The sequence below is a fragment of the Miscanthus floridulus genome, chromosome 4 (assembly GCF_019320115.1).
Source record: "Miscanthus floridulus cultivar M001 chromosome 4, ASM1932011v1, whole genome shotgun sequence".
NCBI classification, from domain to species: domain Eukaryota; kingdom Viridiplantae; phylum Streptophyta; class Magnoliopsida; order Poales; family Poaceae; genus Miscanthus; species Miscanthus floridulus.
In genome coordinates, this window is record NC_089583.1 from 100381900 (window position 1) to 100453988 (window position 72089).

The 72089-nt window shown below is 47.1% G+C and overlaps 3 protein-coding genes and 1 long non-coding RNA gene across 9 annotated transcripts in view; 2 read left to right on the forward strand and 2 right to left on the reverse strand.

Annotated features, from left to right (window-relative positions):
- Nucleotides 1-21485: 21485 nt before the first annotated feature.
- Nucleotides 21486-22409, forward strand: LOC136548917 (lysine-rich arabinogalactan protein 19-like). Its single transcript, XM_066540273.1, has 2 exons — nt 21486-21988; nt 22394-22409. The coding sequence occupies exons 1-2, from the start codon at nt 21486-21488 to the stop codon at nt 22407-22409; spliced, it is 519 nt and encodes a 172-aa protein (XP_066396370.1).
- Nucleotides 22410-29567: 7158 nt separating this feature from the next.
- Nucleotides 29568-42955, forward strand: LOC136552322 (transcription factor bHLH111-like). The gene is made up of 7 exons (XM_066543861.1): nt 29568-30113; nt 37504-38290; nt 38415-38549; nt 40740-40814; nt 40926-40991; nt 42065-42103; nt 42604-42955. The coding sequence occupies exons 1-7, from the start codon at nt 29752-29754 to the stop codon at nt 42772-42774; spliced, it is 1635 nt and encodes a 544-aa protein (XP_066399958.1). The 5' UTR covers nt 29568-29751; the 3' UTR covers nt 42775-42955.
- Nucleotides 42956-54350: 11395 nt separating this feature from the next.
- On the reverse strand, nt 54351-57863 carry LOC136552323 (uncharacterized). Of its 6 annotated transcripts, XR_010782801.1 has the most exons (6): nt 57331-57863; nt 57084-57248; nt 56767-56909; nt 55593-56675; nt 55041-55111; nt 54353-54782 (listed from the first exon to the last, which is right to left on the reverse strand). It is a non-coding gene; the product is annotated as an uncharacterized lncRNA (long non-coding RNA). The 6 variants fall into 6 exon arrangements; XR_010782800.1 differs by having other exon boundaries at nt 54351-54782; nt 54973-56675; XR_010782799.1 differs by having other exon boundaries at nt 54352-54782; nt 55041-56675.
- A 12062-nt stretch (nt 57864-69925) lies between these two features.
- LOC136548918 (pentatricopeptide repeat-containing protein At1g73710-like) overlaps nt 69926-72089 on the reverse strand; it is a 3107-nt gene continuing 943 nt past the window's right edge. The window contains exon 1 of the mRNA XM_066540274.1: nt 69926-72089. This exon is cut by the window's right edge and continues 943 nt beyond it. Within this exon, the coding sequence (XP_066396371.1) occupies nt 70282-72089 (1808 nt within the window). The 3' untranslated portion in view covers nt 69926-70281.

The window sequence follows — 72089 nt, forward strand, 5'->3', positions numbered from 1 at the left end:
CGCTTGCCCTCGGCGCGATTCTCCGCCCTCATGGACAAATCCCTCGGCAATGGGGCTGGGTGATCCGTGAAGATGAGGTCCCTCGGCTGGTCCCGCCCCTCTCAAAGTTAGTATCAAGAGGTTGAGAAATTTATTGAAGAGAAGGCATGGGAAGGGTAAACTTACGAAGACAACATGGCCTGGTTCCGACCGCATTAGAGGATGTCTCAGCACCGGGTAGACAAAATCGAGGGGGGCACCTGCGTCATCCCGTGAGAGCTCCATTGCCTCCTTGATGCGTTGTGTGATCTCGGAGTTGGGGAGCGCCCCCTCGGCGAGCGTCGTTCCATTGAATGATGCCTCGGGCGCAATCGTGTACAGCGGGAGCGCGCGAGTCATCAACGGCACCTCCCTCCTTACGTGGTAGGCCCTGATGACGCCCAACCCCTTCAAGTCATTCTCCTTAAGGATGTGGATGGCGGTGATGTGGTCCCGGATCTTTTTCTTGTCCTTCTCTAGGACGCCCCACTTCCTCCATGACCCTAGGGCCTCTTCGATCAGGAGCCCGATGAACTCTGGTAGAGGGGCGGCGACGGCATTCTTAAGGTAGAACCATTGTGAGTGCCACCCCTTGTTGGACGTCAAGAGCCGCATGGTTGGGTACTCACCGACCCAATTGTTCCAGAGCTGGATGTCGACGCACCCCATCGGCATATGCAGCTCCTACATGCCGCTCTTTTCCCTCTTCTTCTGGAGGGTGATAGCGAAGAAGTACCTCCACAGATTGAAGTAGGGGCTGATCCCTAGGAACCCCTCGCATAGGGCGATGAATGCCACCATGTGCTGGATCCTGTTGGGGTTGAGATGCTGCAGCTCGATCTTGTAATAGTGCAGTAGCCTTTGAAGAAATTTGTGGGCAAGGGTCATGAACCCACGCTCATGGAAGTGGGAAAACGCCACCACATAGCCATCAGGCGGCGATGGTAGATCCTCCTCACCGGGCAGCAGCCACTCCTCGACCGAGGTCCGCGTGCGGAGAAGACCACAATGGATGAGGCCTTCCATGCGTTGTAAGGTGGTGTCAAAGCGGCACCACGCATCCATTGGAGGTGGGAGTGCATGGATGTGGGCTCGATGGCGATGGGGATGCGGAGATAGGAAACTTAAGCGATTGGTGGCGATGGTCGTGGTTGCGGAGGCAAGGATGCAAGGTATGGAACCTGAGGGGTGAACCCTTTGGTTTTATAGGGGCAACGAGTGCGAGGAAACCAACCACCTGCCTATTTCTCCACACCTACCATGATCTGCCACCACGCCTCGCCACGGGATGCGCACACACAATCTCTGTCCATTCCCTTGGAAAACTCACCGGACATTTCGCCTCTCCGGATGGGCCACAACCCGTCACAGGTAAGGGATACGGAGCTAAAAACTCTACTAGGCCCGTCCAGGCCCAAGAGTTCAAAGGTTGGCCCACCGACGGGTTCGATAACCACTTCAGGTGCCTTTTTGAAGTGAGGGGTGGAAAAAGATGGGCCCGCTAGTGGCCAGTACCCAGGTGCACGAGCGCCGTAGGCATCTTGGCCCATGTTCAAGTCTCAGTTGGATACGATCCATGGTTTTTTCATCAAAAGAAAGGCAGAAGGCCCTCGGGACCGGTCGAACAGACCTGAGAACTATATGGATTGACCGCCGAGGGTCTAGAGTCGGTCAACAATTGACCTAAGCCAGATCCCCATGAATGGGATGTCGGGGCCTCACTCAGACTAGCCAGCTAACAACTCATTGAGCACCGTGGCTCGTCCATAGAGGAAAATCATGGCACAGCTCAGCCCCTCCGGTTGCAAAAACCGTGGACGGGGTGACAATCACAAAGATGAGCTGACCCTCGATCGGACCCCCGCTACGCCTAGGGCTCAAGGAAAGTTGGGCTCGCAAGGAGACCGAACGCACAGTCGTAGAACGATAGGCCCCGAAGGGGTCGAAATCAGGGAAAGACCTTTTCCGACCCATGAAACCTCACGACTATACCCCTAAGGGGTTTGATCTCGACGAAAGGGAATCACCGTCCCTAGGTCACGCCATGGGCGATAAAAGAAGACCAACGCCATCAGAGTCCTCCCGCTCGAAAAAACCTCCGAAGGAGTTTTTTTCTCCTCCGCAAGCTCAGGGGCTACTGTCGGGGACCAATACTAGGGTACCCAAAGTGGAGGAGCTAATGACCGTCAACATTGACTCATCCAAGCAGTCAAGAGCATGACTATAGTTCCAACTGACCCCCGGTGCGCAAGCTCCGCTTCTTCCAGCCTCTGGGTCTACATTCTGCCTCGCCCGACCCTTGGGTCTACGCTCAGCCTCGCCTAACCCTTGGGCCTACGCTCCGCCTTGCCCGACCCTTGGGTCTACGCTCCATCTCACCCGGCCTCTTGGGGATGACTCCGCCTCACCTGACCCTGAGGCCGCGGGCTTTGCCCCGCTCGACCCTTGGGTCTGTGCTTCGCCTCGCTCGACCCTTGGGTCTGTGCTTTGCCTCACCCGACCTCTGGGGGAGGACTCTGCCTCGCCCGACCTCGAGGCCACGGGCTCCGCCTCGCCCAACCCTTGGGTCTACATTCTGTCTCGCCCGACCCTTGGGCCTATGCTCCACCTTGCCCGGCCTCTGGGGGAGGACTCCACCTCGTACGACCCTGAGACCGTGGGCTCCGCGTCGCTCAGCCTCTAGGGGAGGACTCTGCCTCACCCAACCCTTGGGTCTGCGCTCTGCCTCGCCTGACCCATGGGTATATGCTCCACCTCGCCCGACCCCGAGGCCACGAGCTCCGCCTTGCCTGATGGAGACCCATACCGCTGCCAACCACTCCAGGTCCAAGCATATGGGCCTGAGTCAAAGCTCTGACACCAAGGAAGAGACCGACATACCCCGATGTAACCCGTGGTCTTGACGGGTCATACTGGAGGATTCACATCAAGAACAACGTCGGGCGTACCGGTGCTGTTCTGCCTAACCCCTGTATGAACACTGACGGGTGCATCAGTTCACCATGATGTTCGCATGGCGCTAGTGACGGACAGGACCGCAACGCGAAGCCATCCCTATTGACATCTATAGGGTCAGCGGGACCCACATGAAGGAGAAGAAGGACCTAGCGATCCTGAAGGCCTTCGGCTCTCTCTCTCTATCGCTCTTCTTTTTCCTCTGCTGTAACCCATGCTTTCACTTGGCCTATAAAAGGGAAATCAGGGCATCCCATAAGGGGCATCGCAACACATCACATCAATTCAGGCTAGATCTGATCGAACCATCACGAACCCATCGAACCCCGAACACACGGTTGAGTAGCAACCGAGCTCTCTCAGCACCCATCGCTCCTTTCACCAGAGACTTGGGACTTGTCCCTCTCTCGCCCGTTTGTAACCCCTACTACAAACTTTCATTGCGACGTAGGAACATTCTGTCCGAACCAGTATAAACCTTGTGCCATCTAAAGACACCATCCGAGCCAGAAGCACAATATTAGAAATTTACTTATCGGTGGCAACTCGAAACACCGACAAGTGGTTAGGTAGGGTTTCTCACCCTCTGTTTATATACTGTGAGGCTAGTAGCACGCCAAGACGACCGCATGACTAGTAGTAGGTGTGACGGTATTAACCCCTATACCCTTACGGCTAGGCTTGGGCCGGCCCGGACCAGGGGGTCTAGCCCACTAGAAGACAATGCACGGCCTGACCAATCTGTTCGGAGTCCCGCACAAGGAATCAAGGCAGATTTGGAGATCAAGCAAGATCCTGGTCGGTTAGAATAGGAATCCTTATCCTGCCACCTATGGCAATTGTAACTGGTTAGGATTAGTTTCCAGATCTGTAACCCTGCCCCCCGGACTATATAAGGTGGGCAGGGGACCCCTCTGAAAAACATCTCTCATTGACATACAGCAATACAATCAGACGCAGGACATAGGTATTACGCCTTCACGGCGGCCGAACCTAGATAAAACCTCATGTCTGTCTTGCATCGCCATCTTGTTTGTAGCTTGCGCATCTGTCTGCCGACAATCTACTACCTTGGGCATACCCCTAGGTAGACTGTCGACCATATTTCGTCGACAGTGGCGCGCCAGGTAGGGGGTGTGCATACTGCTCTCCAGACGAACAAGATGGTCATCATCCCCGGTTCCATGGCTACGCTGAATGGCCTCACATTCACCATCGGCCAGATCACCTAGACTACTGGCTCCGACAACTTCATCGCCATGACCACGGAGGAGGCGTGGATTCAATCTGCGTCGACCACTGCTTCACCTCCATCGGCTACGGCTCCGACCACGGTGGATCTGGCTCTGGCCACACCAGCATCGTCTTCAGCCATGCCGACAACCCATCGTTCGCTTCCTCGCTACAAAGGGAGGCAGATCGACAACACCGACCTACTCGACTCCATCGATCGGGTCGGCGCCAAGCTTTCTGAAACCCTAGCTCTGGTAAGTTTGATTCAAAATCAACCTAATGAGCAGGTAACCACTACCCACAACAGATCTACCCGACCAGCTCAGGCCAGTCGTCCTGCGCGACTCGGTACGGATCTCGTGGTCACATCTACTCCTGAAGGGCGCTCCGTTCGTCGCTGACCAGCCCCCGCGATGGGTCTCCGGCTCTCCGAGTGCGAAGCCTCGATGGAGAACTACCAGGCTCAGCCCTACGGCATGCGCAACTTCGTCAACATGGTCCAGATTGAGGAGTATCAAGAAGGATTAGTCCACACAGTTCAAGAGGGCGGCTCAAGCTCCCTGTCCGGCATCGCATCTAATGGCTCCGTCCGCACCGAGCTCCAGCATCATGACAATGAAGGCGTTGAATATGATCTGGATATCCCAGACCACGCCCCGGGGTTCCCACAATTCCCATCCTTCCCACCAAGGCGAGGAGACTTGATCAATGTCGTCAGTAATGACGAGCCACCGGCAGCTGGTGAAACAGAACAAGAAAGGCTAGCACGCGAAGCACGCAATATTGACCGGTTCAATCGCCGACAAGCCGAAGTCGAGGCAGAAGAGGAGGCACGACGCATAAGGGTTCAGCCACGCGACCTTAACAATGCCTTTGATAGGGTGGGGGACAAGCAGGTCTTCAGGACTCCAAGTGCCAACGTCGCTGTTGCTATGGCGACAATGCAACGACTACCTAATACCCTAGAAACCCAGGCAATCCGTGATGATATACAAGCCTATCTAACGGATGCTATGGCCCAGACCACAGAGATTGCAAACCAAGCCCAGGCTCCATCCACCTCAGTTGAATCAACCCGCAGTCGCCAGTACTCAAGTTGCCCACAGTCACCCAACCAACGTGGCTCGCGCAACAACGACCCATCAGACAACCGTCAAGGCGGAAACGGTGGTCATGATGGTGGTCGGGATGACAACCGCCGCAGCAACCAGGATGATAATCGACGGGACAACCGCGATAATTGCCGTGGTAACCACGGTCGCAGGGTCAACCAGGATGGCAATCGGGATCACCGTGATGGCAATAACGATCTCCGCCATTCCCTCAAAGAACGCGATCTGCGTGATCACATTAACCAAAGAGCCAACGATCATGCATCCTACGAAAGTTATCACCGTATGGAATATGATACTACCCACGGCCCTCTGGGTTTGAAGTAGTTTACTTCTCACCTTCGCCAAGTCATATGGCCCAAGAACTTCAAGCTTGAGAAACTCCAGAAGTACGACGACAAGGAAAACCCCGAGTTGTGGGTTATGCTCTACGAAATAGCATGCAGATCAGCCATGGCTGACGAGCACGTCATGTCTAATTACTTCCCAGTCGCCGTCGGCCATGTAGGCCACCAATGGCTGGTCAGCTTGCCGGCGAATTACTTTGATTCTTGGCAAGAGCTCAAGCAAGCATTCATCGACAACTTCATTGCTACTTGCGAGCAACCAGGCAACAAATATGATCTGCAGCGGATTCGAGATCGCAAAGATGAGCCACTACATGAGTACATCCGATGCTTCTCGGAGATGCGCATCAAGGTCCCGTCAATCTCCGATAATGAGGCAATCGAGACTTTCATCACTGGTCTCCGCTTCCACGATGCCCTAAGGGACAAGCTCCTCCGCAAGAGACTTGAATCGGTCACAGCGCTCCTTGCCACTGCTAAAAATATGCGGATGCCGATGATGCTAAAAAGATAATCATCGAAGAAGCAGCAAGGGTTCCACGCTCCGACCACCCCCACACCACGACGACTACCGCGGCAACCGTGGTCGGAACAATAATTTTGATCGCCGCAACCAGCGCAACGATTCCCGCGACCACCGCGACCAGCGTAATCAGCGGCGTAATCGCCGTGACGATTACAGGGGCAAGCGTGCTCAGGAAGACGACGGCGAGGTCAACACCGTTAAAAAAGGTGGCGGACGTCGCAACTATGAAGAAGACTACGCCAAAGCATTGAAAGGACCCTACCAGCTCCATCCCAAGTCAAACCATACCATGGAGAATTGTCGTGTTCTCAAATCTATCTACACGCGTCAACAGGCTCTGGATACATCCGATAAGCCTAACGACGCAGGGGAACAGCGCAACGAGGACAATGATGATGAAGACGCAGATCCCTGTCACAAGTACATCAAGCCAACCGATCGCGTCCACACCATCATTGGGGGCAAAGTGTCCATCGAGACCAAATGAGAACGCAAGCTGCTCGCCCATGCCTGCTTGAACGTGGCCAACACCGACAACCTCATCGCCGATCCATGGCTCCCTCCTTGGTCTCACCGTGAGATCTCCTTCAGCAGAAAGGACCAATGGGCTGCTATACCTAAGCCAGGGCATTTTCCCCTAGTTCTCGATCCTTGTATCAACAAGGTTCAGTTCGATAGAGTGCTGGTTGATGGCGGTAGTTCCATCAATATACTGTTCAAAAACAGTTTACCAGCCTTGAAGATAACCCAGGCTGATCTCAAGCCATACGAGGCGCAGTTCTGGGGTGTTCTCCCCAGACAGAGCTCTACACCTCTCGGGCATATCACGCTACCTGTGCAATTTGGTACCCCAGACCACTTCCGCACCGACTATGTCAACTTCGTGGTCGCCGACTTCGAAGGCACCTACCATGCTATCCTTGGTCGACCAGCGCTCACCAAGTTCTTGGCCATACCTCACTACAGGTATTTGGTGCTCAAGATGCCTACTAAGAAGGGGGTTCTAACTCTCAGGGGCAATGTGTACGCAGCTTACACCTACGAGGATGATAGCTTCAAAATAGCAGAGGCTCACGACCTCTCTATTCGCATGGCCGAGACCACGTTCCATGCCAAGAAGACCCCAGCCAATCACCTAGAGATCCTAGAGCTCGAGGCCCCATGCAAGAACATCAAGTCCAAAGAGCACAAAGAGATCCAGCTGGTCGACGGCAATCCCAGCAAAACGGCCCTTATCGGGGCCAACCTGGATCCTAAATAGGAAGACGCGCTCATCTGGTTCCTGAGAAGCAACGTGAGTGTGTTCGCATGGAAACCCGCCAACATGCCTGGTGTACCTCGGAACTTGATCGAGCACTCCTTAAATGTAGATGGCAAGGCCAAACCCATCAAGTAGAAGCTACGACGGTTCGCTCGTGACAAAAAGGAGGCTATTAGGGTAGAAGTTACACGGCTTTTGACAGCCGGATTTATCAAAGAAGTGTATCATCCGGAGTGGTTAGCCAACCCGGTTCTTGTACGCAAAAAGAATAATGAATGGAGAATGTGCGTTAATTACACTAATCTCAACAAACACTGCCCTAAAGACCCCTTCGGCTTACCTCGCATAGATGAGGTCATAGATTCAACTGCCAGTTGCGAGTTGCTTTCCTTTCTCGATTGCTACTCTGGTTATCACCAGATCGCTCTCAAAAAGGACGACCAGATCAAGACATCCTTCATCACGCCCTTCGGCGCTTATAGCTACACGACCATGTCATTCGGGCTCAAGAACACCGGGGCTACCTACCAACGCGCCATACAGGCCTGCCTCAAAGATGAGATAAAAGACGACCTCGTCGAGGCTTATGTTGACGATGTAGTTGTTAAAACCAAGGAAGCATACACCCTTGTTGACAACCTCGAACGTACCTTTGTAGCTCTTAACACATTCCAATGGAAATTAAACCCAAAGAAGTGTATCTTTAGTGTTCCATCTGGTATATTGCTCGGCAACGTCGTCAGTCACGATGGCATACGCCCTAACCCAGAGAAGGTAAAAGTTGTCTTGGACATGAAGCCGCCCAAAAAGGTGAAGGATGTCCAGAAGCTTACCGGATGCATGGCTGCCCTAAGTCGTTTCATATCAAGATTAGGCGAAAAAGGACTATAGTTTTTCAAGCTGCTCAAAGCATCCAAGAAGTTTGAGTGGTCGGAGGAAGCAGACGCTGCCTTCACATAGCTGAAATAATTCCTTACATCACCTCTGGTCCTCACTGCTCCCAGAGAAGATGAAACCCTCCCGCTTTACATTGCGGCAGCTAATCGAGTGGTCTCCACCGCCATGGTGGTCGAGCGCAACGAGCCCGACCACGTCTATAAGGTACAATGACCAATCTATTTCATCAGTGAGGTACTCAATGAATCCAAGACCAGGTACCCACAGATTTAGAAACAGATCTATGCCATACTGATCACATCCCGAAAGTGGAAACATTACTTCGATGGATATCGTGTGGTGGTCATGACCAAGTACCCTCTGGGAGACATCATTCGCAACAAGGATGCGAATGGGTGCATCATCAAATGGGCAATGGAGCTATGCCCTTTCTCTTTGGAATTTGCAAGCCGTACTACAATCAAGTCTCAGGCACTTATCGATTTCATCGTCGAGTGGACAGACTTAAGCGCACCTGCCTCTCAGGGGCCCGACGAGTATTGGAAGATGTACTTCGACGGCTCTCTCAACATCGATGGTGCAGGAGTAGGAGTCCTTTTTGTATCACCATCCAAGGAGTAGCTCCGATATGTCCTCAGGATTTATTTCCCGACGTCTAATAACACCGCCGAGTACGAAGCATGCCTACATGGTCTACGCATTGTGGTCGAGCTCAGTGTCAAACGTCTCTATGTCTACGGAGACTCGGCTCTGGTCATCAACCAACTCAACAAGGACTAGGATACGACCAGCGAAAAGATGGATGCATACTGCAAATCGATCAGAAAGCTGGAAGGCAAGTTCTATGGCATCGAGTACACACATGTGGTCCGGGACAAAAATCAAGCAGCAGATGCGCTGTCAAAGTTAGGATCATCCCAAGCCAAAGTCCCACATGGCGTATTTGTTCAAGACCTGCTCACACCTTCCATCGAAGAGGAAGATCCCACGGTCGACAAGCCTCTAGACCAGCTATTGGTGGCTACGGTTCCAACGTCAAACACCACCGAAACACCTCCGACCACTAAGGAGCCTAACTAGAGAGTACCCTTCATCAAGTACTTGACAGATGGTAGCGATTACACCGATCGGACAGAAAACGAACGCCTGATGCGTTGTAGTAAGCAGTATCTGCTCGTCGATGGCAAATTGTGGCGCAAGAATGCAAAGGAGGAAATCTTGATGAAGTGTATCACCTAGGAGGATGGTGAACATCTCCTAGACCAAATCCACTCTGGCTCCTGCGGCAACCATGCGGCCTCGAGAACGTTGGTTGGCAAGGCTTTTCGAGCAGGGTTCTATTGGCCGCCAGCCGTAGCCGATGTAGAGAAGCTAGTCAGCCATTGTGAAGGTTGTCAGTTCTTCGCTAAGAGAATCCACATACTAGCACACGAGATTCAGACAATACCAGCCTCTTGGCCTTTCGCATGCTGGGGACTAGATATGATCGGGCCTTTCAAACCGGCCCCTGGGAAATTTATATGCGTCTTCATGCTGATCGACAAATTTTCCAAGTGGATAGAGTACATGCCCCTGGTCAAGGCATCTTCAGAAAAGGCTATTGCATTCATCGACCAGGTCATCCACCGCTTCGTCATACCCAACAGCATCATCACTGATCTGGGTACTCAGTTCACCGGGAACGCTTTTTGAGACTTCTGCGATGAAAGGAGCATAGTAGTAAAATACGTCTTGGTGGCGCACCCTAGAGCTAATGGACAGGTCGAGCGGGCAAATGGTATGATCTTGGACGCACTTAAGAAGAGGATGTATAGAGAAAATGACAAAGCTCCTGAAAGATGGCTCAAAGAGTTACCAGCCGTGGTCTGGGGCCTCAGAACCCAGCCCAGTCGCAATACCGGCGTATCACCATACTTTATGGTTTATGGCGCTGAGGCGGTGCTCCCAGTAGATATAGCCTTCAGATCAGCACGGGTAGAGAACTTCGACGAAGACAAGGCCAACGAAGTGCGGGAGCTAGAAGTGAATAGTGCAGAAGAGAAGCGGCTCGATTCTTGCGTACGTATAGCCAAATACCTTGTTGTTTTGCACATGTACTACAACAAGAACGTCAAGGAGCGATTCTTCGTGGTTGGGGACCTGGTCCTGAAGTGGAAGACGAGTCAGGCTAGCATTCACAAACTCGCAACCCCATGGGAAGGGCCCTTCATGATCAAGGAGGTTACGCGACCAACATCTTACAGGTTAGCTCACCTGGACGGTACCGACATACCCAATTCATGGCACATCGACAAGCTTAGGCGTTTCTATGTTTAACTACTGAGATATGTACCCCTCTAGTACTTTCGGTTTAATTTAATAAACTATTATGATTTCTCCGACCACTCTAATGTGTCACTTCGAAGTCTATTGTTATTCTAACTCAACCAGTTAAAACCGACCACCATTCCTTCTCGGGTTTTCGGAGCAGGCCCTGTCTCCGGTTCCTCCCAACGCGTGCATGGGATCTGCTCTCTATGCTATGGGTGATCAGCAAGTCCCCTCTGGTTTGACTTGTGTGTGTCTACGTGTGCACAAGCTACGCACCTCACACTCCGACCACAAGACAAACCAGGGCCATACAAACCTTTCAGGATGACGTGTCGACTAAACTGGTACAACTAAACAGAACGCTAATATGTTCTCACTTAGTTACACCAACACGATATCCAAGCTTAAATACGTTTTCTAAAAAACAAACAAGCTTATGCTGATATACAGTTACGTTATTACAAGCTTGCCTAAAAAGGTCCAAGTTTACAATAACACAACTACATCTTCTTCCATAGCTATAGCCTATACTATTGGCTGGTCGGGGCACGTGGCACCTACTGCTCGCTGGGCCTGACATCGTGCAAGGGTCTCAGGGACTCTGGCATCGATCGAGCTAAAGAAGATGGCCCCGCCGATGCTTGGCTGGTCGAGACCGCAGGCTTCGCCGGTTGGCTTAAAAATGATGGCGCTTCTAGCTGACTTGTTGATGGCGTTCCCTGTACAGGTACTGTCCCGCCTCCACACAGGTTAATGTCGCCAATTATTTTCGCCGACAAGTCCAGCTGGGTCATCCGTAGCTCCTCAGCCTTGTCTGGATCTACCTCCTTCGGGTATCCAACCTCCAAGCGCTTGAGATCGATCAAGGGGTAGTAGCACGTACCATGCTTAGCACATGTGCGCCTGTGTACTCACCCGCCTCCTTCACGAACTCCTAGAACCATCCCCATGCCTTTTGGCATCTATCGATCCATCCCAGCTGCGGCGTCCTTGGCACGTCCTCTGTTAGCGCTGGATCGATGAGGTTAAGGATCGGTAGAATGCCCGTTGCCACCTCCTGGCATCGGTTTTTCCAGGTGTCCCAATCCTTGGTGATCTCTTGGCGCTGCGCCTTCCAGCCGTCACGGTCTTTTATCACAGCCTCTAGATGCTTCTTTGCATTGACTTTTAAAACTGCAAACCGCACAAGCTATTAAAACGTCATACCACGACAAAATACGGTAGGCAACAAAAATGAGCAAAGGGGTTTGGAAAACTTACTTTTCAGCTCCTCTGTCATCTTGGTCGTGTGGTCCTGGAGCTGCGACTGGTCGTGCGCCAGTTTTCTGTTGTCCTCTTTCAGGCAATCACACTCCACGACCGCACGACTGTTTTCCTCTCGGAGACGGACCACTTCGGCTTCTAAGCCTGCACTACAGTTGTTACTACCAACAACGCAACAACACTTGTCAGTATTCGTTGTGATAAAGTGGCTACTTACTTGTTCTTTCCTGCTCTTTATTACTGAGTTGGGCGACCAAGTTCTGGTTCTGGGACTCTTGCTCTGTCTTCTCATGGTTGGTGGCTTCAAGTCGGTGGCGCAAGCGTTCCACCTCCGCCGTCAGCTCCTTGTTGCTTGTAGTGATCCCCTCGATCTGGTCGAAGCATTTCTTGCGGTACCTTGCGGTCTTCATTAAGTCCTGTGTGCAGATAGCTAAGTAAGACAGCTATGACTAGACAGTGAGATCAGGGGGTGAAGTGAAGCTTACCTGCACTTTCATCACCAGCCGTTTCACCGCCCGTTCAACTTTCTTGGTCTCTTCGACCTCTGGGATTTCCTCATGAATAACCCATTGGTCGTTCCACCAACGCGACACATACACATGTTGTCGCTTGTCCTATGGATGGCCCAGGACCTCCTCCACTTCGTCCTCTTCGGGCTCTTCTTCGGGTCTCGGTGCTGGTCCGGCGTTAGCAGCTTCTGCGATCACTATGGCCTTCCCATGGGCTACAGCATCGACAAACGTGCTCTGTGCTCTCACCTTCGGCCGCTACTCCTCGGTCTGTTCCGTTATCCTTGATGCTGAGGTGTTGCCCTCAGTAGGTTTAGCGCTCGGAGCACTCGTGCTTGGCTCGGCTCTTCCCTCGACCCCCTGCTCGGGGACTGTTGTCTGACTGTTTGTTTGCTGAGGCCCCGACGAATCTTCTGCTATGGGTTCCTCGATGGCCGGCTGCTGAGCAGTCTGCTCTGAAATTACTGGTGGAGCCACGCTGCTTCCGGCTAGCTGGTCCGGACTTTCGGTGGACGCCGAGCTAGTACATCCGAGATAAGTTCAGAAGGCAATCATATTCAATGCGAATTGCTAGCTTACATCAAGGTTACAAATACTTACATGTCGGAAGCACGGAATGATGTGGCGAAGGCGTGTCTCTTCGGCCGTGCTTGCTCCACGTGCTGTGCGGGTGACTCCTGATCTCCCTCTACATCCAGCACTGTCGCTGGGCCTTGGTGCTCGACCCCTCCGCCGCTTGTCCTTCGCGCTGCAGTGGTCGGCGATGTAGGTCCCACTGGCACGGAGGAGCCACCTTGCTCCATCGACTCCAGTTGCCTCCTCCTCTTTTGAGGGACGAGTCGAAAGGTGTCTGCATCCTCTCCCTCCTCTGCATCATCGTTCGACAAAGTAAAAATCACCTGACGACGCTTGCTGGCCGCCGGTCGCTTACCAGCTGCTTTGGCCGCTGCCTCCTCTCTAGCTCCGAGCACTGCCCAGTCGATGTCCTCGATCCCGACGCTGGTCTGGGTGGTTGGGTCAGCTCCTTGTGGCCAATCTACTCCAGGGGGTGGAGACACAAACACTGTCGCTCTATCCCGACCATTAATCTGGGAAACAAATGGGAGTGAACACAGTAAGTTTCTACCACAATATAAGTCTACGGGTACAAGGCAAGATGAGTTACCTTTGGGGGAGGTCGGGCGAGCTTGAAAGCGTGCTCGATGTCGCTCAATCTGACATAATTTGGATCAGCTAAGTTAAATAGCTCTCTAATTCTGGCTCTGACTTCGTTTTTGTCAAGCGCCCCCTGCCTCGTCCTCGTCGGGTATGCGCTACCTTGATACTCGTAGCCAGGATGTACCCTCCTCTGGCAGGGCTGGATCCGCCGGCTGATGAAGCTCCCGACCACGCTCGGACCATCCAGTTTTTTCCACGGGATCATCCCAAATATTTCTGGAATCTGTTCTAGGTGCTCGGGCTTCTCTGACCAGCTTGTCCTCTTCTCCAGAATGTACCCCACGTCGCACAGCGTGATTGTGTTCGGCTCTTCATGGATGTAGAACCATTTCTTGTACCAGTCGTCAAGCGACGTGTTCCATGGGCAGTGCAGGTACTGGGCTTTCATGCCGTCACGAAGGTTGAGGTACACACCTCCGGCTATCTTCGAACCGCCGCTTCCTTTCTTCCGCAGATAGAAAAGATGGCAGAAAAAATTGAAATGTGGCTAGAAGCCGCCATATGCTTCGCAAAGATGAATGAAAGTGGCGACAAGGAGGATCGAGTTGGGATGCAGATTGCAAATCTCAATCTCGTAGTAAAGACAGAGCCCCTGAAGAAAAGGATGTACCGGAACCCCAAATCCCCGCTTAAAGAAGTCTTCGAACACCACGATCTCACCTGGTTGTGGATCGGGGTACCCCTCGCCCTCCGGCGCACGCCATCCTGCGAGCTCCTTGTTGTGGAGTACCCCCATGGTGATGAGGTCTTCAATGGTCTGCTCGTTGCTTCTCGATTTCCACCCGCAATGACTCCTGCTTTCTTCTGCGTGTCACTTTTCGCCATGAATCTGGCCTTGCTGATGAACGAGGAACTGGCGAAGGATTGATTGGTGGCGATTTCGGAGGTATTAGGGTTGGCAAGAGGAAGAGGATGGCTGCGGCTATGAATGGCAATGGGGTTCAGTAAAAAGTAACTTACCTATCCTATACTGTATTTAACCCAAGAGTTATGCCGTTTCGTCTGCCCGAGATTCTTGGAAGACGTGCACACGCGTCGTAGATGGTTGTTTTCACAGCCTCGAGATCTATGCCAATATATGTGCCTCTTCGTTGCCAGTGTATGCGCCTCTTCGTTGCCAGTGTGAGAGGGCCCACGCTGATGGACCTACTTACAGGTGCCACGCAACTGTTTGCTTGAAAAGACAAGAAGGCAGTATGACGTGCTATACCCGTCTCCTTTTTTTACCAGACATGTCAGATTGCACTTGACAGAGCAAGTAAATAAATAAAATACAAAAAATAATAGTACAAGTGGCATATGGTTTTTCGCCGCACTTCTCGTGCTCAGGGACTGTCCAGACCACCGTCGTGCTCGGGGACTGTCCAGACCACCATCGTGCCCGGGGACTGTCCAGACCACTATCGTGCTCGGGGACTGTTCCGACCACTCTCATGCTCGGGGACTGCCCCGACCACTCTTCGAACATTGCTCGAAGACCGCTCTCCTCGGCTACATGTGATTTGTACTCACATATAGTTGAGAGACATTTATTTAGACCTTGCTACAAGGCTGATACCTCGCCTTCCAGCAAGCTCGGGGACTACATCGGTACGATGCACCTGCCGGTGCATCTCGTATTGCTTGTACGACGATTGGATTCTCAACTTCAGTGGGAATTCTTTTTAGACCCTGGCACCACGTGCCTACGTCACCTACTACCAGGCTCGGGGACTAAGTGGGCACACTTCACCTTGCGGTGAATGTGCTTATTTTATCGACCCTACGCTCTGACTGTTGGCCATAACTACTATTGTCCAAGGGTCACCTACGTTTCTTTTCAGAAATACAAGTGGGCACACTTGATCAGGAAAGAAATCTTTTTCTTTTTTTATTAGAGCACCATGCATTCTTCGGACAACCGGAATCTTCGGCTATAATCGTCGTCTACTGCTCTCTAAATACTGGCACATTCGATTGTCAATGTTTCAATCAGTTGGAGATGACATGAAGACGGATCGCATTAGCCGAAGGAGATCGAACGGCGTGTCGCAGCATAATACATGGTGCTCGCCCTTACGGCTAGGCTTGGGCCGGCCCGGACCAGGGGGTCTGGCCCACTAGAAGACGACGCGCGGCCCGACCAATCTGTTCGGAGTCCCGCGTAAGGAATCAAGGCAGATTTGGAGATCAAGTAAGATCTTGGTCGGTTAGAATAGGAATTCTTATCCGGTCACCTATGACAATTATAACTGGTTAGGATTAGTTTCCAGATCTGTAACCCTGCCCCCGGACTATATAAGGCGGGCAGGGGACCCCTCTAAAAAACATATCTCATTGACATATAGCAATACAATCGGACGCATGACGTAGGTATTACGCCTTCACGGCGGTCGAACCTGGATAAAACCTCGTGTCTGTCTTGCGTCGCCATCTTGTTTGTAGCTTGCGCATCTGTCTGCCTACAATCTACTATCTTGGGCATACCCCTAGGTAGACTGTCGACCATATTTCGTCGACAGTAGGTTAGACCTCAATTAACATAGGCTCTTGAAATAGTCCCCATGTATATGTAGGATCTTGTGCATGGTCACCATCCTTCTCTAGAAGCACCAAACTTATGCCTTTCCATCACCGGAGCTTTATTTCCCCAACACCAGATCGTCCGATAGCCGGAAATCCTGTTCCTAATCTTTCGAGTGTCAACAGAATATATATATAGTTCTGAGTGCATTATATTGTGCTAGATTTTGCCCTCCACGCTCACGCCGGCCCTTTGGGCAGGGAGGTTGGCAAAAACCTAAACCCTAGCTGAGCTCCACCAGCTAGCAGACCCTCACGTGTGGTCGTCTCAGCTCAGCGCAGGCTGTTAGCCTGTTACGCGTTACGCCAACAGTGAGGGACTGTGACAAGATTCCATGCGATTTGTTGTTGCTGCTGCGGTTGGTAATTTTGACACTACTAGCAAGCTGGCTGCTAGCTAGGGTGGGTGCTGTGGTCGTCCTTGGCGCGCGTGTGGGCGTTTGGCCGATGGCGATGTACTGATGCACTCCACCACAAGGGAACAAATTTGACACCACCACATGCTCGTCAGCTGGGAGTCCTGCGCTGGACGTCTGGACCTAGCTAGCATTATTGGTGACGGCATGTTCTCTCTGATCATCGGTCGGCGTGGTCAAGTACAAATGCAGAATTTCGCGGGGCCCAAATGTCGGTTGCTGCTAGCTAGGGTTTCAGAAAGATAATATGCATGGTGTGTTACTTCTAATCACAAATTTTTGTTTGTGGTGCTCTTGGTTTAAGTGTACTGACTTGGAACAATATATCGTTTCTACCTAATATTAAAAAACAAAATTTTCTTCTAACCTATTTTTTTAAATTTTTAAAATACCTTTATGCCCTTCATATCTCGTAGGTGATTCGGATTCACGACCCATGTTCATACGAGTTAGATCGACGTCAAGTAGTGGTACAAAATCCGATTCCAAAACATTTGGGTCCCATTGCTAGTATATATGACCAAATGTTAATATTTGTACACTTGCTTATTATATGATGTATGTTACGTTATAGGTGCCGTTTACCCCCTATATGACGCAACAAAGATCTCAACCATTCTCAGAAAAAAAAATATGTGGATTGTTCAATAATAAAGTCAAACAAAAAAGGGGCCAATTAAGAGAAGCCACGCTGCCTTGGCTATGAGTGGGTATCTGAATTTCTGCTTTTTTTTAATAGGTGAATTTGTGCGTTGATACGAAATAAAAAGATGCCTAATCATCACCTGGTGCTTGCATTGCTTTCTAAGATTCTCTTTTAGTATCAATTAGCATGTTCGCTTGTTGGTTTCAGCCAGGGCTTATCAGTCAGCCAACAGTATTTCCTCTCACAACAAACCAGCACCAGCCAGGCTTATCCGCTCAGAAACCAACCAGTGAACAGGCCGAATGAGGGTGATTGATACACCTCACTCACTGGTTTCAAACATAGTAGTAACATGTGCTTTCAGCTCCAGATATTAATATATAAAAATATTTGCTCATATCACTTTTTTTTGCCCATATCACTATTTTGAGATTTAGCCTTTTCTAAAAAAAACTATTTTGAGATTTTTCACATGGTGTATTTGAACATCCCCAGATATGCACCTGTTATACTAATTATAAGGTCAGAATGTGTGACAAGAGTTTGTGACCGCTATGGATCCAAATTTGCAACCTTTAGTAGTGCCACTGCTGGTATAGTATACCTTAACACCTCTCTTGAGCACCGAGAGTACCACATCATCTAAATCATTTGTTGATGTTTTAGATAACAAATTGTAATTAAGAATTTAATTAGTTATTGATTAACTATTCAGAATGTCTCAAAATCCTAGTTGATCGACTTTGAGGTATGCACCTCAAATAAAAAGGTAAATAAACACATACATCTTCCTAGCATCGATCGACGATCACATTTAGTCAAACTTTGGTGACATACATGTTCTGTGTACAGGGTATTTTGGGTGCCCATGCCTCGTTGTGGTGTTATTGGCATGCAGAGTGCGATCGACTTGAGTGTGCGTAAAGCCTAATCTTGGATGGTAGTAGTAGCGAATGGGTCATCAGATCCAAAGTATTTCTCCTTTGCCGCAGAATTCAAGCCCACACACCCTGTCACTGACTGCAGCAGCAGCTGTAGTCGCTTTCAGAGCACATCGTTTGCTCCTTTGACATTCTTCTGTATGGTCTGGCATGCACATCCCCCTCAATTCAGTCCAAATCACATCCATATCACCCAGACTTTTAAGGTACCAAGATACACCAACACCATATATTGTACACATCTGTGGCGCCATTTCATTCCATCATGAATATATCTTGACACACATGTATGTGATATCTTGGAACAATGACAGGATAAAACTTGGTAATTAAGTCAACCACCAGCTTAGTGCAGATATGCAAAGCTCACTAGCTAGCTAGGTTGACTATTAAATCTGCATGAAAGATATAGAAAATTCAAGGAGAGGGTTGCATATTAAATGGAAAAGGAAACGCACCATTTGTTTTTCACATGATGTAACCATGATCCATAAAAGGAAAATGGCATAAATCGATGTCCTTTTTTTCTAAAACAAAAAAGTAGTGAGCCTATACTATACACCATTTGTCATAATAATAATAATATATCAGGTGCTTTATGTTTTTCTCACTATAAAATGTCTTTGCACTTGTGAAAATTTTAGTTATAATATTTTAGGACCATAGAACTGAGTTGACACTTGACACCGATATTAGTGGGCGACACAAATAAATAGGAGAGCAAAGGAGGAAGACGGCTTTACCAAGACTTACTCGAAAACGCCTCTGAAATTATTGGGGAGCATGATGACAAGCAATAGATGTCAAGTTTGAAAACCCTTGTTAAGGTTGAAGTCTCCACTTGAGCCACCACCACAACAAGGATGCTTCAACTCGCTTGCCTTTTTTTCCCCCACTGCACCTTTCATACTCCACTAGGAGTTGAGTCCCATAGGTGTGGAGGTCAAAATTTAGGTAAAGATTCAAATTTTGAATAATAACTGGGTTTTCCATAACCCCGAGTAAATCCAAACCTGAATGACTATCATGCCTGGTGATGCGGACCACCACCAATTGTTTTGACAAGGTAAAGGGAAACTAAAAAGATAGATATGCTGACTAGCTAGCTGCTGAAGGAGATATTAATTCACATGTTGATGTGGACCAAAGATAACTCACACAGGCCATCATTGTCTTCAGGAACAACTTGTGCACTCTACACCTCTAGGGTACACAGTTTTCATAGAGGACTTTGTTTTGTTTTTGCCTAAACACTGCATGACTCCAGACTAGCTTGGCATGTAGTGTAATACTGTGTCCTCCTATCCGTGACTGTCGTAGTCGTACCTTTTGTTGTGTAATCCAGGTGCATGAATGTTGCATAATATTGGCATGGCTTTGGTAAATAAAAAAGAGATTGTCTTGGCCGGCGTGGCTTCCTGCAACAGTAATGGGACATGATATATAGCTAGAGTTGAAAGAACGTGCAACAGCCAACAGGTAGAGGTAGCGCAGCACCAGAAAGGGCAGAATCAGCAGTGATTTCTGTGCGTGATAGGCCACTCTTTCTACATGAGCATCACTTGGTTGTAGAAAAGCTTAGGGTGTGTTTGGTTGAGCTGTGGCTGTGGAAAAAAGCTGCTGTGAGCTGTGGAAAAGCTGCTGTGGGCTGTGAGCTGTAGAAAAGCTGAAAGCTGTTTGGTTAAACAAGTATAAAATATACCTTCTATCTTTATCTCTCTTGAAACAACTATGAAAAAGCTTTTTATGCCACCAATTTCGAAAAGCAGAAAGCCAAAAGCCAAAATCAGGGTCAAACCAGCTTTCAAAAATATACTACGGAAAAACAGCTGCTTCTGAAAAAGCAGCCTGAAAAAGCAGCTCCTTTGGTTGGGCTTTTGGCTTTTTGGGCTAAAAGCCAAAGCCAAAAGCCCAACCAAACGCACCCTTAGTATACGAGCTTTTTGCTGGTACCCACCAGTAGAGATGTCCTGGTTTGTAAGCATCGTACGTGATAACGTGCACTAAACCTTCTCAAATTTTTATCACATCCTCCACATATATACGATATCATGACATCTCGACAAGTTTCATGATTTTTGGACTTTCGTTTGCATTTTATAGAATTTAAAAATAATTCGTCCGCAAGTTCGTGGTCATGTTTCGTGAACAAGATGTTCGAAATTTCGGGTCCGTTCCTAGATACGGCCTCACACTACACTCAATACCATGAATATCATTTTTTGAATTATTAAATTCTATTATTCGATGCACGTGCAGTTCAAATTTGCATTTTTTAAAAAAAATCAATTAAATGAAATAAATTAACTAAATATAGCAAACAGTTCGGGAAATGTACCAAATTTTGACATGGAGTACCAAGTACTGTAAGAGGACTAAAGAAAAAATTTGGAGGTCAAAATACAAAAAAAAATTGGTTTGCCAAGTGTCATATTTTGACACTCGGCAAACATGCTCTTTGTCGAGTGCCATCTGCCAGGCACTCGGCAAAGTGTTCCCTTTGCCGAGTGTCCGTGGGGACACTCGGCAAAGAGCGTGCCAAATTTTTTTTTAAAATGTTTGCGGAGTGCCTCTCCGCCCGACACTCGGCAAAGTGGTATTTAAAAAAAACGATGCAGTGCGGTTTAGGGTTTAGATTTCAAAAAAAAGAAAAACACGTTTGCCGAGTGCCCCAATCTGACACTCGGCAAACCGGCCTCCTTTGCGGAGTGTCTGTGGGGACACTCGGCAAAGAGCGTGCCAAATTTTTTTTTAAATGTTTGCCGAGTGCCTCTCCGTCCGGCACTCGGCAAAGTGGTATTTTTAAAAAAAACGATGCAGTGCGGTTTAGGGTTTAGATTTAAAAAAAAAGGAAAACACGTTTGCCGAGTGCCTCGATCTGGCACTTGGCAAACCGGCCTCCTTTGCCGAGTGTCCGTGGGGACACTCGGCAAAGAGCGTGCCAATTTTTTTTTAAAATGTTTGCCGAGTGCCTCTCCGCCCGGCACTCGGCAAAGTGGTATTTTTTTAAAGAAAAGATGCAGTGCGGTTTAGGGTTTAGATTTCAAAAAAAAGGAAAACACGTTTGCCGAGTGCCCGATCTGGCACTCGGCAAACCGGCCTCCTTTGCCGAGTGCCAGATCGGGGCACTCGTCAAACGGCCCATCCACTTAGACAAACCAGCCTCCCTCCCACCCACACACGCACACACGCGCGCCACCGTCCCGCCCCGCCCCCACCCCGGCCGGCCCAACGTCCCGCCCCGCCCGCGCACGGCGCCCCCCCCACCGGCATGCCCCCACCCCGCCGTCCCGCCCCGCCCCACGCACGCCCCGCCCACGCACGGCGCGTGGCCCCACCGGCGTGCCCCCACCCCGCCATCTCGCCCCGCCCCGCGCACGGCGGCGGCCCCCCCCCCCGCGGCCATGCCCCCACCCCGTCGTCCCGCCCCGCCGTCCCGCCCCGCCCGCGCACGGCGGCGCGCCCCCGCCGCTGTGCCCCCGCCGCTCCGCCGTCCGCGCACGCCGGCGTGCCCCCACCGTCTTCGCCCGCCGGCCCGCCCACACCGGCGCGCCTCCGCCGGCCGCCTCGGACACCGTGGGCCACCGGCGCCCGCCGCCCCACACCCGCCGCTCTAACCCCGCGGCCCGCGCCCCAGCCCACGGCAGCGCTGCCCTGGCCCTCTCGGCGCGACCCCAGCCATCCTCGATGTGCCCCCGACCACCGCGGCCATCCTCTCCCCGTCCCCGGCATGCCTCGGCCGACCCCGACGCCCTCCCAGCCCCGACACCATAGGTGAGTAGTAGAGTAGCAATGGTAGTATGTTTTAGTAGAAGTAGAGTTCGGTAGAGAGTAGTAGTAGTAGTAGTAGGTGGTTGTGGTGGTGGGTAGTAGTAGTACAGTAGGTGGTTATGGTGGTAGTAGTAGTAATAGGTGGTGGTGGTGGTGGTTGTAGTAGTAGAAGAGTATAGTGGCGGCGGTGGTGGTGGTTGTAGTAGTAGAAGAGTAGAGTGGCGGCGGCGGCGGCGGTGGTGGTGGTTGAATGTGACTTGGCAATGATATGTTGAATTGAATGCATATGTATATGTGGTTGTCGGCCATCGTGCCATATGTTTTTTTGCAGGTTTGGATACCTCACCGTGCAGGGGAGGTTCTGCCGAAATTTTGAACTAAGATAGTATTTTGTTCTTTTTTTTGCAGAGAAGAGCCGTCGTAGCCGAGCCGGAGTATCTCGGCGACCCCGATCGTCTTCCTCACCACTGCAGGTCTGCCTGCACCGCGTCGCCTCGCCACTGCACCGACCCGCCACGGCCCCGTTAGCCTGACTCCATCGCCACCCTAGGTATAACCCCTCTTTCCGTATCATGGTCGTAGATCGCGTAACCCAGTTAGGCGTCTCTCGTTCGAAAGAGATACGGTTGGAGGTATGTAGATCTTTGCATATCTACGACCGTATCTGTTTTGGATTGTCCATGTTTTTTGGACAGCCCACGGATGCGTAGATGGGTTAGTTTTCATGGTCTGTTCTGATCCGAGATAGAGTTTCGGCATCACCTCCCTGTTGTTCTCCGGATACGCACTCTTCTTTGGCAGGACGTGTATCTGGAGAACAGCGGGGAGGTGCAGCCAAAATTCTATCTCGGATAGGAGTAGAGCATGGAGACTAACCTCATCTACGCATCTGCGGGTGAGATTAGGACCTATCCTCACCTATTAGATAGTAGAAACACCATGTAGATGCAATTGATGGTTACTTTGCTCGGTGATACATATGTTAGAGGATGGATGACCGTCAGTGGATGTACACGGGCCAGAGAAGTCAGAGTGATTACACCAATGAATGGATGAACAAGACCAATGCTTTCTTGAACAGTGCATTTGGCAAGGCTACTAAAGGACATTGCCTAGTTTTGTGTCCCTGTAGCAAATGTGGAAACAGGAGAAGGGTAAACAAGGTGGAAATGGGTAAACATCTTGTAAAGAATGGATTTACGTCGGACTACACCCAGTGGGTCCACCATGGTGAAGCCCATCGTATGAGAGAGGAGGTGGTGAGACCACGGGTGGAGGCTTTTGATGCTGATGCCGAGGTAGCAGACATGTTAGATGACTTTCACCAAGGATAGTTCGATGAGGGACGTGAGAAGGAGGAGATGGAGGCAGCCGTACAGGCGTTCTACGACATGATGGACTCGGCATAGAAACCCCTTTATGATCGGTCAATGGTGACTCAACTGGATGCCATTGAATGCTTAATGGGGTTAAAGTCCGAGTTAAACTTGAGTCGAGAAGGCTTTGATAAGATGTTGACCGTTTAGGCGAACAGTGTGTACGTGTCGCGCTAGCAACAGATGGGTTCAATCCTTATGGAATGATGGCTGCCCCATACACATGTTGGCCCGTCTTCGTTATCCTTCTTAATCTCCCCCCGGTGTCTCCTTTCAACGACATAACGTATTCTTGTCGTTGATAATTCCTGAACACCCAGGGAGTAATATGGGTGTGTTCATGGAGCCCGTGTTTGATGAATTGGTCCGTGCTTGGGACGAAGGGGTATGGACATACGATCGAGCTACAAAGACAACCTTCAAAATGCACGTTTGGTACCACTACTCCCTGCATGACTTCCTGGCGTATGGGATATTCTGCGCCTGGTGTGTTCACGGGAATTTCCCATGCCCAATATGCAAGGAAGGTGTGAGGTTCATTTGGTTGCAGAAGGGTGGCAAGTATTCGTCGTTCGACATACATCGTCAATTCCTACCTCTTGACCATCTATTCAGACAAGACATCAAGAACTTTACGAAAGGTGTCAAAGTGACAAACCCTGCACCGCGGATGATGACTGGTGTCGAGGTTCATGCTCAGATAGATGCTCTCGTGCCCAATGAAGAAGGTGGTTTTGTGGGATATGGTGAGCAACATATGTGGACTCATATCTCGGGCATGATGAGGCTCCCCTATTTCGATGACCTTCTTCTGCCACATAACATTGATGTAATGCACACTGAAAAGAATGTCGCCGAGGCACTTTGGGCAACACTCATGGATACTAAAAAGTCTAAGGACAACCCTAAGGCTAGAGTAGACTTGGCAACGTTGTGCGATAGACCAAATCAAGAGATGCAGCCTCTTAGTCGTGGCAAGACCTGGAGAAGGCCTAAGGCCGATTTCGTCTTGAAAAAGGACCAAAGGAGGGAAGTACTTGAATGGATCCAGATGCTAATGTTCCCTGATGGGTATGCAGCGAATCTAAAGAGGGGACTAAACTTAGGCACTCTGCGAGTCGACGGGATGAAGAGTCATGACTACCACATATGGATTGAGCGGCTTCTTCCGGTGATGGTTCGAGGCTATGTCCCGGAGCATGTCTGGCAAGTGCTGGCAGAGTTGAGCTACTTATTCTGCCAGCTTTGTGCCAAGGAGCTCTCTCAGACCGTCATTGATGATTTGGAAAAAGCGGCACCCGTGTTGCTATGTAAGTTGGAGAAGATCTTTCCACCCGGCTTCTTCTTGCCGATGCAGCATTTGATTGTGCACCTCCCGTATGAGGCACGGATGGGGGCCCATGCAGGACCGTTGGTGCTATCCAATCGAGAGATGTCTGAAGACTCTTCGCAAAAAATGTAGAAATAAAACCAAAATTGAGGCTTCCATTGCAGAGGCATACATTCTAGAGGAGGTGTCGAACTTCACAGAGAAATACTACACTGAGAACCTTCCTAGCGTTTATAATCTACCCCCTCGTTACAATGCTGGTGAAAATGAATCGAACCTCAGCCTTTTCCAAGGGCAACTCGAAAGTGCAAGTGCATCGACCACTAAGCAATTGAAAATGAAGAGTGGCGCAGTATCAAGCTATATGTGTTGACCAACCTTGTCGAGGTGCAGCCGTTCATTGGGTAAGTTCTGAACGAACTTGTTTCATTTCGCTGTATGTCCTTGTTTCTTCGTCCAACCCCCTTGTTTCTCGTTGGTACAGAGAATTTCTTCGTCAATCCTGGCATGGATCAAGGCAACCTACCCCGCAAGAAAATGATACCCTTCTTTCACAGGGTGCGGGACCAGAGAGCCTCGATTTCATTTGTTGGTTCAAACAGAAAGCCCAAACTGATGCGCCTATAAGTGATGAGCTGAGATAGGTTGCAAACGGCTGTGTCGTTAGGGCCAAGTCATTTACTGGTTATGACGTGAATGGATATCGTTTTCACACAGCAAGCTACGAGCAGAGTTGGCCCAATCGAAAAACCACCAACAGCGGAGTTGTTACGCCCGGCTCTGATGGACTCGACTATTATGGAAGAATTGAAGAAATCTACGAACTATCATTCTATGGTTCCAAACCTCTTACTCCTATCATATTCAAATGCCACTGGTTTCATCCTGGAGTAACAAGACGAACCCCTAAGCTTGGGCTAGTCGAGATTCGATATGATTCCGTCTATCTAGGAAAAGATGTCTACATTGTGGCTCAATAGACCGTCCGGGTTTATTATACGTCATACGCGTGCAAAGACGCCGAGCATCTTAAGGGTTGGTCTATTGTGCACAAGGTATCGCCGCACGGTAAACTACCTATCCCAAACGATGAAGATTACTACTTCAACCCAAACACATATGATGGAGAGTTCTATCAAGAAGATGGGCTACAAGGGAGGTTTGACATAGACTTAACTGAAGAGATAGGAATGGAAGTAGACAATGAAAGGGATGATGACGAGGACGCTGGAGACGAGGTGCGAAATCTGAAGGACATACAAATGCTTGAGCTATTACGTTTCGGCAATGACAATGAAGACAACATTCCTCCTTCGGATAGTGTTGATGAGTTGGACAATGTTGATAGTGATGACGAGACCTATGATCCAGCTAATCTCAATCATGAAGATTATTTCTAATACATGTAATACTATGTTTTTTGTAATTATGTTTTGCTCATTTTTGCATATATTTCTAATACATGTATTACTATGTTTTTTGTAATTATGTTTTGTTCATTTTTGCACCTATTTCTAATTACGTCTTGTTTTTCTTTTTTATTGTAGGCGATTGAACAAAGATGGCGGGCGACCGTCATAGGTCCGTGAACTCGATTTACCAAAGACCACGCTAGCTACAGGAGGAGGTGGAGGGGGCGGCGGAGGGATCGAACAGGAGGAGGAGGAGGAGGACCGTTAGCCACAGGAGGGGGCCGTCTCCTCCCACGCCCGTGAGGAGGAGCTAGAGGAGGAGGTGGCGCACGTGGATGAGTCAGATGAGGAGCTGGTTTGGCAGACGAACGAGGAGGAGGGGCCACATGAGGACGAGTCTCCTCCCACATCGTGGGAGGCGGCAGGCACGGGTTCCGCTTCCTCCGACTCCTCTTCAAGTGTCTACTTGCGAGGTCCTGCGAGCCTCCCACAGGTTCCGCTTCCTCACCAACGCCCAGTGATTCGCCCCGAAGGGCAAAAGTAAGTAACTTTATATGTTATCACCACTACTTCATATGATATGATGAAAAAAACTATTAATTTTTCTTAATCACTTGTGCAGGAACTGGGTGGTTGTGTCGGGTGGTAGCGCACGACTAGTCAATGGCATCATGGGTCTTCTGTGCAGGCAACACTTCCCCGGCATTGTCACGTACGCATCGAAGACAGAGTCGGCCTACTCGTTTGACCACTACGCTGTCGCCCCCGTTGTGGAGTACCCTAACAAGGCGGCGCGGGTGAAGGCAGAGTTTTGGGTAAGTATCCCTCACACAACATTGCTCAATATGTCGCATTCATTTGACTTTTCTTGAAATAATGAATGGATACATCGTTTTTGTATGCAGACTTATTATAGATGCGAGGAAGGATTTGAGGCCAGGGCGGAGCAGGTGACTACCAAAGCCTGTAAAAAACTCATCACCGACATGCATCGCGAGGTGCGCATCCAGGCCATCGTAACCTACTATGGGTCAAAGCTTGGAGAGAGGAAAACCAAGAAAGACGCAAGAGAGATGCAGCTGACCAGGGAGCAGTACCTTGAGGTAAATGAAGAACATCAATATTGATTTGTTTTGAGATTAAGTTGGTTTAATTTGATCTTCTTATATGTCCAATACTTGATGATGTGTAGATGATTCCCTAGTGGTGCCAAGCGTATCCCGAGTGCTGGGCGATGATGATGGAGAGGTGGTTCACGGAGGAGTACCTCAAGATGCACAGGGATGCCCAGGACCGTCGTTTACAGATGCAAGGTCCAGCACACCGTCAAGGCAGCCGCAGCCTCGCCGGATACAAACAAGCATGGGTACGCGAATTCATTTATCTATTGTGACACTCAGTTCTGCCTGATTTCTAATCATCGTGCTGTCTTTCTCGCAGTCGGCGTCACATAGTGGCCAGGCTTGCTTGGACTTCCAGGCATGGTGTATGGCCCACAAGGGCAAGGCGACGTCCGACGTCTCCTTCAACCTGGAGGACCCACCCAAGGCATACATGAACCCGAGCGTCCACTCCCGCATCAGTGAGTACACTGAGGTGGCGAGGTCGCTCCATGGGCCAGACCATGATCCGAGCACCCAGGACTTCGATGGAGAGGCCGTCATGAGGGCGGGGCAAGGCAAGAAGCATGGGTGGTTCTGGCTTGGCGACGGCGTCATTGACACGGCCTCTACTCCCTCTCTCTCCCAGATCCGAGCACGGAGCACGAGCGAGAGCCCGGCCATTCGCACACGGCTGACCGCTGCACAGCACTGGGTCGATGCACTCGATGTTATTCATGTTTTACTCATCATACATTGATCTTTACACACCTTAATGAGCTTTGCATTACTGAAACATTGGAGTGAAATATTGCAGGCCCGGCTAGAACAAGAAATGAGGCAACGTTAGGAGCTGGAGGCCGGGCAGCAGAGGATGGCGGCCCAGCTGGAGGCCGAGCGGGCTGAGCGGCAGGCCCCGACGCAGAGGCTTACGAACATTATGGAGTTCCTACAAGGGCTTGGGCAACATGTGGGCTTCTCTCTACTAGCTGGGTTGTTGGTTCCACCTCCGCCTCCGCGTCCTGCAGCTGTAGCTACTCATATGAGTATGAAAGTTTTTTACTTTCGCTTGTGATTTGCTTGTATGGCCTCTACCTTCCTAGATTAGCTATCCAAATAATATTGTCTCACGTGCAATCTTTTCTTCTTTGTGCAATCTCCATCTGACGGTGGTCCGAATAATCCACCTCATGCACCTCCGAATGATGGAGCTGGGCCTTCACCACAGTCGCAGTGGCTGAGACGAGTGCACATTGTATTTTTTTCATTTATTGTTCACTTAGTGATGGACTTGTGATGCACTTGTAGATTTTGATGGACTTGTGGATTTATTTGGATGGACTTGAGCACTTATTATTATATATGTGATATATATTGTGATGGATGTGATATGTGTGGATGAATGTATGGATGGATGAGATATATATGTGATGGATGAGATATATATGTGATGAATGAGATATATATGTGATATATGTTTGTATGAATTTATTTGTTATGATGGAATGTAAAAAAAAATTAAAAATTGCCGTTTTGGGTCACTTTGCCGAGTGTTGCACTCGACAAAGGACCCCGTTGCTGAGTGCTATGGTCACAGCACTCGGCAAAGCCGGAAAAATGGGCACTCGGAAAACCATTTTTTCAGCTTTGCCGAGTGCCATGACCATGGTACTCGGCAAAGAATTTTTTTTAAAAAAAAATTCAAACTTTGCCGAGTGCCGGCCAGAGAGCACTCGGCAAAGAATTTTTTTTAAAAAAAATTTCAAACTTTGCCGAGCGCCGGCCAGGGGGCACTCGGCAAAGAATTTTTAGGAAAAAAAATAAAACGTATTTGCCAAGGGCTGGATAGAGGGCACTCGGCAAAGATTTTTTTAAAAAAATAAATAAAAAATCTTTGTCGAGTGCCTGCAGGGTTAGCACTCGCAAAGCGACCGTCAATGGGGCCGGCGTCGTGACGGTCGCTTTTCTTTGCCGAGTGCCACCGGGCTCTCGGCAGAGCCTTTACCGAGTGTCCGATGAAAGACACTCGGCAAAGAGGGCTTTGCCGATCAATTTTTTGTCATGTGTTCTTTATCGAATGCCGCACTCGATAAAAACTTTGCTGAATACAATTTGATTTTTACCGAGTACCTCAGTCACTCGATAAAAAACCTGAATCTAGTAGTGCACGCTTACCGCCGAACACCAAAACCCCTGGCCGAAAAGGATAGAGATGTCCAAAGCCAGACGGACAGGAACTATTCTGCACTGATAGGTAAGCCAGGTGATGTCACCACAGCGTAGCCATCCATTCCTCCTCCTTTAAAAAGCTACTAGTACAAGTCTCACAGCCCACAAGCTGCACTGCAATGTGCTCCTCTCCTCCTATCACCTGACCTCCACACACAATCCAAATTCACTCATATATACCATACTCGTTCGTTCTCATCTCCCCCGCCACTACACCGCACGGCTCAACAAGAGCTAGCTAGGATTGGAGCTGAGCTCATCAGCTACCTAGCTACTAGCTAGCTAGCCTGCACCAACTGCCGCTGCCCCGGCCGTGTGCATGCAGTGGCCTCCTCCCCGCAGCTCCCCGCCGCCTCCACCGCCGTCGGCCTCCTCCTCGTCCACGTCCTCGGCTGCCGCCGTGGCCTCCTGGTGGCGCGACAGCATGCACCCGGCTGCCTACGGCGCGTGGACGCCCCCGCCCCCCGCGGCGACGATGGCGCCGCACCAGCAGCACGGCGGCCGGACGACGACGTCCTCCGGCGGCGGCGCCGACGACGACCTCTCGGCCCCCAACGCCACCATGACGTCCTTCACAAACACCTCCACCACCAACCACTCCGGCCTCAGCATGGACTCCGGCGGAGCCGAGGTGGCCGCCGCCGTCGCCGCCGAGAGCCACCTCTGGAACCAAGTCCTCATGTGAGTACGACACTACACGACACGCGCACGAACGTATATCCGTACACACATACCACCATGTATATGTCTCCATGAACACATGTCAAAACCAAATCAAATAATAATAGAAAGATTTGCATGCATATTCGATTCGGAGGCGGCCGGCAGGAGGGGGTGATGAGAGAAATGAAAAGAGGGCATGCGTCCACTACCCTTTGTCCGAGTGCCTCCAAAGCAGCCTCGCTTTGCCTAGCTAGATTCTAGCATCTAAATTTCCTTTCCACGAATATATCTACACACATAGCTAGCTAGCTGCTGCTGCTAGTGACGCCGATCGATTAATCTTTGCTGCTTAGTTATTCAGAGAACAAGAATATGTGCTGCAAAGTTAGTATATGTTTGCGGTAGCGTAGTCGTCTAGCTAGTGGCAGGCCAGGGGAAAGAAACTAAAGCACACAAAGGATCAGGAACCAAAGCAAGCAAAGCGAGAACTAAAGGGGCTTTCTTTTCGATTTCGAAAATATAGCGGGGAAAGCGCGCGGGGGGGCCGGGGTTACATGTGTACATACAAATTACAAAATTACTGTGATTTGATTCTATGGCTATAAGGTTCTTTCCTTGTGGCCTAGCTAGGTTCGATGCAGATTAAAGTGTTAGCAAGACTTGCATATATGCAAGTCCACTGGATTCGGAATTGGAATTGGAATTTGCATATATAATATATATAGTTGTGAAGTGAGATTGGTTGCAAACTTGCGATACAATTTCACACACATATATCATATATATATGTTAAAGTTGTTGCTGCCTAGCTTGGGTTGGGTAGAAACATAACCTAGCTAGCTACATATATAACAATGCCAAATTAGCTAGCTAGATAGCCACTAATCATTTTGTGTGAAGAAGCTGATAGACCATTAGGATCGATTAGTTGCAGATCTAGCGGGTGTAAACTGTCATTTAGCATATGGTAAACCCTAAAACATGAACTAGTACGAGGACCTAGAGAGAGAGAGAGGTGCGGGTAGCAAACCATCGGCCTTGGAGGAAGAGGAAGTCATAGCGTCGATGGAGACGGGTGGCGCTGAAGGAGTAGCAGTGGAGTCCGGCGTCGGCGATGTAGATGGCGCAGTGAAGGCGCAGTCGTAGAGGAGGCGGTGCAGAGGCGCTGGTGGCGGCTTCCCGTCGCTGGCAGCGCCCCTCTCTAGATCGTCTTAGGGTTAGGAGTGTAGGTGGGGTGTCTGGCGGCGCAGGTGAATCTCGTGCCTTGTGCCCCGGCCCCTACCTCCCTTTTATGGTGCTGTGCGACGGGGCCCACCAACCATAGTTAGGGTTGGGCACCCCCGATCAGGGCGCGGATCAAGGCCCAATTGGCTGTTGGGCCAAACTGGTGGGATCAATCTAACATTCTCCCCCTTAATCTCACCTTATGACTTAAATTTAACTTACTTACTTTATCTTGTTCCCATTCCATCACAGATCAGAGTATAGAGCGTGCCTCATCGTCTTGGTCTGTTACCATTAGATTAAACAGCTACAATGCACCTCTCTATTTTGAAACAGATTCTCAACTAGGCCCTCATTGTCTAGGAATCATAGGCTTTCCCTTAAACCCATGCCGTCTAAGTGTTTTCTGAACACGCTGGGTGGTAAGCCTTTTGTAAGCGGATCCGCGAGCATATTTTCTATTCTTGTATGCTCAAGACTAATTATATAATCCCGGACTTTGTCTTTCACAACAAAATACTTTATGTCAATGTGTTTGGCAGCACACTTGACTTATTGTTGTGAGCGTAACATACTGCTGATTATTATCATAGTATAACTTGAGTGGTTTATGTATGCCGTCTACCACTTTCAACCCGGGCATGAATTTCTTCAGCCAATTCACCTGCCCTGTGGCCTCATAACATGCTACAAACTCGGCATACATTGTGGACGATGTAGTGATGGTTTGCTTTGAGATTTTCCATGATACAGCTCCTCCTACGAGAGTGAATATGTATCCTGACGTGGACTTTCTGTTATCTCCCACATAATCAGAATATGTATACCCCTCTATGTGCAGGGAATTAGATCTTCTGTACGTTAGCATGGGACCCTTCGTACCTTGTAGGTAACGCAAAACTTTCTTTACTAATTTTCAGTGTTCTATTCTTGGATTACTCTTATATCTGCCAAGTAACCCGGTAACAAATGCTAAGTCAGGGCGAGTACACACTTGAGCATACTGTAAACTTCCGTCAGTTGAACTATATGGAATCGCTTTTATTTGATCGATCTCATATTGGTTCCTGGGACATTGAAATTCCCCATATCTATCGCCCTTGACTATGGGAGCAGGTGAAGACTTACAATTTTGCATACTGTATTTCTTTAGAACTTTTTCTAAGTATGCCGTTTGTGATAATCCTAAACCCCCCTTTTCTCTATCTCGGTGAATCTCTATTCCTAGGACGAACGAAGCTTCATCGAGATCCTTCATATCAAACTTCGAGGACAAGAGTTCTTTGTTTCTAGTAGTAGATTAACATCACTGCTAGCGAGCAAGATGTCATCCACATACAAGACTAGGAAAATGTATTTTCCATTCTTGAACTTTGCATAAACGCAATTGTCCTCTATATTTTCTTGAAACCCAAACTTTCTTATTGTACTATCAAACTTCAAATACCACTGTCTTGAAGCTTGTTTTAATCCGTAAATGGATTTGTTCAGGCGGCATCCCATACATTCTTTTCCTTCCACAACAAAACCTTTCGGTTGTGCCATGTAAATATTTTCCTCTAGATCCTCGTTTAGGAACGCCGTCTTTACATCCATCTGATGTAATTCTAAATCGTAATGTGCTACAAGCGCCATTATGATTCTAAAAGAATTCTCACATGAGACTAGAGAAAATGTCTCATTATAATCTATACCTTCTCTTTGCGTGAAGCCTTTCGCCACAAGTCGCGCTTTGAATCTTTCTATATTTTCTTTGGAGTCATGTTTGGTTTTATAGACCCATTTACAGCCTACTGTCTTGGCTCCTTTAAGAATTGTTTCTAAGTCCCAAACATTGTTGGTTTTTATTGATTTCATTTCATCTTCCATGGCTTCAAGCCACTTTAATGAATGAACGTTTCTCATGGCTTCTTCAAATTAAATGAGGTGGGATCACCCTCCATTTGAAATTCCTCACAATCATAGACTTCGTAGTCATCAGGAATGGCTGATCTCCTGACTCTTTGAGACCTTTTAGGGGCCTTGTTAGATGATGCTTATTCTATATGAGGCTGTTGTTGCTCCTCCTCATGTGTGACAACGGGTTCTATGGGATCCTGAACGACAGGTTCCTCATGTTCATTCATTGTTGCCATATGAGAACTAATAATAGGTGTTGTTACTACAATGTGTTGCACTGTTGGTACATCAACAACAGGTAGCGTGAAGAATGGGTCCTGAACCATCGGAGTGGGCATGTATACCCACTTCTCTTCAAAATTAATTTCTCGCGCTACCATGCTCCCCCTTATCATATCATCCTCGAGGAACACAGCATGTCCTGTTTCTACAATCTTTGTCTGTCTGTCAGGACAATAGAAGCGATAACATTTTGACTTTTCTGGATAGCCAATAAAATAATAATTGACTATTTTGGAGTCTAGCTTCCCTATGTTTGGGTTAAAGACTTTAGCCTCAGCTGGACAACCCCACACACGTAAATAGTTAAGTGAGAGTTCATTTCCAGTCCATAACTCATACGGTGTTTTGGGCACCAACTTGCTTGGCACTCGATTAAGAATATGAATGACGGTTTTTAATGCCTCCATCCATAAACTTATTGGTAGGGTAGAGTAACTTATCATTCTCCTCACCATATCCATTAAGGTACGGTTGCATCTTTCAGCTACTCCATTCTGCTGAGGCTCGCCCGGTGTAGAATACTGGGCTACTATGCCATTTTTCTATAGGAACCTTGCAAAGGGTCCAGGAACTTGGCCATATGAGGTGTGTCGATCGTAGTACTCTCCCCCACGATCGAATCTTACCACCTTAATCTTTAAGTTGTGCTGATTTTCTACTTCAGCCTTAAATATCTTAAATTTATCCAATGCTTCTGATATTTCTTTAATTGGATAAATATAGCCAAAACAAGAATAGTCATATGTGAATGTTATAAAAGAATCATAACCATCCACACTCTTCACAGGAAAAGGACCACAAATATCTGTGTGAACTATTTCTAAAATTCCTACGCTTCGTTTGGCATCTTTCTTTATTTTCTTAACGTACTTTCCTTTTATGCAATCTATGATTGTTCTAAATCTGAAAATTCTAAAGGCGGAAGAATTGATTTCTTAATCAATCGCTCTATTCTCCCCCTCGAAATATGGCCTAAACGACAGTGCCATAATTTCGATGATGTATCATGAACTCTCTTCCGCTTATTACTTGCGTTCATAGATGAGGAGACATTCTCATTCTCAGTGCTCACAACATTCACATTCTCAGAAAGTGATAATAAATAAAGCTTGTCTTGTCAGAAAGCAAGACCAACACACTTATTATTATACACAATACGACATTTGCTATTACCAAAATGGCAATCATATCCGTCATCATCTAATCATGAAACACTTATCAAGTTTCTACGCAAAGAGGGTACATAAAGAATATCTGAAAGCTGAAGTCTAAAACCATCATCTAATTCTAGAGAGAGATCTCCAATGGCTTTAACTTTAGCTTCAACTCCATTTGCTACTTTAATTTTTTTCTCCTCTTTGCGGGGTCCTCCTCGTACGGAATTCCTATAATGAATTTACAACATGAACAGTTGCACCTAAATCAATCCACCAAGTAGATTTTACATAACTCAAATACAAGGACTCATCTATGAATGTAATGTAATCCTCACCTCTCTTTAGAAGGCTCTTCAGAAAGTCTGGACAGTCTCTCTGGTAATGTCCATGCTTCTTGCACCATTTGCACTGATCCTTTTCAACTTGGGCATTGTTGTTCTTCTGATGATGCTCAGTCTGAGGAGCTTTCCCTTGAGGTTTGGCATTCTTATTGAAATTCTTCTTGTTGTTATCCTTCATAAGGTTAGCAGAGTCACCCTATGAGCTTTTCAGCCTCTCCTCTTCTTCAACACACATTGCAATGAGCTTCTCTATATTCCATTTATCGGGCTGCATGTTGTAGTTCACAACAAAAGTTTCCTATTCTTTGGGCATGGAAGCAAAAACTAAATGAATCAGGAACTCATCGTTAAGCCCTAAATCCATTGGCTTCAGCTTCGAAGCTGTGTTGCTCATCTTCAGTATGTGCTCTCTGATACCGCCATTAGTGTATTTTTCATTGAATAATTTCTTGATCAAAGTACTGGTATAAGCCTTTAAAGAGCCAGTGAACTGACTCTCTACTTTCTTAAGATACTCTGTGGAGGTATCACAATCTGGGATAGACCCCCTTATAGCATCTGAAATTATGAACTTAGCCACCATCAAGCACTTGTGGTTTAAAATGTCTCATTTCTTACGTTCGAGATCATATTACATCCGCACTTATGCATGATCTCGCTGCCGAGCAGTGACATCAGCATCAGTCTCATTTTCTTCCCTTACCGGGTCCACTAGCTCAGTAGGACACGAGGAGGTAAGCGTTAGGTCATTTTCAGATAGCGCAAGTGTTAGCTCATACTTCTCTCGCTATACCCTATAGTTGCCCCCCTTCAAGAGGTGGTATGTGCGAGATAAATGCCATTGGGTTGAGTCCTGAAAAACACCGTTAGAGATAGTGAGAAAATATGACATAATAATTGCATGCTTTAATTTAACGTTGGTCAAAATTAAAACATACAACATTCTTATACACTAATTCTACATCATCGTTGGGCAGAAATAGAATTAATACATGGAAAACTTATGAATAAATATTATAATATTATTATTATCAACGTTGGTCAGAAAAATAACAATATGATAATTTACTAAATAAAATTTAACTGCTCTTCAAATTAAATTCTCTCGTTGATTCGAATTTAATTAGAAGATAATAAACATTAACTCTGCAGCAGAAACATGGAAAAATTCTATATCTAATTTTCAAAAGCATTTTACTGTACTCATCTAGTCTCTGAAAAAAATTATTCCGTTGGTTCAAATTTTGTTAGAGATTTAAACTGGACAAAAAAAACATCAAAAAATTGCTTCTGAATAACAATTCGTAAATGGTACTGTGCATTTGGGCCGAAAATCACTCGCGCGATGCGCGCTGTCACGACCCAGCGGCGAAAAACGGCCTGGTCAGCCGCGCGCGTCACGCTGTCCCCATGCCCAGGCCGCAACCTGGGCCTAGGCCGGGAATTCCCTCGCCCGCCTGGGCTAAAAGCTGGTCCAGCGAACGCCGACCGTCGGATCAAATCCAACGGCTGTCCGCGCTGATCGCCGGATCAAAACCGCTCGGCCACCCCTCCCCTTTCTCTCTCTACGCCATGGCGGTCGGTTCTCTCTCCCCTTCTCACCCAAAGGGCTCGTTCGGCTAACCCTAAGTTTTGGCTTGTTCGACTTCTTTTTTCAGCCAGAACAGTGTTTTTCTCCCACAACAATTTAGCCGGAACAGTGTTTTTCAGCCAAATTCCGCCAAATGAACGGGGCCAAAACATGGCGGCCGGAGAGAAATGGTGGCGCCGCCACGGGGGCCCTCGCTGGCGAGCGCGCTCGCCCGAGGCTGAGCGCGCCGCCGTCGAGCGACCTTGCGACGTTGCCCTGAGCCCGAGCCACTGTGGCGGCACTCTGTGCCCGACGGCGCGTGGCTCAGCTCGTTCTCCCAAGCGGCGGCAGAGCAGAGGCGCCGGTGGCGGCTTCCCGTCGCTGGCAGCGCCCCTCTCTAGATCGGCTTAGGGTTAGGAGTGTAGATGGGGTGTCTAGTGGCGCAGGTGAACCTCGTACCTTGTGCCCTAGCCCCCACCTCCTTTTTATGGTGCTGTGCGACGGGGCTCACCAACCATAGTTAGGGTTAGGCACCCCGATCAAGGCGCGGATCAAGGCCCAATTGGCTGTTGGACCAAACTGGTGGGATCAATCTAATAGAAGCAACTAAGGCCTGTTTGGTACGGATCACCAAAAAGTGGAACCATATCAAGCAGCATCCATGTCCCCCTTGTTAGTACTTTAATCCATTTCCCAAAGTTGATCCCTCTCTTTGCTTGGTTACATTCTCACACATGCGCTTCGTCATTTCGGGGAAAGTTTTGCCTCCACTTCTTTAATCGATTGCTCAATGATAGATCACTTCTAAATCAGTGCTAATAATTAATGACAATAAGCAAGGGTTCATACACAGCACTTTTTCCGGCATTTCGGTGCAATCAGTGCAACTTCTGCTGCTAGCTTCACCTTTTGTTGTTCTCCCTCTCTCTCGTCAGGGGAGCCGGCGGCGAGGTTGGAAGAAGCATGCAGGCCGTGCACGACGCCCACGACGACAGCGAGAACTTCCTCGAGCTGCTCAACTCGAGGACGCTCGCGCCGGAGCTCTTCGCCGAGCCCCCGGCCTGCGACTACCTCAAGAAGATGGAATACGGCAGCAGCCACGGCGGCAGCGGTGGTGGCGGTGGCGGCGGGTGGCCGGACCACCACCAGTTCACGACAGCCGCCCTGGAGAAGCACGTGAGCTCCGGCTACGGCGCCGGAGCGCTCGCGCACCAGCACCAGTCGGAGCGGCTCACGGCGAACCTGTCCGACCTCGTGAGCAACTGGTCCATAGCGCCGCCGAGCCCGTGCCTCGGCGACGCGCACCACCGCGCCGGCGTCGCCGCGGCATGCGATAACAACGCCGCCGCGGTGGCCGCCTTGGGACACGGCGCCAAGGCCGGCCTGTTCCTGGACTCCGGCGGCGGCGTCTGCAAGCACGAGATAGGCGGCCACGGCCACGGCCACGGCGCGATGCTGGAGGAAGCGGCGTCCGGGGGCAGCGGCGCCGGCGGCGGCGGCCAGGAGTTCCTCCGGCCCGTGGGGTACAGCTCCATGCTCGGGCTCAGCAGCAACAGGATGTATATGGACGTGCCGTGGAGCAACAATGCCGGCACGGCGAGCCTGTCGGACCTGATATCTTTCGGCGGAGCGCCGCTGGGAAAACCAGAGCAGCCGGCGCCGGCCACGTCAACGAAGGCGCAGGCGGAGTACAAGAAGCAAGGGCACGAAATCTCTTCGCCGGTAAGATCGACCGTCGACGACGGATGCAAACTATGGTTTCTTTTTCTTCTTGCCACACAGTACAACGTAATGCTAAGCGGGCAGAGGATGGAACCCGCGCTGATCCATCTGAGCATTTCTTCAGGCAAAGACAAGCAGCGGAGGTGGCAGCAAGGGAAGCTCGGAGGGGAAGAAGAAGAGATCAGAGGAGCAGCAAGGGTCGGAAGGGAACGCCAAGAAGTCCAAAAATGAGGCCTCCTCGCCCACGTCGTCTCTCAAGGTACACACACCTAGCTAGCCTCTACACGCGCATGCAGTCATGCAAAGTCTTCTTATCCATTTAGTTTACACGTACATATGCAATAGACTAAAGTGGGCCATGGCCTCCCTTAACTTAGAAAGTTTATTAATTAAAGAAATACTTAATTCCACCGCTTAAGTGCTGATACATTGCTAATCTAGCCTCCTCTATTATTGTCTCAGGTTTAATTAATTGGCACCCCTTCTCAATTTTAGTTAAAGCTCTTCACTGTGCATTCCTACCTAGGAGTAATTTGTATTATATGCATTTTTTTAATTTCCAGAATTTGACTCTGATCCAAAGATTGATGCACTTATATATATAAATATCTTTGGATGACAACCTAAAGTTTCTAAATACTTTCTCCGTCTCAAATTATAAGTCATTCTAATTTTCTTAGAAAGTCAAAGAGCGTCTCAAGTTTGACCAAAATTATATAGAGAATTACAATGATTTATGACATCAATTAGGTACAATCTAATGATACTTATTTGGTATCATAAATATTATTATTTTGTTATATAAATTTGATCAACCTTGATACAATGTTATCCTAAATACTAAACGGTAAACATCCAGTCATTTGTCGTTTAGCCATTATTGGGTCTAAACAGCCAATTAAACAGGCAAAACGGCGGGTTAAACGGCTGATTAAACGGAAATGATATACTACTGTGTAGCATTTACACGGTGTCTAAATGGGATAAACGACCGTTTAAGCAAACAGTGCCTTGAGATGCTTTGATTCTCCAAGAAAATTGGAATGACTTATAATTTGGCATAGATGGAGTAGTATACAATATAATTAAGGAGCTTAGAAATGGATGCTTAAAGAGAGAGAAGATTGTCATTTCATTAAGCATCGGATAGGCTCAGCATCCTTTCACACATATTGAGCATTGATGCTAATTTAAACATCTTATCCACCTTTTAAGCATCAGGTGCTAATAATGGCATAGTGAGAAAAATGGCTTTTTTTGCTAATCACCTAGCATCCTCATTGTACATGCCCAAAGGAAGTTAAGCATGAATTTCTTAATCCAGATGATCACTCATGGGTCTCACTATTGAGCTCCACACTAGATTTCGAAGCATAGCTCCAAGCCTCATTCTTCCCCAATGCTACAACCTTACCACTTGCTCCCATTAGCGGATCCACCACCTCACTCCATATCGTCCCACTCCCACCTCGATCTGCGGCTCCGCCCAAGCATCCCCACTAGCTTTCCTCCACCACTTTGACCATTGGCATCATTGCACCCATTTCCCCTATATCCACCATCACCACTTGCCCAACTTATCACTGTGGCAGCATTCCCTCTAGACCGGTCACTTTCTTGCGAAAACCCTCAGCCCTAAGCTTGAACGTCAACTCACTAGGAAGTTGTCAGAGCTACGGAGAATTCCTTGTGCATGATGGATGGGAGAAGGGAGCAATCAAGTGTCAAAGCCAGATAAACATCGAGTAGGCGATAGCTTTTCCCTTTAAATGAAATCCTATATATGCTTACCATGTAATGAACATGTGCTTTGTATATCCTCAAATGTAGTGATGGTTACTATGAATATAGTTTGCCTTTAAATTCAACCACTATAGCAACACTGCTTAAACTTCGCTTGGCACCACATGTGTTTATTGTTTCCTTCATTCCCAATTATAGGTTATTTTAGCTTTGTCCCAGGATAAATTTGTCCAAATTTGATCAGTTTTTTAGAATATATTAACATCCACAATACCAAATAAATGCACTATCAAGTATCATCACATGTTTTATGATGGATGTAATTATCCTAATTTGATGTTGTAGATATCCATGCATTTTCGATAATTTTGTTCAAAGTTAACATTTTTTTTTACTTAGGACAAAACTAAAGTGACCCATAATTTGGAAAAGATTAAGTACTTCTAATTTACATTTTGCTATCCTCGGATGCAAACCACTTCGAGTAGAGAGTGAACAAAACTAGAATGTGTTTCACTAACAAACTCGGGTTTCAGATACTAACTGAAGAGCTAGTCTAGCTAGGGTGTAACACACACACTATAGAACAAGCTCAGATCAAATGCAAGAGTTCATATTATACGATATTTTAGCGACATAAACATAAGTACATAGTCGCTATATAAATATTTATTGGTTGGGATGTTGATGTTGCTTAGTTTAACAGGCATCGCAGGTGCCAAAAGTGAAGTTAGGAGATAAGATCACTGCACTGCAACAGATCGTTTCACCATTTGGAAAGGTACGCGCTCGCACGTACTGCGTATACGTATGTGTTATTTCGAATATTAATTAGTTTAATGGCCTTTTGCATGCATTGACCTACCTGTCTTATGTGCGTATGTCTTATTAGACCGATACCGCATCAGTTCTGTATGAGGCGATAAATTACATCAAGTGGTTGCATGAACAAGTGCAGGTAACTTGGCCATATATATATTGCATATATACTCCTGAAAGTTTAGTCATCTTATTCATCTTTCACATAGCTGGTTTTCTCATGCTTTTATAAATATACCTGAACTAACTTGATTATTGACCTTGTATGTATAGTACCAGCAGCCTAGTCTTTTGGTAGTATCCATTTTTATATGTGTGCGGCATAATAAGCTGCTTAAAGACTTCAATCACTGATCGGGAAAGAGGCCGGGTGCAGAACTTTTTAAAATCTTTCTAAAATCGGCATATGTTTTGTGATGCAGAACTTTTTAAAATCTTTCTAAGACTTCCATAATATAAATATAGACAGTGTGCAATTATTGGCAATATAGACAGGGAGGGTGGGGGGGGGGGACCTGGAATGGTATTATCATGCAATGCGACCAACCACCAGAGGACACGTGTCCTACCTCCAAAGCCTATGTCGACTCTCATACCCTTCCTGGTGGGCCCCAGCAGGGGCTCCCCTTTGTTCGTATTTTGCACAACATGGGTGTTAGTAGTGCGCTGCTGCTTTTTGTGTAATGGAATGCATGGTCATGGCCCCCTTAGACACCACCTCCCCGGCCCTTTGGCAATTTGGCTCTGCTATCACTTCATCATACAAAACGTGGAATGCTTTCTCTGATGAATTGAGTCTCATTTTGCTTTTGTAGGGGTTTGTTTTGAATGCCTCTCATCTGGGTATAGTTGTAGCATCTGTTGGTACATACGCGCACCCACTCAACACACGCACACAACTCACACCACCCGTGTACAAACAAACCTATAACTACACCCAGATCTGAAGACCGCGTTCTTCTTGAGATCACCGAAATCCACTGATTCCGTAGACGACGGGTACGTCACGATTCCATCGTGGCATCACGCGCGAGAGACAGAAATCCCGAGAAAATCCCGGTCAACGGTGAGACACGCGAGTCTATCAGGGATCAGGTGGGCTGCTCGCACGCCGGCGCAGCAAGCCAACCGAGCCTCAGCTCGGTCCTCGTAGGGTTTTTAAATTATTTGAGCTGAACTGACCAGCTTCTATTTCTGGTTTGTTGCATGCAGTTGCTGAATGATCCATACATGAAGACAAGTAGTAGCAAGGTACGACATATTTAACAAAGCTGCCTACCTCTTTTCCACTATGCATGCCTTAATTTGAGCCTTTGCATCGAGGGTATACTATACCTCCAGTCAAGTTTACTTTGACGTTTCAGACAAAGAAAACAGCTGTTTCATTCTTGATATTGTTGTCTAAACGTCATGTTTAATTGACTGGAGGCAGTATATATATTATAGTAATAAGTTATGAATCAACTCAAAACGGGACAATACAAATTACGTACTCTCCGATTTTAAATTTATAAGATGTTTTGGTTTTTCTAGATATATTGATTTTATTATGTATCCAGACATAGGAGTGTATAACTATCTAAGTTCACAACAAAATGTACGTATGTGAACAGCCAAAGTCTTATAATTTGGCAAGTATAGAATGACACATATAGCAAGTAGTCATCATGCTAGCTTCATTTGTAACTACACGTTACATTTTTAAATTGTTATGACCTAACAGGTAGTAGCCCTATATATTATTTTGTCAGGACTACAACGCATCGGGAGGGTTGGATAGGAAGGAGAAATCGGAGACAGAGATTGACCTGCGAAGTAGAGGCCTGTGCTTGGTACCCGTCTCATGCACGCCTCAAGTGTACAGGGATAACAACGGCCCAGATTACTGGACGCCCCCATATAGAAGCTGCTTATACCGATGAACTGATTCCTAGCTATTTATTCGATTGGTTACCATACTGAGTGGTAATAATTTGTGGTGAATATATTATTGTTAAAGAAGACAAAACATGATGATTAGCCTTATAAGTTTAGAGTTCAATTTGTGTACAACCACGATTTCATTATTTAAATTAAAACCTGATGTATCTGGTTTTATTAATTAGAGGCTTCGTGACATTAATAATTTCATCATCATCATTGACATTGATGTAGTAATTTTTTGTTAGTCCGAGCGAGAGATATGTTATCAGCTAATTTAGCTTTGTCTAATTTCCCGTTTCTTATATATAACTAAAATTAAAGAGCAAAATTTTATTTCTTCCTTCTCTCGCTCTCTCCACCGTTTGTCTATCCCGTGCTACTCTCGTCTCTTGATCCATCATCCCTCACTCTCACCTTTCTCACCTCATTGTCACCCTTCTTGCTTTGATTTTAGAGTTGCAAAACCTTACTTGCATCGCTGAGCGTGTTCGTGTCACATGTGTGGGTGGCACGACTTCCACCTTTTTAAAAACTCACGATAAATGCACTCATAGTCACATATTTAAGTTACATTACATGTCAATTTTCTATACGAGATTAATCCTTTATCACACTAGCATTTATTATGGGCCTACGAATTTATTTGATTTAAGGTTGTGACAAGCCCAATTAAATCTAACAAGAAATAGCTAGCTCATTTTAGTCGTCACGAGCATGGCACAACAAATTGTACGTTCCGTTATAATTCATGTGCATGTTTTCTAGTAATTTAATTATAATGAGGAGGTAGAAACAAATCCTACAATATCTACCAGGGTGAAAACCCTAGTTTTTTGTTTTGGTAATTAAGTGACAACTAGTGGACTAATGCTTTTAATTGGAGATAACTGAGTTAGGGTCCATAAAATGGAGTTGAGCAAGGCTAGGAGCATGGTGCAGTTGATAATGACCATGGTGCATGCAAGTGTTCAACAAAGAGAAGCGAAGGAGTTGCAACCATTGCAAGGAATTGGAAGGAGTTCGAAACAAGCCCCAAGACAAAGGTATAATGTATAGGGGTTTTGTTCGCTGGCCAAAGTGCAATAGAGTACTAAACAGTCGGGTTTAGGATATAGATAGGCGTAGTATTAAGAGGAGAACTCTAAAGTGATTACGATTATCTAGTGCCATTAGGTGAGGACTAACATTGCATATGCATTAGACATAGTGACGTGGTGTGAAAGCAAGTGAAAATGCTTTGAAAAATATTTTGAAAATGCTAACGACCCTACTGGCTGTAATCACCATTGGAGCTAACCACTACCGGAGACCGGCTCTTTGCCGAGTGCCAAGTGGTTTGCCGAGTGTTGTTTTTCGGGCACTCGGCAAAGACGCCTTTGCCGAGTGTTTTTTTTTGACACTCGGCAAATAAGCTCTTTGCCGAGTGTTTTTTTGACACTCGGCAAAGAAGCTTCTTTGCCGAGTGTTTTTTTTTTGACACTCGGCAAAGAGCTTCTTTGCCGAGTGTTTTTTTTTACACTCGGCAAAGAAAATTTCAAAGCATATTTTGAAGCAGTAAATTAATTCAAATGAAAAAGTTTTCAACTACAAAGTTGTACAACTCATCAAGATGTACAATGTTTGTTTTGGTCTTTTCTTCATATGACAAAGTGAAAGTAAATTTGTTCACAAATCTAACATATCTCTCTTGTAGTTTATGAAACTACAAGAGAGATATATAAGATTTGTGAACAATGTTAGAACGACCATGTCGGATGAACAGATGACCAAACAACCAAAATAAACTTTGTAGATCTCAAAAAGTTATGAAACATTGTAGTTGGCAACTTTTTTATTTGAAAACATCTTGTCATGCAAAACTGCGTTTGAATTTCAAAATTTTAAAATTCAAATTTTATAAACGACCTCGGATAGAAAAACTTCCTAAACTAAAAGTGTAGATCTCGAAAAGTTATGAAACTTTGTAGTTTACAACTTTTTTATTTGAATTCATTTAGGGCCTCAAACAAGCAATTTACACTCGACAAAAAAAACTTCTTTGCCGAGTGTTTTTTTTTTTTTGACACTCGGCAAAGAGCTTCTTTGCCGAGTGTTTTTTTTTTGACACTTAGCAAAGAAAATTTCAAAGCACATTTTAAAGCAGTAAATTAATTCAAATGAAAAAGTTTTCAACTACAAAGTTGTATAACTCATCAAGATGTACAATGTTTGTTTTGGTCTTTTCTTCATATGACAAAGTGAAAATAAATTTGTTCACAAATCTAACATATCTCTCTTGTAGTTTATGAAACTACAAGAGAGATATATAAGATTTGTGAACAATGTTAGAACGACCATGTCGGATGAACAGATGACCAAACAACCAAAATAAACTTTGTAGATCTCGAAAAGTTATGAAACTTTGTAATTGGCAACTTTTTGATTTGAAATCATCTTATCATGCAAAACTATGTTTGAATTTCAAAATTTTAAAATTCGAACTTTTCAAACAACCTCGGATGGAAAAACAACCAAAATAAACTCTGTAGATCTCGAAAAGTTATGAAACATTGTAGTTGGCAACTTTTTGATTTGAAAACATCTTGTCATGCAAAACTGCGTTTGAATTTCCAAATTTTAAAATTCAAATTTTGTAAACGACCTCGGATGGAAAAACTTCCTAAACTAAAAGTGTAGATCTCGAAAAGTTATGAAACTTTGTAGTTTACAACTTTTTTATTTGAATTCGTTTAGGGCCTCAAACAAGCAATTTACACTCGGCAAAGGCTTTGTGCGCAGCGGGAGGTCTCGGGTTCGAATCCCGTCGGCCGCGTAGCCGTGAAATTTACGCGAAAAATGCCGGAGATGGGTGGGCGCTGACCGGTGGGGGCCTCCATCAACTAAAAAAAATCCATTTTTCAGTAAAATTCCCATTTTTTTCGGGGTTTTTTCGGTTCCAACTTTGCCGAGTGTCCCTTTGCCGAGTGCCCGACAAAAGACACTCGGCAAAGACGCCTTTGCCGACGCATTTTTTGCCGAGTATTGTTTGCCGAGTGCCCCTGGCACTCGGCAAAGCCAGTGAGTCCAGTAGTGAACAGTGCGTGTAGCTACATGGATGGGAAAAATAATAGGTCAAGGTTGTGCGTGTTGTTAATTATCGTTTCTCAGAACCTCATGCGATGGTCAATGTGATTGATCCGGTGAAAACAGAGATGTTTGGAATGGCCCAGAATCAGCTTGTTTTGATCAACCTCGATTAGAATTTCATAGCGATTTCATACAACGCATAGATTATTAGGGTCTTAGGGCATGACGTTGGGATCTAGGGCATTTGATGCCACCCAACAAATAAGAGACATAGGATGTGATTAGCAAATGTTGCTTACCTATGTCGCTAGGTTTTTAGCAGTGATGCCAAAGCTCACTAGAATTTAGATCCGAACTCATCTGGGTAGGAAATTGCAGATCAGTATAGTCCAATAGCAAACCAGTAGAGATCAGGCCGGTAGAAAGAATTGTCCTGTTAGCAGCACTTTCTGGAGGCACAGCGACCAGCAGGCCAGCTGGCCCAGGAGATTGATTTATGAAATCAAAACTGTGTCTCACCATGTCATGATAATATATTTTTATTTTCCATCTCCAACCGTGTTCATCATCTCTAATATACATGGGCGCTGTTGCTCTTCACGTCTCGCTTCTTGTCCCTCTTCTTCGCGTCTGCTGCTATGAAGACGTTCGTGTAGGTCTACTCACCTTAAGACGCCGCCAACATGGTGGTGAAGATGAATGCAACCTGCTGACTGCTGACTGCTGAGTACACTCGCTATCCAATACATTGTGTGGTTTTAAACAGTGGCTAGAATGAACACAGAAAAATTGCCCTTAGGGGCACATGCTCCTTATGTGCATCACCGTTCGACCAAAAACAACATTACTAGGCGATAGGTGTTATATATGATTTTTGCTTGCGACACAACGAACGGAGGGGACCGGAGGGCATATTTGATCGTGCGTAGGATCACATCAAAGAACAGGACCGTAAGGATTAACGACATGCATCAGGCCTGCTTTGCTTGTTTTAGGTCTACTAGCAAATATGCTTATGCGCTACAATCGGGGCACATCCTTAGCTCATTGCCCAAAACTCAAGTAATAACTTGATTTATGACATGCATTAATTATTTTTAAAATAAGCTTTAAATTACTGCTAGTGATATAATATTTTTTCATTCAAAACGGTGTAATTTTTATTCTAGTAGACATATTCGTGTGTCGCAACGGGTTGCACAACTTATTGTAGATCATCTGGATGACTTGCAGCTCATAGATTTATTCAGAGACCGTGTCGTATGTTCCTATTCATCTTGAAATCAAACTTTGTAACTTGCCTGTAAACACACTATTTTAACTTGTATAAGCATGGGAGGCTTGGAGTCCTATCCAATGATCCTATCATGCGTTCTAATTCATCTCAGATCAAACTCTCTATCATGTTTGGACACACCACTCTAACTCACCACTAGCACGAGAGAGTGAAAGATCATGAAATGCTCTAGAAGACGTTGTATTCTTTTGAAACTCAATTGAATCGATCAGCATTGTGTCACGTACCAACACATCATGGCCTTCATGCATCTATCGCGAGCTCAATTTTCCACTAAGTTGGTGAGGGGACATGCAACCTAACGATATGACCATTGTATATAAGGTGATCTCATTCCTATGTTTGCACAATGATGTAAGTAAGAATTTGGTGCTATCTAATGTCGGCACTTTCAGTGTGTTTAGAGAACAATTTGAGAATGCTATGAACCTTGGAGAAACTTCTTACGTTGTATCTACAACTCATGGACATGGACGCCATGCTCAAGACCTATCTTGAAGTGCATGACCATCAAAGCTCAATGTTATGGGTGTCCAGCCAAGTTGGAGACACAATCCATATCAAGTTCAAATCAATCATGAACTACAGGAGCAACCTACTCTAAAACTGACACCCAGGCCACATACGAGAACTCTGATTTTGATGCACAGAAAACTAAGGAGATAAGCTTGCCAATGCCACTGGTCCCATGTCAAAATTCATTTGGGGTCAACAAGAATCGTAGAAATAAGTGGACATTCAGAATTTGTTAGGGTACTATACATCACCATCTTTTGAGCCGTTGGTTGTTCAACGTGTTGGGGCTCCTTAGGGATGCGAATAGGGGGTCTTTAGTGATGTAGACTAGGCCCGATCTTTTGAAAGGTATGATAGCGTCGATTGGTGGAGACTCGACGTTCACGATCTAGGCTTCGAACCAAGATTGATTCGGACCCCCACAACCGTTACACCACTGCTCCATTGGTTATCAACCACGCAAACGCGATTGACCTCGCCGAGAAGGCTTTCCTGCAAGCGAATCGAGAACACAAGCAAGAACGGGATGAACGCAATCTGAAATTGCAAATAAATATGAGGCTTATGAAATCAAGAAGAAGTTCAAGTCTTTATTCGAAAGGACTAATCGCCACAGACGAACAAGATCAAGAACTGGGGCCCTGGTTCACAGCAAGCAGCCTTTGCGGCACAGTTGCAGCAAAACGATGTCTGTTTCACGAGAAAATCAAGAACTAAACAAAACACAAACACTAAGGAGAGCGACGGCTGGTATTTATAGAGTCTTGGGCGTCACCCCCCTAGACGCGCCCTCTAATGGGCCCAAACACGATACACGGTCCAACGGACCAAAAGACGGTGTCGTAGCACCCTGGCAGATTCTGGATGCTAACTTGTTTCGACTATTCCCGTTGATTCTGAAGAGCTTTTGATGTCAAACCACTTGGATTGGCTTCCTTATCAAATTAGCTTTCTATCCATATGTGGATCATCGAAAACGGAGTCCGGATGCGTCCTGGGTGACTAGTTTAAGACAGACTGGTCCTGGAACCCGAGACAGACTCGAACTTGAGTTGCTTTAGGCCTCTACCTCGGGGACTCGAACCGAATTAGCCTCGGACCTCCTTCTTGACTTGGACACCCTTGTTGGCCTCCTATCCCTCCATGCCATGCACCAAACATGGTCATATGCATGGGTGTTATGTCATCATCATCCTCCCCTTCTTGACGAAAAGCCGTCCTCAGCGTCGATTGTGCTTGAAACTGGTCCTGCACAACACAAAGGAGAACAGGGTTGCGAAGACAAAGGGAACTGAAATAATTGTGAGAAGGAACGTGACCATGTTTCCAAGTTTCTAGTGTGACATCTCACATAAAATTTCAGCAAGTATGTAGACTCTTTGATCCGAATGCACACGATGCATGTCAACACTATCATGTAAAAGATTAGAACTAACTAAAGACAATGCAGGAATAGATGGTCTAGCAGACATAGATAACAACCAACAATGCTCCCCTTCTTGAAAGTGAACTTGTTTCTTTGAGGAACATAAGAAAATGTTTGTATTATTATGGCTGCCCTCTAAACGATCATAATCTTGTATAACAAAAGGAGAATTCATATTACTATGAATGTATACTTGATGTATCATATATTGTTCTTTATTGTTATATTTGCCAATAACATGATATGTATGTTTAGAAAACCAAGGCAAATCAGCATATTTAAATAGGCTCTCCTCTAAGCAATCTAGGTTACACAAAACATCAAATTCAATGTAACCCAAAGTATGTAAAGAAGACAACAGTTTGAGCTCATTAGTTTTAGTAGCAATATGAATAACATTTTCAGCACAAGTGATTGATTCCAAAACATGTAAAACTGAACCATCATCAACCAATTCATCTTTATCACAAGGAACATCAAGCAAATCATCTTGTGACAAAGGTAAATCAAGCGAAGGCTCCACTAAAATTTGCTCTATCATAGCATGATTGGTGGAAAAATTCAGAACATCAAGAGAACTCTCATCTTCCGTGAGTTTAGCATCGTGGGTTTTACCTTTGCTCTCATGTTCAGCAGGAGTAATAGTTGATGGTTCTGAATTGTCACATGAGACTATGAGCATCTTATTTTCTGTCACGTCATCCTCGCTCTTTTGTACATTGTCCTGCAAAAGGTTAGACATAGCAGGAGGAATAACAAGAGAATGATCTAGTTGATGCACCTCATCATTTGAATTAATTACAAGAGATGGATTAACAAAATTTTCTCTCATAAGATCTTTCATATCATTCCAAGTTTGAGATTTATCAGAAGGATCTAAAGACTCCCACCAAGATAAAGCAGAATGTCACAAAACACTAGATGTATTTTTTACCTTCCTCCTTGGACATATAAAGCGAGTAGCAAATATGTTATCTGTGGCAATTTCCCACTCCATGTACTCATCAGCACCTATACCATCATAAGTCGGTGGATATAAACAACCTGTCATTGTTATAATCAAACAAGAAAACACACAAGTATGTATTTTCCTATGAACTACTATAGGATGTGGACAAGGAAAAACAAGGCACTCAACTCTCAAGCGTCTTACCACGGTCTTACAAGTGTTCTTACCAAAGCAACAGGCGGCGCAATCGGTCGGTGACTATGATACCGTTGTAGCTTGAGTGTAACAGTTGCAAGGCGAACCTGTACTTGGTTAGAAGAAAGTGGAGCTTGGACAGGCACAATATAGTAGCAAGGAATAGCAAAATTCGCAACTGAATGGCAAAGCTGAATAAGTATCCCAAGTATTTATCTTAGTTGCTGGCCTACTCACGTTCCAAGTACCAGATGTATCAAGTGATGTAAACAGCAAGAATATGATTAGGAACAAGGTAGAAATCAGCACACGCAAACACAACTTAAATGGCGCTCTCTATGTGCTCCTCTAGTTATTGTTCCTCTTTTGCCCCTCTCTTTTTTCTATTTTTTGGGGCTGTCGTTGTTTTTTTGAGAAATTTTGACTTTTTATTTTTATTTTTTTATATTTTTTATTCACTTAGGAGCACAAAAGAAGTAACCACAGAAAATATGAGCTTAAACAAGTGAAAGACGTGGCCTGTGGAATTTTCAGAAGACATGCTCGAAATCGACAAAAACCTTGTGACCACGAAAAGAGGATCTTGTGACCACTTTTTGACCAAAATAAAAATCTCTAATCCCGACAAGATCGGGGATGGACGGATCCAAAAAAAAAATTATGATCGATTTTGATATATGGAACGTCAAAATCCGAGTTCGTATGCGAAAACCAGACCAGTTTTACGAACGCACTCCGAATTAGAGGACAAAATGGGAATAATGCGCGCAAAATTGGTCACGGCAGCAAGGATTTGATGGAAATAGTGAAGACAAGTGTAACAAATAAGATGACGTGGTCTAGGGTTTGATGAATACAAAGGAATCACAGCAAGACTTGAAGGTGTTCACGGATTATGATGAAAAATAAAGGAAAAATACAAATTGGACTCAAAAACGATCTAAAACCAGCAACTAGAACTTGACCTAGGGCAAACTCAACAACGTGAAACAGAGACGAAATTGCACGGCACAATGAGGCTATAGGACAGGAAATATGTAGCGGTGTATATTTTTTTTTGCTTTTTGTGGACAATAGGTAATGCAAAAACAGTAACAATCTAAAGAGGGAAACAAAGTTATACCTAACAGGCAATAAGGTCTCTGATACCACTTGATGTAGACTAGGCCCTATCTTCCGAAAGATATGATAGCGTCGATTGGTGGAGACTCGACGTTCATGATCTAGGCTTCAAACCAAGATTGATTCGGACCCCCGCAACCGTTACACCACTGCTCTATTGGTTATCAACCACGCAAACGCGATTGGCCTCGCCAAGAAGGCTTTCCTGCAAGCGAATCGAGAACACAAGCAAGAACGGGATGAACGTAATCTGAAATTGCAAATAAATATGAGGCTTATGAAATCAAGAAGGAGTTCAAGTCTTTATTCGAAAGGACTAATCGCCACAGGCGAACAAAATCAAGAACTGGGGCCCTGGTTCATAGCAAGCAGCCTTGGCGGCACAGTTGCAGCAAAACGATGTCTATTTCACGAGGAAATCAAGAACTAAACAAAACCCAAACCCTAAGGAGAGCGACGGCTGGTATTTATAGAGTCTTGGGCATCACCCCCCCTGGACGCGCCCTCTAATGGGCCCAAACACGATACATGGTCTAACGGACCAAAAGATAGTGTCGCAGCACCCTGGCAGATTTTGGATGCTGACTTGTTTCAACGATTCCCATTGATTATGAAGAGCTTTTGACGTCAACCCACTTGAATTGGCTTCCTTATCAAATTAGCTTTCCATCCATATGTGGATCATCGAAAACAGAGTCCGGATGCGTCCTAGGTGACCAGTTTAAGGCAGACTGGTCCTGGAACCCGAGACAGACTCGAACTTGAGTTGCTTTGGGCCTCCACCTCGGGGACTCGAACCGAATTAGCCTTGGACCTCCTTCTTGACTTGGACACCCTTGCTGGCCTCCTATCCCTCCATGCCATGCACCAAACATGGTCATATGCATGGGTGTCATGTCCTCATCATCTAGCCACCCTTAGACTATATATTCAACAGATGTCATCCAAGTTAGGGTTTAGGTTTTGTCGAGTTCTAATTTTCGACGTGAAACTGATAATCTTCATGTTACTTGTGACGCCAAGTCCGGCTGCTATGAATCAAGGCCCTTATTCTTGTTCTGTTTGACTATGATGAATAGTACATTCGATTCAATAACTTGAACCTTTGAGACTTATATATTTTATATATATTTGCAATTTCAGATTGTGTTCTTTACATTCTTGCTTGTGTTCCTTGATTCACATGCAGGAAATACCTTCTTGGCGAGGTCAATTGTGTTGTTCATGGTTGATAACCAATGGAGTAGTATTGTAGCGGTTGTAAGTATTTTGAATCTTATACACTATATGTTGTTGGATGGGGGGTAATCACAAAACCTATAGTGTGAGAATATTTTGTTAACTTATCTAGTTAAGGTTAGCATAAACATAGTGCTTTTATTTTTTTACCAATTTTGGTGTTTAAATTTTAATCGTGTAATCAATATATTTTTTTATTCTTAAATTAAGTTAAACTCTGATGCTTATGGTATCTTTATTACTTCTTCCATCTCAACTTAAATCAACTTCAGTTGTCCTAATTCAAACTATTTTAACTTTGACCAATTTATAAAAAGAGACCAATACTTATGACATCAAATTAGTAGATACATCATGAAACATACTTTCATAATATACTTATTTGGTGCCATAGATGTTGTTTCCTTTCCTATAAATGTGGTCAATTAAGATAGCAAAAATCTATATATTATATTTCAATTCTTGATCTTATTTGTTGTTGCGATTTTTTATCCATGTGTTAAAATGAAACTCTGGTGCTTATAGCACATTTTATTAAAATCTTTACATTTTTTATTAAAAAGATTGTATATCCTAAGCTACACTCTTAATGACTACAATGGCATAAATAGCCATTTCCAATTAGACCCACATCACTTAAGATGTTGAATTTGCTATATTGAAGAGTAGTAGTACGTTGAGTAGTAATTTTTTATAAAGTCGGAGCACGTAAAATTGAATTATTAATATTGATATGACATAATCTATTATTATAGAGTATTAGTATAACTTAGAGTGAATTATCAGTGCCATTCATATGTGGTTTGTTAAGAAAACATTTTTGCATACTTGCATTGATAATGATAAAATAAATATTAATCTTAATATATGCATGTTTACTTGGCATGAGCGATATGCTTAATTTTAATTTGATAGTAATAGAAGATGAAATTTAGAAATATATGGTGTACTTTATGGCTATTGAATTATTATGCATAATAGCATATATTAGTATTTATGTGTACATTTAAAGGGTATTTTAGTTATTTCTATGATGACATATGTGTATAATTTAGATACAAAATAAAGGTATTATTATATATTTCAGTACTGCATAACTGAGATGTAAATTTAGTGGTTACTTTGCATTATGCTTCGTAATGGTATAAGTGGGTAATTTACATACAAGCTTAGAGGATTATTTAAAATTATCTTTCATGATGACAGAGGCGGTTAATTTAGATATAAATTTATGGGGGTTTTAAAAATTATCTTTTATAACAGAGGTAAAAAATTTAGAGGGTTAATATTTAATAATGATAATTATGTGTAATTTAGATACAAATGTAGGTGGTTACTTTAGGTATTTTTCATAATGACAGAGCGAATGTTTTTCATATAAAAATGGTTAAAGACTACCAAATTAAAGGTCATATTTTTTTATTATTTGTAAGAATTTCAAATTTTATAAGAATAGGAATAGACTGTAGCCTCACATACAGCTACTGGAAAATCCACGGGGATGTCGACTATACTATTACTAGTAGTGCTAACGCTACGGTGACTTTTCAGTTGTGCTAACGCATCAGGGGCGATACAACAGAAACAAGCATAATAAGAAACTAAAGATAAGAAGATAACAAGTGCAAACTATGGAGTCTAACTCAGATAAAGCATGAGGCAATCATTTAGCGACAAAAATAGATAATCTGAAATAATGAAAGTGTATGACAATGACACAAAGATAAAAGGAACATGAAGGCCACAGATTGATCCACGTCATCAAACAAGGACATCTGTACACACTTCCTTTGAATACGAAACAATGCAAATATCACTCCCCTAGAGATCATTTGAATAGAAGGATGTGACATTACATCGAGCATGTATTTTTATACTATCCTAAATAAAGGCCAGATTGATCCACGTCATCAAACAAGGACGTATGTACACACTTCCTTTGAATATGAAACAATGCAAATATCACTCCCCTAGAGATTATTTGAACAGAAGGATGTGACATTACATCGAGCATGTATTTTCATACTATCCTAAATTTCCCACCATGTGTCAACAGAACGGAACTTCGTCAACAAAACACCAAAATTCACCATCCATTTGTCATTTTGTTTCTTTCAAAGTTGTCTTTTGGCATCCATTCAGCATGTTAACAGCATCTAGCATCTAGCACTCTAAACTTCCAGAATATGGTTATTTCCTGAAAAGATGAAATTACAGTTTCTGAAACTTCAGAGCACAGGCCTTTTGAGACATTATTAACAATTTTCTGATATTTTGTTACAATAACAAATGTACTTCCTATCAGATACAATCTAACAACGCAACGTAGAGGTACGGAAACAAAGTTATTTTTGATCAATCAGCTATCGTTATGGCTAAGCACTAACCCAGAAAAGAATAGCAGAAACAGATAGATCATTCTTTGCGAATCTGAGGGAAGTACATGTTACTGTACCCTGTTTCCTTGAATTTGACATCAGGCTCATTACCTAGCAAATCCCATAATTTCACTCGCACTAAAGCACCCTGAAAGAAGAAAATTGTATATTCAAAAGCATGAAGCCAATGCTAAAATTAGAAATATCGTCTAGATATCAAAAGCGCAATGTTTAATGTATCTTAGTCTAACTGCGTATCTTGTCTATTTTGTCATTACTGATCAATAATTATGTACACTGCAGAAAACAATCATATGCGAAAAGCAATAATTATGTACACTGCAGAAACTTTTCACAATGAACTATCGACCGTCGGTAGAATGCTAGAGAAAGCAGTTTCATTTCTGAGGATCGTTATCTGGCACAGCAAACTATAAGGTCATTAGGATCGATTATTGTTGGAAGCATGCTTCACAAAATGATAGCTAACAAAAGCCAAGAAGAAATTTTGAAATGCATCTAGCATCGTATGTTGGTTCCTCTCACTTTTAGTAGCTCAACTTCAGATATTTGAAAGCTGGTAAACATAAAAATAGTGCAAGTTTATATTTCCTAGAACAAGAAAATACCTTGATGTACTGGTGGCTGTAACATTTTTCATGATCTGTGAAATGCATGGGAATAGTTTTGTCAAACTTATTAGAATCTAGATTATACTGATAAAAGGATAGCAAACAGGCCGAGTGCTGAATAGAGTGATAAAAGGCACAAATCCGATGCCTATGCTTCACCCTTTGAAGTAGAGAAGGGTGGGCCAATCTTTATTCTCTGATAGTAGTGTGCCATGCTAACGCTATGGTAAAGTAGAAAACAAGATAAAATTTGCAAAAAAAACAAAAAATCAGATTCATTAATAGTGATGTCAATGCCAGGTATTTTGTCCTTATCCTTCTCAGAACCAATCCAGTATAGAAACAATAAAAACTAAAGAAAAAGATTTGCATGAAAGATCAAACAGTTTCCTTCAAATCACCTAGAAAATCATCGAAACTTAGATTTGCTACTACAGACAGAAGTCACGCTCAAGCTTGAGGCATAGCCATTAGTATCTGCCCAGTTCTAAACTTCAGTTATATAATTCAATCTTGAAAACTATAAATCTTGTTGAATTTAACAGGTACTTTATTGATAAGAATAATATAGCTATAAACACTCATAACAAGTTCATCCTTGGGTATAGCCCTATTGGCTTCACTTTATCTCATAAACAATACACATTTTCATTGTGTCACTGTCACATACCGTATCAGAGTCACTGATACAAGAAAAGAAAGAACAAAGAAAATAGCCCAAAGCTATACCTTTGCACCATATTTTGCCTTCAATTCCAAGTTTCCACCGGTATGATCATATTGATGATGGGTGTTCAGTATATAATCAAGTTATAGTTTCTCTTTTCCAATGCATTTATAATAGGCACAGCCTCACTTTTTATGCTGCTTGGACTTATATAACAATAGTTAATAATTAGAAGAAATATAATTAACCACTCTAGAGAAAAATTAATTGGTACATACACTCAAGTTTGCAAAAACTGTTATAATAAAGCTCTCATGTGTATTGCCATTGGGGTCAAGCTCTCCCGTGTCCAACAACAAGGTTCAGGTGCCCAAAATCAATATCATGGCATCATCACTAACCATACATGAAACCTGGGAATTTAACAATAGAGCATTTAGTCAGCTTCCAATTCCACGGTATGATGACAATGAAATTGCATTTGAGACAACATTTATCCAATACCAGTACATGATCAACACCAAATTAGCAGTGGGCAACACTAATACTCTAATCCAATAGCCACATCAATTTACAATCCACACTTCCTCACTTAGCCGGCTTGCATCTTTATAAGCCTCCATAATGTACACATGAGTTCACTGAAACTGTAAGAAAAAGTTCCACACGAACAGATTAGAGTTGCTTATTTCTGTTAGATAATTAAAAACAAAAATGAGAAATATCCCATCCAAACCCCGTCTTATTCCCAGCTACTGTTTGGTCGATGAACAAGTGAAGATTCGAAAGAAGCAGGTTGTCCGGAGTTGTGGAGTTCTCACCCCATCGCTACTCTCTGCCGGCCGGACCTCTGACACTGGATCTCATGATGGTGATGGGGTTCGTGGCAATTGCGGCTCCGACCGATGGAGGAGGGGTGGCACACAGTGCCAGCTCGAGATTGGGCCACGGTGAGCGGCTGCTCGCGTCCTCATCTGCACCTCCTCCTGCGTTGATGCCCTTGACATCGAAGAATTCACAGAGAACTACTCACGCAACAGTGACTAACCACCAAATCCATCTCCATACCTCGCCCGACAACCTCCAGTGCCGGAGTAGAGCTATAGCTCATCCACGTCCATGCCCGACACCGGCACCACCGCCGCCGCGATCCATAGCCGTCCTGAGGGAATCCACCACCGCCGTGTCCGTCCAGCACGGATCCAGAGTCTCGAGGGCGGCTGCCCATCGCTGACACCCATGCACGCAAGGCCGTTGGGATGGGGAAGGGCGCCGTGGCCACCGTCGAGAGGGGATGGCGATCCGCAGGCGCCCCTGATCTATGGCGTATGAGTCCCTCCCTCAACCGCCTCTCCTCTCCTTCCTCCCGATCCTGCTATGCGCGGCGCGGGGTGAGGAGCGCGATGGGGTGGGGCTACGGGTTGGGACTGCGCCGGCTCGAGCAGATCCCACGGAGAAGACCTAGCTGGTCACGCGCATCTCCTTGACCTGCCTCAGGTGCCGTCGAGGAGGAGGAGGGTGGGGGCTGCGTGTGCGCCGTAGCATGGACCGGCACCAGGAGGCGAGGTCAGAGGATGGGCCTTAGTGGGGGTGGGGCAGAGGAGGCGGCAGCCCGGGAGGAGGCAGTGGGGTTCTGGGTGATGTCGTAGTTTCCTTCTTTTTTTTTTATTCTGTGATCGCAGCCTTCGATCCGTGCTCGCGACGATGTGTGCGTTCGAGCGAGTTTGAAGCACGCGTGCATGGGATGGAAGGCACGGGGGTGAGAAGCCTGCCATCACACATCAAAGGTAGTTTTGTCAGATTGGTTTTAGTGTTTTATTAGCTTTTGATTTTAATATAGATAAATTTCTGTATATATTTTTCTAGGTACATGATGGTTGTAGGTTTTTAGCGGGGATATTTTTCTAGGGGACTTAGTATAATTTTGATTGGTTCATTATAGTAGAGATGCTTCTGCTTGAGCAAAGTGCATACCTGGTCCTTATACTTGTTGGTGTGTGTCATCCCCGTCCATAAACTCTCAAAATGACTAATTAGGTCCATAATCTTTATTTCTGTGTCATTTAAGTCCATAAGCAAGGATGGCATGGCATCTTATTGCAATTAGGCCCCTTAGGTCCGTAATTCCACTGGCATCCCTTCGTGACCCTTTGGGTTCGTCGTCGCAGCTCGTGGTGAGGGTGTTGAGGGCTATGAGGCAGGCGACTGAAGGGACAGTGGTGAGGGCCTCTGTGCTACCAGAGCAGGAGAGGCGGGCGACTGAGCTCTAGAGTGGCAACGCTGTGGGTACAAGGATGGTCGCGACGCTACAGCCAAAAGGGGCACCTCCCCCGGTGTACGGTGAGTTTGATCAGTGCTTTCCATTCTTGATTCATCGAATTTGGTAGGCTAAGAGGATGCACATGAGGTAGAAAGGCAAGACTTTGCCATGTCCAGTCATCGAGTTGGAGCAAAATTTTAGGGTTTTGGCATTTTTCATCTTCACTGCAATGTACCTTATTTTGTTGATTTTTTGTCTATTCTGTAGGTGATCGTAGAGATGTATTCATAGTAGAGATTCATTATGGTGGTTTTTTTGTTGGTTCTGGGAATCTCAGATCATATGTGGATGAAATGGTGTCTTGGTTTGATAATATAGAGGCAGATACATGGTCTCCATTGTGGTTTCCGGACTTTGCAGAGCAGTTAGGCTACCAGAACAATCTAAACTTGAAGATACATTGGCTGCTACCAGGGAAGATAGTACCAAATGGTCTTTGTCTCATACTTTCAGATGCTGACACCAATGTAATGACAACATGTGCAGGGGATGTGAAAAATCTAGTAGTGTATTTTGATCATGAGGACTTGTACGACAAAGTTAATTGGGACGATTTTGTTGCAAATCTAGTGCCTGAATTGCCAAAGGTCATCAGCCCATGCAAAGCATAGTATGTAGAGAAGAATCCTACACAAAAGTTGCATGTTTTCTACACAAATTTGGAGAACATTAGAGTTGATCAAGCTATTCACGATGACATAGGGAGTGGGAGTGAAAATGATGTGCTATGGGACAGTGATAATGAGATAGAAGAGGAAGATGCAGATCTTCTCGGGGACCAATACTAGGGTACCCGAAGAGGAGGAGCTAATGATCATCAACATTAATTCATCCGAGCAGTCAAGAGCACGACTATAGCTCCAACCGACCCCTAGGTGTGCGGGCTCCGCCTCGCCCAACCCCAAGGCCACGGGCTTCACCTCGCCCAACCTCGAGGACGAGGGCTCTACCTCGCCCGACCCTGAGGCCATGGGCTGCGTCTTGCCTGACCCCAAGGTCGCAGGTTTCGTCTTGCTTGACCTAAAGGCCACGGGCTCCGCCTCGCCCGACCCTTGGGTTTGCGCTCTACCTCGCCCGACCCTGGGGCCGCGGGCTCTGCCTTGCCTAACCCCCATGGCTGCGGGCTCCACCTCACCCGACCCTAAGGTCACAGGCTCCGTCTTGCCCAACCCCAAGGCCACGAGCTCCGCCTCGCCCGACCCCATGGTGGTGACTAGAAATTTACTTGTCGGTGGTGACTCAAAACACTGATAGTTGGTGCGCCAGGTAGGGGCCTTTTGCACGTCTCAACATCCACATCAGGCCTTGGATCACTAGTCACAAGATCAGCTAGGTCCCGGGCGTGCACGTGCGCTTCAGGAACCTAGACTTTGTCGTCACGACGGAGGGAGAGTTGGTGTGGGCTCCCATTGTCGTCCAACCTCTCCACTCCACTGGCCTTGATGCAATCACCTAGGCGCTTGAGGAGCTACAGCTACACGCACCGAAGGCCCACACCCTCAGGAGTGACCAGCTCCTTGGCTTCGACTTTGGGAGGTTAGAGCGCCATCTCGGCGCCTTCCTTGGACCCTAACCATCTCGGGAGGACATGGGCCACCTCACCTTCTCGTTTGCCTACGTCATGACATAGCTTGCCAGAGGAGAGCCCCTCTCCTCAGAATACCTCGTCCAAAGCACCCCGACAACGCTCTTGTCCGGTCTGCACAATGCCGCAAAGACCGTTAGCCACCTTGTGGCGCAACGCACTCCCCCATCCCCTATGAATGATGAGTTCATGGGGATGACCGAATATATCATGGAGTCTTTCCACGACCTCCTCGTACAAGAGTCAGAGTCACCCTCCAGCTCTAACTCCAGTAGGGGGAGCAATCACCCCTCTCGTAAATGTTTCATGGTAGGTACCCCCAAGGAACATGTTGAAAACATCCACGAAGAAGAGGCTACCCCAACAAATGACCTTGATGATGAGGTCGAGAGGGATGCAGGGGCCCCACCTCACCTACGGGTGGAGCAGCTGAAGGCTCGGCACCAAGAGCTTGAGGAAGCACGACTCTAGCTCGAGCAGGAATGCGCGGAGCTCGAGCGCCATGAAGATGGTGAGCGTGCACATGTTGTGGCCCACGACGTGAACTAAAGGATCATCAAGGATGATGAAGCGAGCCAGAACATCGCTGCCATGGTGGCCTTGCTCCGGGGGCATCCGAGGCCCACAACCACCCCGGGGTCGTCAGGTCCATCATGAGATTTGCATGCTACTCGAGCGTGCGGCGGCACAACAGGCCGAGAGCTCACTGTCCCAACGATGTGAGCTCGACGCTAGCCAGTGCATGCCCTCAGAGCAACCCAACATGGACGTGTCAGTCCACTAGGCGCAGCGAGGCGGCAAGCCACGCACCGCGGTCCTGGTGCATGAGTATCTCGGTCACAATCGTGATGCGTGTGACACCCTCGATGATCGCAGGCATTCCCACGGTGATGCAAGGGAGGGGGCTAGCCACGGCTACCACCCTCATCATGGTGGATGCTACGACAGTGGCGAGGACCGAAGCCTGAGCTCTGACTTACCAGGACCTCAGGCCTTTGGCTGACATATCCTCAACGCCGCCTTCCCACCATGGTACCGACCACCGACCAACATCCCAAAATACTCTGGGGAAACAAACCTCAGACTATGGCTTGAGAATTATCGGCTTGCGCATCTGGCTTGGATGGTGTGCTTAGAGGATATGAGGTTTATACTGGTTCGGGCAGAATGTCTCTATGTCCAGTTCGTTGTTGTTGCTCGTGTTACTAGCACTGAAAGTTCATAGTAGGTGTTACAAATAGGTGAGAGAGGGACAGCTCCCAAGTCTCTGGTGAAAGGAGTGAACGGGTGCTAAGAGAGCTCGGTTGCTACTCAGCCGTGTGTTCGGAGTTTGATGGGTTCGTGATGGTTCGATCGAATCTAGCCTGAATCGATGTGATGTGTTCTGATGCCCCTTATGGGATGCCCTGCTTTACCTTTTATAGGCCAAGGGAAAGCATGGGCTACAGCAGAGGAAAAAGAAGAGCGAGAGAGAGAGCCGAAGGCCTTCAGGATCACCGGGTCCTTCTTCTCCTTCATGCGGGTCCCGCCGACCCTATATATGTCAAGAGGGATGGCTTCGTGTTGCGGTCCTATCCGTCACTAGCTCCATGCACATGCATTATATGTCAATCATGGTGCTCCACTCTGTCCTGGCAAACGTCATGGTGAACTGACGCTCTTGTCAGTGTTCGTATGGAGGTTAGGCAGAACAGCATCGGTACACCCGACGTTGTTCTTGATGTGAATCCTCCGGTATGGCCCGTCAAGGCCATAGGTTACATTAGGGCGTGCCAGTCTCTTCCCTTGTGTCAGAGCTTTGACACAGACCCATACGCTTGGACCTAGAGTGGTTGGTGGTGGTATGGGTCTCCATCGGGTGAGGCGAAGCGTAGACCCAAGGGTTGGGCGAGGCGGAGCATAGACCCAAGGGTCGGGTGAGGCGAAGTCCTCCCCTAGAGGCCAAGCGAGGTAGAGCATAGAACCAAGGGTTGGGCGAGGCGGAGCATAGACCCAAGGGTCGGGTGAGGCAGAGCGCAGACCTAAGAGTTGAGCAAGGCAAAGCCCGTGCCCTTGGGGTCAAGCGAGACGGAGTCCTCCCCTAGAGGTCAGGTGAGGTAGAGCGTAGGCCCAAGGGTCAAGTGAGGTGGAGCATAGACCCAAGGGTCGGGCGAGGCAGAGCCCGTGGCCTTGGGGTCGGGCAAGGCAGAGCCCATGGCCTTAGGGTCGGGCGAGGCGAAGTCCTCCCCCAGAGGCTGAGCGAGGCAGAGGGTAGGCCCAAGGGTCAGGCAAGGTGGAGCATAGACCCAAGGGTCGGGCGGGGTGGAGCGTAGACCCAAGGGTCAGGTGAGGTGGAGCATAGACCCAAGGGTCGGGCGAGGCGGAACGCAGACCCAGAGGCCGGAAGAAGCGGAGCTTGCATGTCGGGGGGTCGGATGGAGCTGTAGTGGCACTATTGACTACTCGGATAAGTTAATGTTGATGGTCATTAGCTCCTCCTCTTTGGGTAGCCTAGTATTGGTCCCCGACAGTAGCTCCCGAGCCTGTGGAGGAGTAGAAAACTCCTTCAGAGGTTTTTCTGAGCGGGAGGACTCTGATGGCCTTGGCCTTGTTTTGTTGCCCACGGCATGACCTAGGGATGATGATTCCCTTTCATTGAGATTGGACCCCTTAGGGTAGCCATGAGGTTTGGTGGGTCAGAAAAGGTCCTTCCCTGATTTTGACCCCTTTGGGGGTCTGTCATCCTATGACCGTGCGTTTAGTCTCTTTGTGAGCCCAACTTTCCTCGAGCCCCCGCGCGTAGCGGGGGTCCAGTCAAGGGTTAGCTTGTCTTTGTGATTGTCACCCCATCCACAGTTTCTGCAACCGGAGGGGCTGAGTCGTGTCATGATTTTCTTCTATGGAGGAGCCACGGTGCTCGATGAGTTGTTAGCTGGCTAGTCCGAGTCGAGCCCTGACATCCTGTTCATGGGGATCCAGCTCGGGTCAACTGGTGACCGACTACAGACCCTCAGTAGTCAATCCATATAGTTCTCACATCCATTCGACTGGTCTTAATGGCCTTCTGCCTTTCTTTCGAGGAAAAAACCTTAGATCGTATCCGGTCAAGACTCGAACATAGGCTGGGATGCCTGTGACGCTTGTGCGCCTGGGTACCGGCCGCTAGCGAGCCCATCCCTTTCCACCCCTCACATCAAAAAGGTGCTTGGAGCGGTTGTCGAACCTGTCGGTGGGCCAACCTTCGAACTCCTAGGCCGTAGTAGAGTTTTTAGCTCTGTATCCCTTACCTATGACGGGTCGTGGCCCATCCGGAGAGGCGAAACATCCGGCAAGTTTTCCAAGGGAACGAATAGAGATTGCGTGCACGCGTCCCACGGCGAGACATGGTGGCAGATTGTGGCATGCACGGAGATCTAGGCAGGTGGTTGGTTTCCTCGCACTTGTTGCCCCTATAAAACCAAAGGGTTCGCCCCCGGGTTCCATACCTTGCATCCTTACCTCCGCAGCCACGACCGCCACCACCAATCGCTTAGGTTTCTTGCCTCCGCATCCCCATCACCATCAAGCCTGCATCTGTCTGCCCCACCTCCAATGGATCCATGGTGCCGCTCTGACATCACCTTCCAGCGCATGGAAGGCCTCGTCCGTCGCAGTCTTCTCCGCACGCAGACCTTGGCCGAGGAGTGGCTGCTGCCCGATGAGGAGAATCTGTCGTCGCCACTCGATGGCTATGTGGTGTTGTTCGCACACTTCCATGAGCGTGGGTTCGTGACCCTGGCCCACAAATTTCTTCGGGGGCTACTGCACTATTACAAGTTTGACCTGCAGCATCTCAACCCCAACGGGATCCAGCACATGGCGGCGTTCATCGCCCTGTGCAAGGGGTTCCTAGGGATTAGCCCCCACTTCAATCTATGGAGGTACTTCTTCGATGTCACCCTCCAGAAGAAGAGAGAGAACAGCGGTAGGCAGGAGCTGTATATGCCGATGGGGTGCGTTGGCATCTAGCTCCGGAATAATTAGGTTGGCTAGTACCCGCCCATGCGGCCCTCGATGTCCAACAAGGGGTGGCACTCATAGTGGTTCTACCTCAAGAACGACATCGCTGCCCCTGTGCCGGAGTTCATCGGGCGCCTGATCGAAGAGGCCCCGGAGTCGTGGAGGAAGTGGGGCATCCTGGAGAAGGACAAGAAGAAGATCTAGGACCACATCACTGCCATCCACATCCTGAAGGAGAACGGCCTGAAGGGGTCGGGCATCATCGGGGCCTACCACGCAAGAAGGGTGGCGCCGTTGATGACACGTGCACTCCCACTATACATGATGGCGCCTGAGGCATCATTCGACGGAATGGTGCTCGCCGAGGGGGCGCTCCCCAACTCTGAGATCGCTCAACGCATCAAGGAGGCAATGGAGCCCTCATGGGACGATGCGGGTGCCCCCCTCAATTTTGTCTTCCTGGTGCTAGGACATCCTCCGATGCGGCCGGAACTAGGCCATGTCGTCTTCGTAAGTTTTCCCTTCTCTTGCCTTCTCTTCAATTGATTTCCCAACCCCTTGATATTAACTTTGAAAGGGGTGGGGCCAGTTGAGGGATCTCATCCTCACATATCACCCGGCATCATTGTCGAGGGATTTGGCCATGAGGATGGCGAATCGCGCCGAGGGTGAGCGGCTGAGGATGACGAAGTAGGACAGGAAGAGGAAGAAACAATGGAAGCTACAGGCGCGGGAATGAGGGGAGGACACTGGTAGTGATGATGATGATGATGATGATGATGCCGATGATGAGGAAGCCGACGACACTGAGTAGGACAACCTAGAGAATGAGGATGCGCTGATAGGTATCGGTTCATCCTTGCAGGCATCGGGACCCTTCCTATTCCATGGACGGAAGGGTACATCCGGGGAGCTAATGGAGACTGGCCGAACCATTGGCCTACCCCAGGAGCCAACAGGGGCGGACGGCTCTGCCGCCATGCCCGAGGTGCCAGCAGAGGCGGGTGGCTCCGCCGTCGTTCCCTAAGAGCCAAGGGGAGTGATCCCCTCTACCTAGGAGAAGGGGGCGGGCTCGAAACGGCCTCATTCCGACGAGGCGGAGCAAAGGTCAAGGGGTTTGCCCCCCAAACGCATCTGTCGCCTGACGGCGCTGAGATGAGTTGTCAGTTCCTCTGTGTTTTTCCTATTTTAGTTGGATTTCGTCGTGACTTATGCTTTTCGTCCCTTGCAGCGTCGGTAGACAGTGCAATCCTTTGGCGCTGGCGCCGAAGAAGAGCGTCGCCCTCCAATTGAGGCAGCAACCGCCGGCTGGTGTCACGCCCATTTCAGGCGGGAGTGGCACTAATGTGACCACATCGTCGGTTGGTCGGACGCTGCCCACGGTGGCACCCATGCCCTTAGCGGGATGGGCAGACACGGGGGCTCAAAGGGCTCCTTCAGAGGTCGCGGAGTAGCCGGCGATGTCCACGATACCGTTGCCGACGACGGGGCGGATGGGGCTGCCGCCCGTGCTCGTGGTGCCGACCATGGCGGGCACGACACAGCCGATCATGACCCTGCCAACATAGGTGGAGGTGGAGGTGGCCGTTACAGACGGGTCACAACCGGGTTCAACCACAGCGGCGCCTGAGGCACCGGCGCGACCCGCGCCATCGGCGGCCCAAGCGATGGCACCTAGCATGGGTTGGATGGAGGGGGACGTGGTCGAGGGGTCCCCGAGAGTCATGGTGGTGGCAGAGAGGTCGGTGTCCACACTGCTAACCCCTTCCGTCGCTGGAGGGGGTCCCTCGGTAGGGACGTCACGGCGAGAGGGGTCAGCGGCGCTTGGGACCAGCGGGGAGTCATCCTTGGCCCTGACATCGGTAGGCAATGACTTGCCCATGAGGGGTGAGCCCCTGCTCCGGTGGACAAATCTGCAGGATCCGGCGTCGATGCTCTTCACACTCGATGACGCCGCCGAGAGCATGGAGCAGGAGAGCCTCGACGTGGGGATCACATCTATGCTGGAAGCCTTGGACCACACCAGGGGTGCCTTGTGCGACATTATCATTCCCTCTGGCCGGGTATTTGCCTGATCTTGCTTCCTGCCCTCTTCTTTCTCTATATACTTTTTGTATTCTGACCATCGTTTCCCTGCAGTCCCTCATAGCTCGCAGCCGGGGGAAATCTCAGTTCCTTCATCAATAGAAGGAGACCTGGGACCACCTCGTCGAGGAGGCGCAGCTATGCAGGGAGGTGACTGCTCAGCTTGTTGCCACCTAGCAGAGGGTGGCCGAGCTGACTCCCCTCGCCAAGGAAACAGACAGACTTTGGTCACGGGTGGCCGAGGCCTGTCAGGACGCTAACGAGTCCGAGAAGGCGTTCGAGGCCCTGTCGGTGAGGTCATGGAGGGACAATGAGGAGGCCGCCCGGGTCAGGAAGGAGCAGGATGAGCTGCTCCAGAAGGATGCCGAGAACCACCAGTGGATCCTCGACCTTCTTGTCGAGGTTGAGAAGGAAAGGGAGCTAAAGCTGGGGGCCGAGGAGAAGCTCACGGCCCTAGAGAGGAGGGCGAGCCTGGATGCCACGGCGATCGCTCGGCTACGCAAGGAGTGGGATGAGCTACTCCAAGCCGCGGAGAGGCTCCGCTCGGAGCATGGTGCGGCTCATGAGGAGCGTGACCAGGCCTTCCAAGAGCATGACCTAACCTACCAAGAGCGCGACGACATGCAGCAGAAGGTCAGCTCCCTCTAGGCCAAGCTCAGAAATGCGATGACCCAGAAGCTGGAGGCCGAGAGCATTTCTGCTGGGCTAGCCGTGGACCTCGCCGAGGCGAGGAGGAATCTTCAGGCGGAGAGTAATGAGCTTGGTATCCTGAGCACTGCCCTCGGAGTGGTCTACGACGACCTTGAGGTGGTGCGGTCGGAGGGGACTAGCTCGCTCACGGCCCGTACCATCGATATCACAGCTCGGCTGTGCTAGCTCAAGAGGAATGCTCTCCGCACCGGGGTCAATCACTCCTTTGCGATTGCTCATTCTCATTATGGGGACAGCATTGACCTAGAGATGATGAGCCACAGCTTCATGCCTGGCTATGAAGTCCACGAGCTGGAGGAGATGGAAGCAGCGATGGTTCCCCTTTCGCAGGAACTGGCGGACAGGATCGAAGGCATAGTTCACCCCCAGAGGGGTTAGTTAGTTCAATAGGTCGAGCGGTCATTCTTGTAATAAGCGAACAAGTTTCAACCCTTCTATATCGTTTGAACAAACTTGTCATTTTGTTTTGTTTGATCAAATCTGTTCTTTTGTTTTGGTGCGAACAAATTTGTTTTTCCTCCCTTTTTACGTGTGAAAAGGAGTTCATGTGTTCCGACCCTTCTATTTGTTAAGACCGTAGAGTTCGAGGTGTAGGAGAGAAACTCTAATCACACTGGTAAGCAAGAGTGTCGTAGACACTGGGGTGTAGGAGGGAAACTCTGATCACACTGGTAAACGTACTGTAGGGGCGGTTCTAGATTGAACCACCCCTACAAATACCTGCCTGTAGAGGCGGCTAGTAATACGAGTCGCCCCTATAAATTGATTTGTAGGGACGATCATGATTTGTAGAGATCCTTGCGTAGGAGCGGCTAGGCAAACTGTCCCTATAAATGATTACGAGCCGGCTCAAAAAAATCGATTATGTAGTAGTGTGTCCTTGCCGAAGCACATCTCGGCGAGGATGGAGTACACAGCGAAGTGAAGGCTCTCGCCAGCCGGGGCGCCGCTCTTGAGCGCCCCCACGAGGTCCCCGAGTACGCGAGTGCGGGCGTTGCCGAGCAGGAGGAAGCGGGAAGGGTGCAGCACGCCGGCGGCCACGTGGCTACGGATAGCACGCCAGTAGGGCCCGTCGAGGAATGCCGCGCTGTGCTGCAGCAGGGCACAGCGGCGCACCATGGCGTGCCAGAGCGAGCACCGGTGCAGCAAGTTGTCGCAGTGTGGCCGCCGTGGCGTCAAGTTTGTGGCTGCAGCCAATGAGGAGGAAAGAGTGGTTTATTTTTTATGAGAAAAATAAATGTGAAGGGCTAAATGAAAAATAAATGTCATGCATGCATGCCACAAAAATTGTCCACATGGGTGACATGAACATGTGGTGCACCACTTAACAAGTTTAGGGACCTAGAAATACATTTTAAAAGTTTATGGACGTACGTGACATAAGCTTACAAGTTCCAGGGCCGCTGGTGCATTTAACTCAAAAAAAAATATTGCCGCTGCTAAAGATTTTGATAATGATACGCCAGGGGCGTCCGTCCAGATGGACCGACCCATCTGCGCTGCGCACCGCGCGCCTAAACCCACGTCGCCCATTCGCGTCGCGCGCCGCACGCCCCGTCCCACTCTGTGCTCGCTAGGGCCGCCCCACTCCACCTCGCTCCCTCCCTCCCGTCGCATGCAGCCTGCTCCCACCCATCGCGCGCCACCTGCCGGGCTAAGCAAAGGCCGGTGCTAGTGGCGCTGATGATGGTGGTGCTCGTACGCCGCCGCTGGTGCTGGTGCTGGTGGCGCTTGTGCGCCGCCGCTCACCACCGGCTCCCACCCCAACGCCTGGAATCGACCGGCCCCGGCCTTTCCTATGTTGCAAAACGCATGTTTGAAGTGTATCAGATGTTTCATACGGATATTGCAATGGTAGTTTTCGAATGTTGCACACGTTGCAATGGTTATACACTTATGTTGCAAGAGTTTGTTCAAAATATTTTATTTGTTTCAGACGCGTGTTGTAAGTGTTTTATCTGGATGTTGCATATGTTGCAAATGTATGTTCTAAATGTTTCATCTGTTTCATCTAAGTGATGCAAAAGTAGATCTGAATGTAGGGTTGTTGAGCACGGAAGAGAGAGCTAACGTGGGAGCCATGGCGGTATCGATGTGGGGAGGAGGTGTAGGTCGCGCAGTGCGAGTGTGGATGAGGCGGGGGAGTCATCCGAGTAGCGTGGAAGAGGTGAGCGCAAAGCGGTGTGGAAGAGGCGGGCGAGGAGCTGGTATGGAAGAGACGGGGCGAGTCGTCTGGGCGGCATGGGCAGCGGAGCGGAAGGGAGCGGTCTAAGGCTGTGTTCGGTTGCTCGTATAAGCCGGCTTAAGCTATGGTACAGTATTTTTCTCTCCTAACAAATTAACCGTACAAATCAACATAAACGGCTTATAGACCAGCCGAACAAGGCCTAAACACGGGCGCATGAAGCGGAGCTGGCGCGGCCGGCAGAGCTAGCACGCGAATCTAGGAGACCATGGCCGAGCAGGTGCGGGCGTCCGTCCGGGCGCAACCATTCTGATGTCCGGGCGCAGTCTTTCAGGAAAGATTTACTTAACCCATGACGCACTTCTCAAACCGCTCCAAAATACTCTTAAACCACCTCCTGCCACAAGATCACACATTGAACGCAGATGTAGATAGCCACAATTGTTTGTCAGCTACCCGTTGTCTGCTCGTTTTTCAAGCTTGCTGGTGCACATACAGAAAGCTCTCATGTGACATGCTCAGTTGCTCCCTGGATTACAACAGTAGCAGACCCAAATACTTGGGGCATTCCTTGAACATACTGGATGTAATCATGGCCCCCTTCCATATCTGGAGGATTACCTATCAAGTCTAAACAATTCAAAGTAACTGACCCCACTAAGCATATATATTAGAAAAATGACCCTCACATATGTATGAATTCATCATTACAGTATATATATGATCAATAGAATTTCATTATGATTGCAATTCTAATTTCTATAAAACAAATCAAATAAAGGCAGAGTGGTATCAGACACCAAGCAATGACAGTATTTCATATATCACTTAAATAAGAAATGGTGGCTCAGAGATCTGTTATGAAGATGGTGATATATGTTTTTTGTTCATATATAGCAGTGAGCTAGGTATGTAACAAGCAAACAGGCTATAACACATACATCAGAATGCTATAAGATGTAAAGCATATATGAGTTACTAAGTAAAGATACACACTAATCTTTCCAATCTATCTGGCTTTCTGTATATTGAAGCAAACCTGGCCCACTTCTGATCACCAGGCATATTTGCTTCAAGTTTCAGAAGGTACAACTAAATCAACCTTTCTTCTGAAGTATAAAGTATAATAAAGCGATCCTATATGTTTGGTACATATCATTTCTTGACTAACTGAACTGCAACATTATTTTTTCCAGTCTCTACATAAGAAACCAGTGTATTATGCGAGGGCATAATAGGCTCATTATTTCTGTATTCAATAAAACCATTTGTCTGTAGGCCTTCCAATGCTCCAGGTCTCCCATAACAAGTGGCCAAATGGATGCAAGTAGATGTGTCTGGCTTGAGACCCAGATCACGCATCCGCATGAATAAACCGAAAGCTTTTTCCACCTTCCCACAGGAAGCATAGACCTTGAAGCAAACATTATATGCACATGCATCCATTGTCCACTGTGGCATTAACATTTTCTCGCAAATCTCTAATGCAGCAGCATGCATGCCAGCTATGGAGAACAAGAATGCAACAATAGCTTGCTTGGCAGACTTCTTGCCATCATTATATGCTGATTCTAGCTGTAAAACTCCTTTTGTTGAAACATGACCATTTTTCAGTAGAGAAAATATCATTCCAAATGTTGACGCATCTGGTGGGATGTTAGCCAATACCATTTGATGCACTAACTCTGCACAGTCTCTAAGGTTGCCCTTAGCCCCATAACATGCCATAACAGCATTGCATGAAGCACAATCAAATAGTAAGCCTGACTTTTGTAATTTGTGTGTAATCCTAATTGACTCACTAAGCAAGCCCATGCTCTTGTAGAGATATGCCATGGTAGTGTATGAAACAGCATCAGCACGACTATTTCTTCTTAAGCTGTCAAAGATTTCTTTTGCCTCAGTGACCATCTCAAGTTTTGCATAAAGGTTTAGCATGGCATTGGAGGCAATGATGTCAGGGCCGCCATCCATGTCATTCATCCTTGAATACAAATTCTGTGCTTCCTTCCAGAAATTAAATTTGCTGTAGGCTTTTATAAGAGATGTTAGGACAATATGGTTCGGAGAGATTCCAGATTGTTCCAACAGGTTACTATAGTGAAGTGCTTCCTCAACATTCCCTGTCTCTGCAAACATGTCAATCAAAACTCCATAAACAACGACATTCGGCTCAACACCTGAGGTCTTCATTTCATTGAACAGATCTATGGCCTCTGGTACCAAGCAATGGCGAGAATAACTTCTAATGACGGCACAGTATGTCTCACATTTTGGTTCAAATCCTGCATCTTTCATTTTACCTAACAGCTTCTTAGCTCTGTGCGGAAATCCACCAACAGAAAACATTTGAATCAAAGAATTATATGTGCACTCATCTGATGAAACACCAGATTCCTCCATGCTCTCAAGCAGAGAAGAGACTCTGCCATACTGCTTTGCCTGACCATAAGCCTTTATCATCACATTATATTCCACAATGTCCTTCTCATTCCCAACTCCTCTTTCAGAGCAGAAGATATGCTCAGCTTCTTCCCACAGACCCTTCTCTGCAAAAGCATCCATGATCGCACTAAAATTCTTGGATGAGACCCCGTTACCTCGGCAATGCCTCTCAAAGAATGCAGTCGCCTCATCAATCAATCCTAGATCAACATACATCTTCATGACAATAGGCAGGGACTGCTCATGAACAAAACTGCCGGAATTGAGAACCCCTTCAATCACATCTTCTGCTTCGCGTGCCATCTTCCTCTCACATAGCACCTGCAGCAAAATCCTATAGCTCACAGCATCAGGATGTAAGCCTGCCTTCCCGATTTGACAGTAGTACTTCAGAACTCTCTCTAAATCCCCAATTGATGCAAACACAGTCATCATTACATTGTATGTCTTAGTATCAGGCTTGACACCCCTAACCACCATGCTAGCAAACAGCACCTCTGCCTGCGTTGAATTGCCAG

Excerpts from the sequence above, each read along its gene's own strand:
- LOC136548917 (XM_066540273.1), top strand. The coding sequence starts at position 21,486 with ATGCCCCCACCCCGCCGTCCCGCCCCGCCCCACGCACGCCCCGCCCAC.
- LOC136552322 (XM_066543861.1), top strand. The coding sequence starts at position 29,752 with ATGCAGTGGCCTCCTCCCCGCAGCTCCCCGCCGCCTCCACCGCCGTCG. Across the intron at positions 30,114-37,503 it reads CTCTGGAACCAAGTCCTCAT|GGGAGCCGGCGGCGAGGTTG; the intron begins GTGAGTACGACA and ends CTCTCTCGTCAG. Across the intron at positions 40,815-40,925 it reads TCGTTTCACCATTTGGAAAG|ACCGATACCGCATCAGTTCT; the intron begins GTACGCGCTCGC and ends ATGTCTTATTAG.